The 72,089-nt window shown below is 32.5% G+C and overlaps 5 protein-coding genes and 1 pseudogene across 5 annotated transcripts; 3 read left to right on the top strand and 3 right to left on the bottom strand.

Moving 5' to 3' along the window:
* The first annotated feature begins 4,358 nt into the window (after window positions 1-4,358).
* On the top strand, window positions 4,359-7,094 carry LOC117932354 (pectinesterase 2). The gene is made up of 2 exons (XM_034853578.1): window positions 4,359-5,261; window positions 6,208-7,094. The coding sequence occupies exons 1-2, from the start codon at window positions 4,409-4,411 to the stop codon at window positions 6,894-6,896; spliced, it is 1,542 nt and encodes a 513-aa protein (XP_034709469.1). The 5' UTR covers window positions 4,359-4,408; the 3' UTR covers window positions 6,897-7,094.
* A 1,333-nt stretch (window positions 7,095-8,427) lies between these two features.
* LOC117932392 (plasmodesmata-located protein 8-like) lies at window positions 8,428-10,667 on the bottom strand. The gene is made up of 3 exons (XM_034853636.1): window positions 9,886-10,667; window positions 8,548-8,658; window positions 8,428-8,467 (listed from the first exon to the last, which is right to left on the bottom strand). The coding sequence occupies exons 1-3, from the start codon at window positions 10,661-10,663 to the stop codon at window positions 8,463-8,465; spliced, it is 894 nt and encodes a 297-aa protein (XP_034709527.1). The 5' UTR covers window positions 10,664-10,667; the 3' UTR covers window positions 8,428-8,462.
* Window positions 10,668-15,135: 4,468 nt separating this feature from the next.
* On the bottom strand, window positions 15,136-16,208 carry LOC117932338 (annotated as a pseudogene).
* Window positions 16,209-26,492: 10,284 nt separating this feature from the next.
* LOC117931538 (Golgi SNAP receptor complex member 1-2) lies at window positions 26,493-35,882 on the top strand. Its single transcript, XM_034852506.1, has 6 exons — window positions 26,493-26,858; window positions 30,573-30,769; window positions 33,432-33,521; window positions 33,617-33,688; window positions 35,417-35,546; window positions 35,626-35,882. Exons 1-6 carry the CDS (start codon window positions 26,726-26,728, stop codon window positions 35,721-35,723), a joined length of 720 nt encoding a protein of 239 aa, XP_034708397.1. The 5' UTR covers window positions 26,493-26,725; the 3' UTR covers window positions 35,724-35,882.
* Window positions 35,883-46,932: 11,050 nt separating this feature from the next.
* On the top strand, window positions 46,933-49,986 carry LOC117931637 (axial regulator YABBY 1). Its single transcript, XM_034852631.1, has 7 exons — window positions 46,933-47,331; window positions 47,464-47,616; window positions 47,794-47,908; window positions 49,082-49,130; window positions 49,285-49,360; window positions 49,498-49,572; window positions 49,701-49,986. Exons 1-7 carry the CDS (start codon window positions 47,236-47,238, stop codon window positions 49,767-49,769), a joined length of 633 nt encoding a protein of 210 aa, XP_034708522.1. The 5' UTR covers window positions 46,933-47,235; the 3' UTR covers window positions 49,770-49,986.
* Window positions 49,987-52,252: 2,266 nt separating this feature from the next.
* LOC117931627 (protein GRAVITROPIC IN THE LIGHT 1-like) lies at window positions 52,253-55,292 on the bottom strand. The gene has a single exon (XM_034852620.1). It carries the CDS (start codon window positions 55,033-55,035, stop codon window positions 53,572-53,574), a length of 1,464 nt encoding a protein of 487 aa, XP_034708511.1. The 5' UTR covers window positions 55,036-55,292; the 3' UTR covers window positions 52,253-53,571.
* Between the last annotated feature and the right edge of the window lie 16,797 nt (window positions 55,293-72,089).

Below are 72,089 nucleotides of genomic sequence, written 5' to 3'. Positions count from 1 at the left end.
AAAGTAAATACAAACAAAATATAAAGCATACTGCAATATAGTGATTTGATGATAAATTAACCATATGTGATATATATATTTAGTAAATAAAGTATACTGATATATAAATTTATTAATAATAACAACAAAATATTATTTAATTTGAGATATATGTATGTAAATTTTATAAAATGTAACTATCTATTGTCACTTAGCATATGTTTAAGAATATCGTATATTTTAACTTCGGAGAATCTTCACTAATTGTAAAAATACACTAACCCGATCCTAACAATATAGGACAAATAGTCCCCATTAAAAGAAACATTTGTTGCCATCTAAGTGGATTGAGGTAAATGACTATCCTTTTAATATGCTAACAGAAGAATTTAATAGTACTTACAAACTAAGATCAAGTGAAAAGTGGGTAAATAAATCTTAATTATTGAAGGATGATATGACATACCACCGATAGGGTTACTTATAGTATTAAAAACCCATTATTATAAGCTAATTTTATTTATATTCTAGTGACGGGCCAGCATGAAATAATATTTTACATTCAAATATTCTTAGGGTTAAAATTTATTCCACAAAATGCCACTTCATGGATGTTGACTTACTATTTATAAGATTTATTTAATAAATAAATTATAATTTAATTTTAGTCATGCAAGTTGAGAGAGGACTTATTATTATGGATGCTCTAATAATTGTATATCTACTGGTTTTGAGAGCGAAATTCTAATCTTTTGTTCTTTAAATTCATCAACAAGTCAAGTGGATGGAGTTTTTATGATTATAATTTTGTGTAAATTAAATTTATGTAAGCTTCGTGGAAATAGTTAAGTAGGTGGGATTGTAACACAAATGTTATCACTTGGTGGAAAAAGTCTTTTGGTGAGTTATTGATTATGATGATATGTACAAATTTGAATTTAAGGAGTGCAAGAAAATATTTCCTATGGTCCACCTAATATATAAAATATCTTTATTAGAAAAATAAAAAATATATATATAATAACATACAAATTTGGTCCAATTTGTAATTGCTTTCGAAAATGGTTTTAGAAAAAGAAGAGTCTGATAGGCAGTATGATTTAAAAAATTTTGTTTGTTTGTTGGGTTTGTAGAAATAATTTTTAAAAATAAAATGGAATAAAAAAAATTAGCCAATGAGTAGAAGTTACTTTCACTAGTTTTTAAAAATAAAAGGAAAATATAGATCTGTTTGATCATATTTTCTAAAACTTGTTTTTAAAAACAAGTTTTAGAAAACATGACCAGACCCTAATTTTTTAGAACTGTTTTTTAAAACTATTTTATGATATTTTGTAAAATAATATAAATATCTTTTTGAAACCTAAATTGTTTTTAACCTATTTTTTATATTTTTAAATATTTTTTAAAAATAAAATTTATATGTAATGCTTTATTTTTTTTTATCATTATATGTATTTATATAATTATTTTTTAAAACAATCTTCATAAAACAATAAAAAAATATCATCCGAAAATACACTTGATTTTTTGTTTCCATAATTTTTTTGGGAAAAACTTTTTGAAATCTATTATCAAACAAACCCTTGATTTTTTATTTTTTATTTTTTTGGTAGGGGAAGGCTAATACCAAATTATAAATTAAAAAAAAAAAATATATATATATATATATATATATATATATATATATATATATACATATATATATTAATTTTGACAATTATTATGCTATAAAAAATGATTTTTAAAAGAAAATATCTCTCTTTTTTTTTCTTTTTTTTTGAAAAATCACACTAATTAACCTCTATTAATTTTTTTTTTATTTTCTTATGTAATTAATAAACATTTGGAATTGATTATGTAAAGGAATTTCAATCGTATTATACACTTTATTTTATTATTTTTTATTTCAAACTTATTTTTTAAAACAGAAAATCAATAAAAAAAATTAATTAATTAATTAGGGACAATAATATTCCAATTATAGGCTAACGAAGTCCTTATTAATTATTATGAAAATATATTATAGAATTATAGTACCCACAAACATGAAGTACATCTCAATTTAAAATAATAATAATAATAATAATAAACAAAACTTGGGACACAAGAAAATATGCACACGGATTTTTCATTCCTTTAATAATTAATATTAATATTAAATGTCCTTGTCGTTGTCTTTGTCTTTGTCTTTTTCTTCGTTTAGTTACCTAACCAAGGCCATATTTTATTCAAATTCCACTTTCATGCTGTTTTTATTTTATTTTTCTCACCCCACGCTTCTTATTACAATTGGCGTGGAATTGGACTTCATGCATCCTAGCGTTGACCTTAATTTTGTTGAACATTTTTTGAGCTTCAGACCAGGCTTTTTGAACATTGCTTCATGAATTGGTCACAAATGGACTGATTCAGATAAGTAGCATGAGTGAAAATTAAGAAATATTCTAGAAAATTAAGACCAAATGATTCTGTGAGTGGAGAAGAACTTCCAAATTTATATAAAAAAATTAGACATTTAAAGAAATTTAAAAATTTTAGGGAATTATTTATTAGGTAAATTTTGCCCCCATTTCCCTTAAGATTTGAATCAAATACGTAATCTAATTAGTTATGATATACATTAGGAAGTGTGGTCCCCAATACTGATTGTTGCGGGACGGTCAACACCCCAAGGGTTTGGATTCCCATTGAGTCCTAAGGGCATGGTTACGAAGGATTCTTGGGTTGTCAAAAAAAAACAAAATTAGATAAATCCATTTCATCATCTAAATTTAAAATTTTATCAAATATTTCATTTCAAATTAATGGTATTTTATATATTCATCCTAACTTCAAGGGAGTGATTCCGATTGAAGTATTTCATTGGTATCACTTTTATTAATAGTGTTTCAATTAAAATATTTTTAAAACGAATTTACAATACATTTCTTTTTAAATAAGGCATTTAAAAAAAAATCTATAATACACTTTCTATAATTTTTTAAAAAAATTGAAGACTTTTATATAAAAGTAAAATATTCGGTACAAAAGTACATATTTTTTAAAATTATTGTATTTTATATAAATGTTGTTACAATTTTTTATTTCAAATGAAACTTAATAATGCACTATTATTCAAATAAACACTTAATTTTAGATATAAATTAAAATTTGATAATATTTTTATAATATATTGTATAATATTAAATTTTTATTAGAAAATGCTTCCAACTATTTGAAAACACTTTATACCCTTTCAAAAACACTTTAAAACGGATTCAAATTTTAAAATTACTTTATATATGTATATATTATTTATATCCATCGTAAAAATTCATAAATTTGTTTTTGATAGAAATAATAAAAACCAAGAAATGGTCAAACCCCTGGAAAATTTAGGATTGGATAACTTTGTTTAGTTGCTAATTAATAATAAAAACAATCATATATATATCATACCAACCTTATCCCCAAATTTGCTCATTTATTAGTCAACTCCCAAATAGTTTTCGACCTCCAAATTAAATATCATTAGGGTATGAAACAACAGATGCTTTCTATATATCTGTTGGCCTACCCCAATTCTTCCCCTTGTCCCAAGGCAAGAAGAAGAATAATTTCATAAACTAAATTATATTAATTTAAATATTAAAAAAAAAAAAAAAAAAAAGATGGCGTGTGATAATAATCATCCATTGGTTCAATAATTCTACAACGAAGGCTCCAATAATGCGATGCCGGCTTTCAACTAAACAACTTTTGCTTAGTCAATTATCCATGCCAACAGCCAAATATCCTTTTCAAATTTAGATTTGAATTGGATTTGAACGTTAATTCTCGAATGTGTTCTCATTGTGTGGTTGGTGTATTTATGAGAAAAATAAATAAATAAATTGTGGAATATTAATTAATAAATATGCGAAATTAAGCTAAAATAATAAAGATGCCCAGCAGGCTGTATAACAGGGGTTTTAAATGAGACGTGGTCAAGGAGTCCATATGTTCATGTCCAGCACATAGATAGAGGGTGGTCCATGATGATTTTTTTTTTTTTTTTTTTTTTTTTTTTTACACATATTGCATGGATATAACTGTAGGATTGATGAATTACCCGTTCCATGCAGAACCTGCCTTAGTCTCCTCCTTCTCAAGTCAATTTGTGTATACGTATGTGTAAGAAAAAGTCAATTATATGCTGCATATTTTCCAGGAAAATTAACCATTGTTCCCAGAAAATATTGAACAATCAAACTTGGATATTACTTAGTGGAGGATAGTATTATTTTATTTACTTATTTGTCAAATGATTGAACAAACCTTGAGAACTATTTGAATGGGTTTGTGGACATCCTCGACACTGCCTCTCTATATAAAGCACCCCATTTGTGACTATCAACTCCACACACACCTCTTCGAAAACCCTAACCAGATAAACCCTAATCAAGCCATGGTTGTAGAGCTTCTACTTGTGTCTCTCCTCCTTTCTCCGATTGTCGTCTCCGGCTACAAGTCGGAAGACGTGAAATCATGGTGTAGCCAAACACCCTACCCTCAACCTTGTGAGTATTTTCTGAGCCATAAACCTGACCATTCTCCTATCAAACAAAAGTCCGACTTTCTCAAAATATCGATGCAGCTGGCATTGGAACGTGCCCTTAGGGCCGAAAGTAACACCTATTCGCTTGGCTCAAAGTGCCGAAACGAGCTCGAAAAGACTGCATGGAGTGACTGTCTTAAGCTCTATGAGTACACCATTCTTAGGCTTAACAAAACTGTTGATCCCAACACAAAGTGCAGCCAAGTTGACTCTCAAACATGGCTCAGCACTGCCCTAACAAACCTCGAAACCTGCCAAGCCGGGTTCGTCGAGCTCGGTGTCTCGGACTATCTCTTGCCCTTGATGTCCAACAACGTTTCCAAGCTCATCAGCAACACTCTATCACTCAACAAGGTCCCATACACTGAGCCTAGCTACAAAGAGGGGTTCCCAACTTGGGTCAAGCCTGGTGACCGGAAGCTTTTGCAGTCATCTTCTCCGTCTTCACAGGCAAATATCGTGGTGGCAAAGGATGGTTCCGGTGATTACACAACGATAACAGCAGCAGTATCGGCCGCGTCGAAGCGATCGGGGACTGGAAGGTACGTGATATATGTGAAGGCAGGGACATACAATGAGAATATTGAGATTGGAGCTAAATTGAAGAATATCATGCTGTTGGGTGACGGTATCGGAAAGACCATCATCACCGGAAGCAAGAGCGTCGGAGGAGGCTCCACCACCTTCAATTCAGCCACCGTTGGTAAGCATCCGAGCTCCTATATCAATCTTTTAGAAATCATATATTCATTTCAAAGAATTATATACTGAGTCTCCTAGAAAATAAATGAGAATAGCGATTTGAATAATCTACTAAAAGTCTAAAAGTATACTTTATGGAACTGGTATAGAAAAACTAGACAAAGAAAATTAAAAAAGTATATATATACGATGAGTGAAGTGTTCACATTCAAGGAGACAGTAGTTTGCAAGGCCAACTCGCTAGTGAGTCACCCAGCTGAGTTGTCAACTCAAAACTAAGTCTAAAACACGGTTGGAAATTCTAGGTAGGTCTTTGTAAGCTGTCTAGAAATTCGAACACTGAGCTTCTATTGTTGACAAAAAGGCTTCAGTTGTATGTTAAAAAAAAAGTAATTAATAGCAGAATGTCAAGAGGGTAATAATATTTTCATTGATAAAGTAAATGTTATTAATTTAATAAATACAAAAGACTATAGAATATGTCAAATATTTTCTAATGGCAGCCAATGGGGGTCGAGTTGAATTTGAGTCGAGTCGGTGAGTTTAATGCTGAGATTCTCTAGTAAAAAAGTGCTTTACGTCACACACAGAAACGTCCAGACAAATAAGGTCAACCAGCTAAGGGACGATGCATCACATGGCTTACCGTTTATGGGACCATAGTTTGATGGTCCTGGACCCTAAAACCCTATTGGATAAGTCCAAAATCTGTACAATTTTTATACGTAGACCCCGGTCCACCAACAGAACAAGTCATACAAATTGATGTGTCTGATTTGATTAGTTAAACTAGACAACAGAGATTGCTTGTGTCGATCAAACATTGTCCTAACTACCATTAATTTTTTCAATTTCTTGAATTCCTTATATAGCATGGAGTGAAACTGACAAATTCATCCCCTAAACTTTAAACCTTTGACCCTAAACCGCTTGTTTTGAACTTTCAGCTGCGGTTGGAGATGGATTCATCGGTCGAGGGCTGACGATCCGCAACACTGCCGGAGCAGCAAAGCAACAGGCAGTGGCTCTCCGGTCGGGGTCCGATCTCTCGGTGTTCTACCAGTGCAGCTTTGAAGGGTACCAAGACACTCTCTACGTCCACTCCGAGAGGCAATTCTACAGAGAATGTGACATCTACGGAACAGTAGATTTCATTTTCGGCAATGCTGCAGTTGTGCTACAAAACTGTAACATTTATCCCCGCAACCCTCCCAACAAGACTAACACAATCACTGCCCAAGGAAGGACCGATCCCAACCAAAATACCGGAATTTCAATCCACAATTGTAAGGTTACTGCTGCCTCAGACCTTAAATCGGTCCAAAGCTCGGTGAAGACATACCTTGGACGTCCATGGAAGGAGTACTCACGGACCGTCTTCATGAAGACGTACCTCGATAGCCTAATCAACCCTGCAGGGTGGATGGAATGGAGTGGTAACTTTGCCCTAAAGACACTATACTATGGTGAATACATGAACACCGGTCCTGGTTCATCGACATCGAATAGGGTAAATTGGGCTGGTTACCATGTTATAACAAGTTCATCGGAAGCGTCAAAGTTCACCGTTGGAAACTTCATCGCAGGCAACTCTTGGTTGCCGGCAACCAACGTGCCTTTCACCTCCGGCCTTTGAATTGCTCCATTTCAATCATAAGGGGATCATTCATGAGAAAAATAAGTTGGTGGGGTGTCCCAACAATTAATACCCTAGAAGAATAATTGGAAAATATATTGTATCAATCTATGTACCATAATGCAACTCCAAATGGGTTGTCATTATTCTTTGTTGATTGTTCTAAGCATAATATCTAATGAAATTATTTTATTATAATCTTCTTTTTTTTATTTTTAAAGGTCATACCATTTCACGACGGAGCATGATATATATGAAAAAATCCAAATAAATTTGGTCTTGCATTTTAGTTAAGATGGCAACATCATTGACTATGTCTATGTATTTATATTTTGGGTCCAAATATCAACTTTATAAACTTAAAGTGACATAGAATTAAATCTAGAAGAGAGAAAAATTCAAACACGGGTAGAGAAACTTGTGTATTAATTTGCTTACGTAAATCCATCATAATCCAATGATTTAATATTAGGTTGGGGCCTCTCGGGAACTTGACAAGAGTGTGAACATATGAGGATGGATGAAATTAGAATATTATTAATGAAATATGATGACCTATAAAACAGTTTGGAGATGGCAAATTTTCAAATTGGTTGAAAGTGTCAAGGAAAGTGCTGAGACAGAGAGAGCGAGAGAGAGAGAGAGAGAGAGAGACTCTTGGTACCTTGACAAGAGTGTGAACATATATGAGGATGGATGAAATTAGAATATTATTAATGAAATATGATGACCTATAAAACAGTTTGGAGATGGGAAATTTTCAAATTGGTAGAAAGTGTCAAGTGCTGAGAGAGAGAGAGAGAGAGAAAGAGAGAGCCTCTTGGAAACTTGACAAGAGTGTGAACATATGAGGATGGATGAAATATGATGACCTATAAAACAGTTTGGAGATGGGACATTTTCAATTGGTAGAAAGTGTCAAGGAAAGTGCTGACACAGAGAGAGAGAGAGAGAGAGAGAGAGAGAGAGAGGTTTTGAGGCTTGAGGTTAAAGCCCCAACTGTGGTACCTTGGTAGCTTGGACTGGGCCTGGTAGGGGGCCTTTATTTGGGCCCTTAGACCTTAAATATTACCTTGGGGGGCTTCGTTTGTTGGGCTTGAGTGGTCTATTGAGTTAGTCCTTAGAATGTTCACTACTTGATTACCATGAAAAATGAGAAAGAAAAAAATATTGAAAATTTGAAGAAATAAAAAATAAAAAAGAAGGTGCGAGAAAAGTTTACTAAAACAATAGTATATAGTACTCATAAAGAAGGAAGACGTGGGTGTTGTTTGGACAGCATTAATGGGGAATATGATGAGCAGCCCTTTTGAAGAGGATATATATCAAGATTAGAATAGGAAGCAGCCACTTTATACTAGAAAGATAGAGCCATGCATTCACCTTTTTTCTGCACTGCCATATTAATTAATGTATTAACTTTCAAAGTAGATAACGCAGAAGCTGTCACATGAACAATAACAACACCAAAACATTGAGGGATAACCCTACACTTTTACTCCATTCAATAATATTCCAGAAAACCAATCAACCATGATGATATCTCATTCTCTCTCCATCATCTTCTCAACCTGCATCATAATATTCATCATGTTAAGATCAAAATGGAAATGGGAAATTTGAAACATGAGGAAAATTTTGAAGGATTTACCTAGTGCTCGACGTAAAAATGAGAGAAGAACGACGACAATGGCGAGGCCGGCTAACACCCCTACGATGATTGCTACTGTTTTTCCGACTTGGTCCTGGTTGGAGGAGGAATCTATACCAGCACAAAAGGAAAAGGAATGGGAATTAGTACTGTGGATAAAGATTGACAAGATACTAACCAATGCTCCCACTACCACAATTTGTTTGTCAATTCTTTAGTTCAAGTAGGTGTTTGCAGATGAAGTTTGCTTTTACTATTTGATGAGAAATAAAAGATGGGGATGGTCTAAGATTTGCATTTTGTGTTGGTGGCTTTGGGATGGTTGTTCTAAGATTCCATCTTTTCTTTTCCCTTTTTCCTACATTTTCTTGGCCACCAAACAAGCTTAAAGAAATAATTGATGGCTTGGTGCAAATCACTTTGTTGAAGTGTGGAATTAATTGGCCTACTCTTGTTGATGGTTTAATTATTAAGTTGAGTGAAGCAACACTTTCTGGATTCATCAAACAGTTGGTCTCGATATGATTGAAAACAAAAAGAAAGAAAAGAAAAGAAAAGAGAGACAAGATAAAGGAAGAGAGGAATTAATGTCAGCAAAAATGAAGGTGTGCCCAAAAGAAAGTTAAGTAAAGTGGCATTACCACCCCCATGATGCTTTACTTTATAAAAAGATTGCTTGTTGACTCTTAGGGCTTTGAATTTTTTCAAATGGGCTCTCCCTTTTCTATCTCAAAAACTCTGCCCCTCTTTATCAATTCACTATATGCATCAAAACCTGCAAATGCCCTCATATTTTACTCACTCAACAGGAAAAAAACATACCCTTTTTCCCTTTCTTTTTCTTCTCTTAATTTATCATTATCAAGAGGCTTATTTCTGTTTCTTTTTGCTCCTTCTAACCTTGTAAAACATCTATACCCTCACACAGGTGATAGATAGAGAATACCTAAGAGGTTAAGACAGATGTTTAAGGCTAATATGAAAAATTGTTAGGTATGCAACAATGCTGCAGTCTCACAAAAAATGCCTATTAAAAATGACTTTGTGATAAGTGTGTAAGACCAAAGATAATCCGATATCAATATAAGCCTCGGGATGTGTGAGATGGGTTAAGCCACACTATATACCACAGGATTGAACCACATAAAGACTATTAGCTTGACCTCATTAATAACCAGTTGGTTTACAGATGAGATGATTAAACCCTAGATACTAACAAAAAAATTGTATAATAAGGGGAAAAAATGCCCATAACCAATTGATTTTTGGATGAGATATTAAACCGTAGATACTAACAAAAATTTTTAAACAAGGGAAGAAAATTTTGGGGAGGAGTACCTGAAGAGAAATCATAGTAGCCAGAAGCCCAGTACCTAGCATAGCACTGTGACAAGAACACATCTGATGCAGAAGCTGATCCACACAGATTCTTCAGCTTTCCAACAGCTTCAGCAAGACAAGCAGAGCAATCACCTGAGCTCAAGTCCCCTAAACACTGGGCAAAACCTTCTACTAACCCTGAACTACTGACTCGAAACCCAGTTGCAGTCTGTAAGTCAGCAAGAACATCGTCCCTTCGCCTATAGAACTCCACATCATTGCTCACACTCTTACTACACTTCTTGTACATAAGGCTCGTATCCAGCCTCCCCAAGAAGTCCACATGCTCATACCTCACGTAACAGCCTTCCAGCTGCAAACCAGCCCCATAGGAGTACGGACAAACCAGACTTATTTGGCTAACTGCACTCTCAATACACCTTGAGCAGTCAGTCGTCTTCAAGTCGCCTCTGCACTGATACAAACCATACACGGCACCCTCCGTTGAGATTGAGCTGCCATTTCCCATGGCGAAGCTATTGTAAGAGGTCTGAGGGGCAGAGCTCACAACTGAGGCCAGTAAAGAATTGAGGCTGCCTTCAAAGGCTGAGTTTGGTTGGTACTTTTCTTGGGAACAGCCTGCGTAGATGAAGATGTGGGAGTCGACGAGGCGGCCATGGCTGTTGAGGGAGGAGAAGATGAAGAGAAGAGAGTAAAGTCTGAGTGCAAAGATGAAGATATTGTCAGTAGAGTGTGGTTGAAGGCTTCTCAACATTTTCTTCTTTAGCCTTCTCATCCAATTTTTTTTTTCTCTTGCTTGATTTTGGGTTTGGTTGGGCTTCTTTTTTAAAAAAGAGTTTTTCATGTGGAGCCTTCCCAAAGAAGAAAGGGCCCAGTTGGTCATCAATGGGCCTACTTGTGTGTGTGTGTGGATTATTATACCATCTTTTCTAAAAGTAGTACTTTCACTCGAGAATATTGTCATAAATATGAACAAACACCATTCCTTTTTAACCATGGTGAGGATCTGTGGGTTTATGGCCTTCAAATGATTTGGATTGTAAAGATGGTCAATGGACCTTTTTGTATCTGAGCCCAGCCCAATGTTAACTGGGCTAAGGAGACCAGCCCATGAAATAGGTGGACTAGAAAGGCTTGAATTTTGCGGTGCACGCACTGAGTGGGTGGATCCACCCATGATTATATTGTTTAATACTTTCATCTTCATCCAAGGGAGAATATGGCAATGGAAATGAAAATGATTTTCTAAAATATCTTCTTTTTTTTTTCAAAATAAAAAGTCACATATATTTCTTTTTGTTACCGTTGAAAATGTTATTGTTCGTTCCTCTCTAAATAATTTAACAAAATAATTTTCTATTTCACAAGAAGGAGGTTTTCCTTACGGAAGCAACACGATCTTAAGCAATTTTGAAAAACCGTGTATGAAGTTGACGTATCCTTACCCTTACCTTACTTGACATAAGACTAAGGAAGTTAGGAACTTTTGATGAAAGAGGCAATGAGGAAAGAATTGTGACTTTTCATAGCCATAATATGACAAAACTCCTTATAATATTAAACAACTTAAAATCAATTATTTTCATTCTTTTCTCTTTCCTCATAATTTCATAAATACTTCAATTGAATTCTTAATTTTAATTGTAATTTCAATTTCAATTATTTCCTTTCCTTTTTTTCCCCATTTCATTTTCTTAGAATTTAGTAAACACCCCATAAGGAGGTTTTCCTTACGGAAGCAACACAATCTTAAGCAAATTTTGAAAAACCATATATGAAATTGACGTACCCTTACCCTTACCTTACTCGATATAAGGTCGAGAAGTTAGGAACTTTTGACAAAAAAGGCGGCGAGGAACTAAACTCTGAAGAACGATGACTTTTCATAGTCGTAATATGATCAAACTCTTTATAATTATTAAATAACTTAAAATCAATTATTTTCATTTTTTTCTCTTTCCTCATAATTTCATAAATATTTCAATGAATTCTTAATTTATTCTAATTTCAATTTCAATTATTTCCTTTTCCTTTTTTTTCCTCCATTTCATTTTCTTATAATTTAGTAAACATCCCATAACAAGGTTTTCCTCACGAAAGCAATGCAATCTTAAGCAATTTTTGAAAAAATATGTATGAAGTTAACTTACCCTTACGCTTACCTTACTCGACATAAAGTCGAGAAGTTAGGAACTTTTGACAAAAAAGGCGGTGAGGAACTAAACTCTAACGATGACTTTTCATAATTGTAATATGATCAAACTCTTTATAATTATTAAATAACTTAAATCAATCATTTTCATTATTTTCTCTTTCCTCGTAATTTCATAAACATTTCAATCCAAATTCTTAATTTTAATTCTAATTTCAATTTCAATTATTTTCTTTGCCTTTTTTTTTCCTTTTCCTCCATGCCATTTTCTTAGAATTTAGTAAACACCCCATAAGGTAATGAAACTCAAGGCAAGTTTTAAATTTGGGTTCATCCAAACAAAGCCTAAACAATGAATGGTTGTGGACTCCTTCAAGTTTCAACTTCTCAAAATTTGAAGTGGCCCTCCTTTTCACAAGCCATCACTTGCACATCTTGATTGAGCAAAGACATCCCCAAATGGCATATCGGAAAGATAATTATCTCTTCGCCATTATTCCATGGAAGATGACACATTCTTTCCAAGCTCCAAACTCATCAAATTATCCTAACCACCCAATTAAATAAAACATTAATATACCACACCACCTTCCTAGTTCACACAACCCCCACCAGCCCAACCCTCTTTTCTAGGGCATAGTGGTGAAGGCTTGGCATGCGAGTCGATATTTCCTTCAAATGAAACCAAGTCCATAAGGTATGAAAATGGTTTTTTTTTTTTTTTTTCCCTTGTTTGTAATGGGTCCAATATAGAGCAACTTGTTATATTAGTTTTGTCTGATCTGTGTTGGGTGTTTATTTGTTTTTAATTAATTTAAATAGAACTTAAAACTAAATGTTATTTAATAGTATTAAGTATTAGATAGTTTGTTTTATAATATTTTATATCTGTTAAACATTAAAAATGAAAGAAAAACTAATATAGTACTTTTTCCATTTAGGAAAAATTGATAGTGTTTTGTTTTTTTGGCTTAATATAAAAAGTTAAAATATTTTGCTTTTTATATTCGGTTAAAAGTACCATATTAATATCAATCAAAATAAATAAACTAAACCTATTAATAACAATTTCACTTCAATTATCTTAATTGATATTTATATGTTAATTTTACCTTAATAAAAAAAATCAAATATTTTGATAATTTTTATTTAATTAAGAAACGCACCACCTAAAATCGTTTTTATATTTATATAATTATTATTCAAAATATTCTCTAAAAGATAATTAAAATATATTATCAAAAAAAAAAACCCTATTTTTAAAACAAATTGGTAAATGTTATTTTCTATCAAAAATTATTAAATACATTTTCAATCTTGAAAAGTCAAGTTTTTTTTTTAAGTATAGAAAATTATTCTTAAAAATATTTTTTGACAAACTCTTTTTAATTTAAAATAATTTTAATTATTTTTCTTCTCTTGTCCTTTCTCTCTCTATTTTCTAGGCTACACATTTTTCCACTTATTTTCCCCCAACAAACATGGAAAGTTTCGTGAAGGTTTTTCCATGTATGTATACAAGAGAGTCGTGTTTGACCAACTAAAGCCATGGATTGTGGGGTGGGTTTGGGGCATATCCAAATCGTACATTTTTTTAAGAGAGGGGGTTACATTCTACATTGTACATCAATAATGAGGTAAGGGAGGTTGAAGAAGAAGTGTCATTTTCCTCCCATCCAAACACTTTTCCAACAAGCAGAGAATTGATTGGTTGCAGCCTTGCAGGAATAGAACTTTTCTTTGCTTTCCAATTTTAATGATGAAAAGGGTTAAAGGCACTCTCCTCATCCTTTAAAATTATTTACTTGAACTTAGATTCCACTCTCACCATCTTATCAAATTATTAAATTATTTAATATTTTTTCAGTGGAATATCTTCAATTTTGTTTTCATAAATGGGAATAAGATGGAGGAAGAAATTATTCAAAGGAAAAAAAAGAAATAAAATATTAAAAGATCCAACTTATTTGGTTTTCGGAAAGTTTGAAGAAAAAACAAGAGATAAGTAAAATAATGAGAAAATATATAGAAAAAGAAAAAAATAAATTTAAAGATAATAAATTATTTTTAAATATTATTTTATCAATTTAAAATTTTTATATAAAAATCAAATAATTTAAAAATATAAAAAAAAATTGCTAATTTTAATTATATTTTTATATTTTATATTTTTTTTATATTGAACTTTAAATATTATAGGGATAATTTATATTAAATTCATAACAAATAGAAAACAAAATTGAGTGAAGATACGAGAAAGAAAGGTAGATAAGTAAAATGATAATTTTAATTCATGTTTAAAATTTTATATAATTTTATTTTTAAAATTTACCTTTGGTATAAGGAAAAAATAAAAATATTTTGAGTTCTGAAGTATTCACCTTCATTTATATTCATTTTTTTAATATTTTATTTTTATTTTCTTTAATTAAGCAAACAAAATAAATATTTTATTATGAAACATGACTCTTTTGGACAAAAACTTTAACACTTTAGGATAAAAAATTAATGATATAAAAATGTTAAAATAAAGTTCAATGCATGAAAATTATTTTTTCAAATATGGGTATCCCATTATTTAATTTTTTAATAATTTTAATAAAATATTTTTATTGAGAGCAGGGGTGATAGGGTATGTACCACATCAAGATCCCAAAATTGAACCATTCACACCTTCAACAATCACTAGTGGTGGGTGGGGACTCCTCTATTCACATATAGGAGTGATTCCCATCATAGATTCTCCACTACCACCACCATTTATGCCCGATTAAGACCCTTGTGGTCACCATGACTATTGCACACACATCTTCAACTATATCATAAAGTTTAACATTACTCAACTTTAAATTAAATTTAGAAAAAAAAAATCAATTTAAATAATTTTAATTCAATACTTCTCATTGGTTTAAAAAAACCTAATAGATGAACAATAAAATTAACATTAAAACTACGTGTATTTAAATAAAATTAATCTCTTAATAGTGGATTTGGGAGTTATTTTAGAAAGTATTTATAATATTTATAATATTTGAATAATGAAAAATTTAAATATTAAAAATATTAAAAAAAAATTCTATAATTACTATCAAACAGATTCTAATCTTATCGCTAATCAATTTATTAACGGCGAGGGTTCAAGAAAAAATCTTTACATATACTCACAACTAGTGTTACATCATGTATTAAAAAGAGAAAATGAAAATAAAATAAATATCAAGAAAAAAAAGGCTAAAACAAGATTACTAGCGAATCAATATCTTAATAATAAGTTTATCATCATCATCATCATCGTCAATAATGGCAACCAGCTGAGTAGTGCCGCCTCCACGTCATTTTTCGGCAGCCCTGACAGGCGGCGATCCTCGTCTGCACGCTCTCGAACTCCGATATCCGGCAAGGTATGGTGATGCCACCTGGGTGCTGAAACCCATACTCCTCCTCGGATTCTCTCAGCAACTCACCAAACAATGGGTGGTTGAAGTATATCACCGGCACAAGGACTCGCTGGAAGTCGCCGTCTTTTTGACCCACGTACACCGCCAGATGACCTTTCGGAACCGTCGCCGCTGGCATCTCCTTACCCACCGGAAGGTAACCGGAGAAACAAGCCGGACCCGGGTTCAACGAACATATCCTCTTGGCTTTGGTTTTGAGACGTTGACCCCAGTTGCAGAGGCGAGAAATGGTCTTGGTCTTGCCGGTCGATTGCCCGAGACGGTGGTACCCAGATGGGTTCGGCTTCGCCGGAAAAACCATCCGCAGAACTTGACGACCCGTTTTCCTAGTTTGAAGCCCCTGATCTTTCTCATGGTGTAAGTCTTTGGTGCGAGAGAAAAGTTCAGAAACTATAAATTACCAGAATTTTCAAAAGAAATGAAAAGGTATTTGGCTCAGGAGAAAGGCCATGGATCTGCAACAGACATGGTGAGACGGAAGAGAGTGAGACAGACTTCAGAGAGAGAGGTGGGGATGTTGGACATGTTGCTGATCACTAGGTTCGCAGAAGAAGTATCTCATGAAGATGTAATAAATAAAGTAAGCCACACCTTTTTGTCTTAAACCCTTTCTCTCCGTCAACACTTAACGTTGGCAGTGGAGGTGGCGTAGGTTGCGGCTATCGCGGCGGTGGCGGTGGAAGAGGAGAATATTGTGAGAGTTGAAACAAAGAGGAAGGTAGAGAGATTTATAGCGAGGCACACGGCTGTGATTTGGTCGGCACGCGTTGGAGACTTAGAACAGTATACGATCAAATAAGTCAAAGGTCAGCCGAAGTAACGGCCAGATGCGAGTTCCTGCGAAGATGAGTAGCCTGCCATTACAATTCTTATCTAATTAAAACAAACCATAAAGGAATAATTTCATCCGTACACATAGAATACTTTCTCAAATGGGCGGAAGAAAAATATGTCATCTACATCTCTTGAAATAGAAAAAGGTTGGAATTATTTAATTATTGGAATATTTTTAATAAAAATATTTTAATTTCCTTTAAAGATATGACTTTTATAGATATGAAATTATATTAATTTATTTTCTAGAATTTACAACGATTTCAAAAATTATTCCCTAAAATAGGAATTTCAAATTAGATTATTCCTAAACTAGTTTCTATGTAAAATATTTTAAATATATTATTTAGTCTGAATTTAAAAACAAAAAAACAAAAAAAAATCATTTTGAAAACAGTCGGCAGCGTGCTTCGTGGAATCCTGGCTTGCATTTGGAGTGAGAGAAAATGGTTTCAAAGTAGAAAATTAGAGAGATTTCGGAAAACTCTACGCCTAACGACGTATACTTTTCAAATACGTGACAAAGCGTCAAAAGACCAAAAGGCTAGTCTCCGATAATTATCGTACTGCACGAATATAGTAATCTTCTGCAACCTCCTTCTTTCTGCTGACACGTGGCTCCCATTTTCCAAACAAAATGATAATTAAATGCAGTGGGACCCGCATCTATCTAAACGGACGAGGGTTATCCGCGTAACACCATATTTACTATATAAATAATAAATATAATAAATATTCCAAACCGTTACGTGTCTCCACGAGCAAAACATTTGACTTTAAATTCAGAATGGTGTGGACCATTCTTCAGTGCACCTGAATAACACTCTATAAAATCTCCTTCAATAAATCAATTAATCAAAATGAACTCCGGCACCTTTGACCTTAAATACTCATTTCCGTACATGTCGTACAAGCCCCGTACGACGTCGTCTACAAACGGTGCTGAAAAATATTGGGCCAGGTGATGCCAATTTCCAAAAGTGGTAGGCCCAGCCCACTTTTCCCGGAAGGAGACCATGGGCGTCCTTTATTCTTTTCCCCAACCGGCCCAGAAAAACGAAAATATGAAAAGCTTTTGAAAATAAATAAAACAGAAGACAAATCAAATCTATGTTTTGTTGTTTCAGAGGCTCAATTTCCAAGTCCCAGCATGAATCTAGTGATTCGGGTTAGTACAAAACACCCAAAATTTGCTTTGAAAATCAAAATCTTTGACATTGGAAGGAAAACCGAAAGCAGAAAAATGGGACCAAAAGGACAGATGTATGGCGTGTGGATGATGGAGGTTGGCGTTTGGTACAAAATTGGCAACTACTAGCACCAAGATTGTGGTGGAACTTTAAAAACATTTTATATTGAATTATCTTTATTTGACTAACCCATTGTGGGCCCAAAAAAATAATTAATAATTTATTTAAGTTATCATATCACAACTTTAACATTCATTGGTTAAAACAACAATAATACATGATATTAAAGTGGAGTCTCTTAAAAGTGGAAGAAATATAATTTAATATCAATAAAAAAATTTAAGGTTAAATACATTTTAACTCTCAATCGGGACGGATTTTACGCTTTATCTCCCATATTTAAAACTCAAGACTTTGTTTCCTAAATTGTTAAATGCACATTTATTACCCAAGTTCAATATTGTTAGTTGTATGTAAAATTACACATAGTCTGTAAAGATCTCTCTAAAATAAAAATTCAGAACTGGTAATTATTATATTTAAGAAATTTCACTTTAAGATTAACAATTTAAAATTGATTTTACTTAATATTATACTAATATTCAAATTAAAGTACAAAAATGATTAATTTTTTTTATATATAATTTTATGGAAGGTTTGTGATTGAGGGCAAAATGTTGGGTTTTAAATATGATAAGGTAAAATGTAAAACAAGGGATTTAACCCTAAAAATTATGCATGGCACAAATAATCAAATATATTTATTTTTTATTATTTGAATTGTTCAACTATTTACTAATGAAATTATTAAAGTCAAGCTTACTTTTTCTTTTTAATCCTTTTTTCAGACATTTCAAGATTGAGATAAAATTCAATATGCCAACCAATTGAGCTACCAGTTGAAAACTTTGATTCCAATACTTGGTTGACACTAGTAACCCACATCCAAAGCTACTTTTTCAATTGTTTCAAACCTAGCTTTTGAAATGTGGACAAACAAATTATGTGTAGGGCATATATGCATATGACCTATTAAAGTGAGCAAAGCTAAACAAATCTTGACAAAAGTGACAATGAGATAGTGATTTTAATTTTAATTTACCATGTTGTGGAAAAAGTGTATGGCATGGGTGAGAAGTGGAAAACACAAAGGGCACAAGGACACAAGGACAATATATGGATATGTTGGTCCCCCTAAAAGGTGGGGTCATGGTTTTATTTTTTATTTTTATCTATTATTATTAACTCTATCTTCACTTAAGCATAAAGTGAGATTGTGATAATCTTTTTGTTTGTGGGGGATGGGGTATTAATACATTCTACTTGTAAAATGTTATTGTTATATAATTTAAAATTATTATATAATACAGAATTATAAAAGATAATATTTTAAGGCTATATTTGGTTGACGAGATAAGATAAGATATTTATATCTTATTATATCATATTTCATTTTATAAGTGATGAAAAATAAGGTTCAAGTACATTATAAATAGAACTATGAATATGTGAATCCTTCTTTTCTTATCGCACAAAAGTGACCTTCCTTTTACGGAGGAAATTAGAAAAACTTGTAAAATGACTTTTTCAAAATGAAAAGCATATGTTTCTTTTGTATTCAAAGAGAAAAAAAAATTATATTTAATAGTGACAGTTTCTATGTAGTTTTAAAACTCTTAGAAATTGTTCTTCTTATTTTTTTCATTTGTTGGGTTGGGTCAACTCTCTTGGGCACTCAAACTTAACTCCAATAATAAGAAATGCATATTCTAAAATATGATTTTTAATGAGATATGATATCTTTAAATATTAAATCCAATGAATATGATATCCTAAGATAACATATCCAATATGTTATGTTTTTTTATATCTATTTTGTAGAATGAATAAAAAATAAAATTGAATATAGATTATTTTTAATGTATAAAATAAAATTATATATATTCCAATATTTTTATTTAAAAAAATATAAAATTTCTCTTAAATTTAAAAATATTCATGATTAATATATTTAAACTTTAGAAATAATTTTTTTTATTATCAATTCAATTTATAAAATAAGTAATATAAAATTAAAATTTTGATAAAAATAAATAAATATATTATTCAAAATTAATTCTCAATTGTTGTAGGGAATAAATTTTTTAGGAAAAAATTTCTAACTTATTTTATAGGAATGCACATTTATATACAAAATAAAAATTTCAAAATATTCTCTGTTTTTAAATTATTATTATAAAACTTTATAAAAATAACTAAAATACTATTTTATTTTAATAACAAATTCTAAGAAAACTATTATATTTTCTAAATTATAAAACAACCCCTTAATTTCTTGCTTTAATTTGAGTTATTTGATTAAAAAGGTCATTAAATACTCAAATTTGGAAATGTAACTTTTCACCTTTTAATTCTTTTTATTTGCAAAAACGCTCTCATGTATATATATTTAGGTAAAAATAACTTTTTCCTTTAAAATTTATATGTAAATAAATTAAATGATTAAAGATGTTTATATTAAAAATTGATTAATTTTCAAGTCAAAATATAAGAGAGGTTAGATTTATAAATTTTAGATTATTTAATCTCTTTTATACAAAAAAAAAAAAATGGACGATAAATTAAAATCAGGATTAAAATAAAATTGTTCATATAATCAAAATTTTATAGAATATGCAAGATCTTAATAGTGTGAACTAAACAATACCTCCAATATGACATTATTCTTTTATAAAATATTTTATATATTAATATATATTATAATATTATATTTTTTATAAAATAAAAAGGGTTATTAAAATATCCGACAAAGTAAATATAAGAAAGTAGATAGAGAAATATAAGGAAGAATCGAAAACATCAAACAAAGTAAAGACTTGTAATTCGAGGTGTAGATATAAATAATAAGGGAAATATGAGATGTTTGGAGAACTTAATAATTGTATATTATACATGGACATAGGCATAGCTAATCCAATCAAGTTAAAACCTTATATATTTTTATATGAATTGTTTTTATTTTTATGTCATTAAACTAACATCTTTGTATTAAAGCTTTGACATAGCAAATCAATGTCAAAGTTTTGGTTCAACATTTTTGAAAGAACCAAAAATGGCCTTAAAATGGATCAAGGAAAAAAAAAAAAAAAAAGCCACCAGATTCAATCTAGTATCAAATGCAAATCCAAACATAGTCTTGAAATGGATTTAAGAATGGTTTGAAGTACTTCTAGAAAGCATTTATAATATTTATAACACTTGAATGATAAAATTTTTAAATATTATAAACAATTTTTTAGAATCATTATCAAACGGACTCTTATAATGCGTTTAACAAAATTTTAGGAAGTGTTATTTAAAAAATTTTTTGTATTCCATATATTAGAAATATTTTCTAAAATCATTGTAAAACATGCTGTAAAATATTTTTAATTTTTACGAAACAAGCATTACTTAAAACGATGTTATTATGATGTAAACGATGGTTGAGAAATCATTTTTTTTTTTTTCACTTTAATCATTGTGCTTAGGCTTCTATTGAAGTTGAAGAAATATGAATATGGCTAGGGTTTAATCATTGTACTTAGCTTTCCATTGAAGTGGAAGGAATATGAGTATGATTAGGCTTGCATTATAGACCAAGAACCATGAAATTAATGATCAAGAGAGAAAGATACGCTACCAACTGTAGCAGTTGGGGGGTTTTGAAATCTACTTCACTTTTAATGATTAGGTGAATACCACCACCTCACTCCATGACTAATCATTATAATCAATATACCATTATTGGAAAATCAAGCCAAACACCAATCCCACTTGGCAAAATTTCACAAAATAAAAATGTAGTTTGAGTATGTGATGTGGCCTGTGGGATGATTCCAAATGTTGATTAGCTAAATGCCACGTCATGCATGGTCATCCGTGAGATCAAAATTTCATACTATTTAAAAAATTAATTATATAAATATGTAAAATAATTAAAAATAAGATATTAGATATATAAATTATTTTTAAAAATATATAAAATATTTTAAATTTTTAAATAAATTTTATTTTATAAAATATTAGAGGAAAGTGTTTTCCAAACACTATTTGTAGATATTTATTGTGATATAACGTCGCAATCATTTGTACCAAAACCTGTACCTGCCATCCCTGACCAAGAGGCGCCGTCCAAAGGCTTTATAAAATTAATTATTATGTGTCCATTTTTATTATAAAGTTTTTTTTTAATTAATTTGTGAGCTCATCCGCCATTGACTATAAAATTAAGGTAGCCTGCATTTGTTTTTCATCTTCGATTAAAATATAGTACATTTCCTTGGTCGACACAATGTGGTTGAGGTTCGAACCTAATGAAGGGAAAAACAAATGTGATTAAATTCTAATATAATTTTTTGACAATAATAATAATAATAATAAAAATAATATTGTTTATATGTTTTTGAGACTAGCGTGGAAGGCATGCTTTTTTATTATAATCACATGTTGAGTTTACTTTAAGAATTCACATTGATATGGTTGACCTTCCTTTTTTTCTTCCCTCCCTCTTTCTATTTGAATGTATTCCCTATCTCCAATGTAAAAAGGAATATAAATGTGAAATTTTGACCCAAAATTTTGGGACTTGAGGATTCTTGATGCAAAAATCAAAATAAAAGGTGTCCAATCCAACTTTTGCATTGGCTCAAATGCTTGGATGATTAATTTTTTTATACTAATTAATTAAATTATTATTGTAATAATAATTTTATTAATATTTATTTATTTAGTTAGTTCATTGTTTACTATCTTGTTTTTCATAGAAATGTATATTTGACCCAAAAGATCTACAACTCGATGGTAAATGTCATGTCAAAAAAAAAAAAAAAAATCTTCTTGAATAGAGCATATTGGGAAATAATATTGAGTTTCCTAAATGATTGATAATGTTAAATGTCGTAAAATATTTTATATAGATTTATCAAATATCAATTGATTTTTAGATGAGATGGTCAAATACATGATTCAATAATTAATATCAAAATCATGATAATACAAGTCTTATGTTAGGGGAAAGATTACTAAGGTACACACCTACTTCTAAGATAAACATAATTGACTATATTAATCTGATAGCTAAACCCACAAATTTAAAAAACTAAAGGAGTGCAAGTCATATATTCCACAAAACGCCATTCTTGATCATTTTTAAGTTTGAATATAAGTCATCACAGTCAACATAGAGCGTTGACCCGATCAAAGCTAAAAATGATTTATTTCTTTACTCTTTGAGGGAGTTGAGAACCCCAAACCAAAAGGTTGGCCGGCACCCACCTTACCAATGGGGCAAATTTGCCCCTTCTTAATTGTTCTAATATATATATATATTAAAAAGTTTGCATATACATGAAATATTAAATCAATAGTTTAAACAACAAATTAATTATAATTATTTTATAATTAAATAAAAATTTTCATTTAATTGAGTAGCAAAAAGTTTTTAATATCATTAATATATTAATTAAATATTAAAAATTTATATATTATAATCAAATATCATAATATTATTATTGAATAATATTTTATATAATTTAATAATCAATATACACTTATATATATATAAATTTATTTAACAAAACAACTTTAAAATATCTATTATATTTCTAATTTCATTTATAAAAACTTTGTTTTACATTTTCACAAGTTTTGATCAATTTTAGGTCAATCGATATTTTGTATTAAATATCTATCGATATATCATAAAATCGAATTACCGATATATATATATATATATATATATATATAATTACTGATATTTTTATCCTAAGTCAAAGACCATAAAACGTTTGACCTATCACTATCATTGATCAATTAATTTTCAAACAAGATGTTGAAAATCCAATTCAATACTTTATTGTAAAAATTGGATAAAAAAATCTCTCATTTTAAGTTTAATTTAATTTAATTTTCTACATTTTTATTTAATTATGCACGACCTTCCTTAGTAATCACCCAAGAAAGTTGATGACAGATGGGTTCAACTCATAGCCATTAATTACATTTAACTTGACATCGTGCCTTTGAAATAAGGCTATGAAAATTGAAAGACTCTTCCAAAATCGAAATCAAGACCCTTCTAGCGAATTGCATTCAAATGAGACAATTCCAATTCCTGAACGATATTTCTTCCTTGAATTAATTATGAATACGATGGATAGTGATGCTAACCATTTACAAATCACAAAAGTTGGAATCCATAGCTTTCTGTGATCACGATGGGAGATAAGGAGACAGTCATGCATCATATCATTTTATTAAGGTCTATTGGCATTGGTTCCCAATTTTTAAATTGTTAGTTTACAAATTGTGACATATAATCTTATAATAATGTGATTTAAAAATAGTTTTTTGCTTTTAAAAATAAAAAACTGTTTTTAAAATTTTGTAATACTGTTTTGACCATTGTTTTTTTAAAAACAGTTTTTTAAAATAAAGTGAAATAAAAAAAACATTTTTTTATAGAATAAGTAAAAGTTCTTTTATCAATCTTATTTTTTAAAAGGAAAACATGGACCCTTAAACTATGTTTTTTTGAAACTTGTTTTTAAAAACAAGTTTTAGAAAACATGGTCAAGCCCTAAATTTCTCATTTCTCGTTTTTCTAAAAAAAAAAAAAAATTAAGTCATTTTCATAAGTTGTTAAGAGTACAAATTAAACTTGTCCATGGGCTTAGATCCAATATGCCCATAAGGCTTATTGCTTTTGGGGCCTACCAAGAAATGATGGCCCATTTAGAGACATTTACAGCCCATCCCAATTAACCCTGTTTTTTTAACATTTCTCCTCTTTAAGTAATAGCATCTGAAAAATTAAAAGCTAATTGACTCCGAGTTGGATCAAGTTAAGTGCAACTTAATATTTAATGTATTTGGAAAAACTTAATATTTATTACTTAATAATTTAAGTCGACTTATATAATTTTAAGTTGTTAAAATTTATTACTTATTTTTTACTTTAAGTATTAATATTGTTCGATAAAATTAACCTTAAATTTATTTTAAGTTACTAAATTGATATATTTATCCCCATTAATTATAATTAATATTTATTAATAAAATTTTTATTATGAATTATGAATGTGAAGTCATAGTTATTAAATATATTCTCATTAGATATGGATAGATAAGACAAAAAAAAAAAAAACTGGAATTAAAAATAAATTAATTATTTTAATACTTAAAGTCATTCTAACTTTAAGCTGTGATAATAAGTTATTTATTAAATATGCTTAAATTTATTTTAAGTTATTAAGTTGGTTTATCAAATATTTTTTTAGTTTATGTTTGGTTATAGGAAATTTTGAAAGAAAGAAAGTAGAGAGAAAAATAAAAATAAAATAAAAAGTAAAAAAAAAAATTTAAATTTAATAAATTAATTTTATATATTACTTTAAACTCATTTTATTTATTTTTTGTTTCCATATAAAGATTAAATATTCTAAAAACATCAAAATTTTAAAGCAATTTTAATTATATATGAATTTTATTTTGTATTTTCTATGATCAAATTAAACATAAGAATATCATTTTCTTTAACATTTTTTTTTCCTTATTACTTTCCGGAAACCAAACATAACCTTACGGTTCACATCTATGTCTCAAACCTGGATTTAGCTTTAATGCTACTTGTTTTAAGGCTTTAATCATCTCATTTGAAAACAAGTTGACTATTAATTATGTTTAGATGTTACATTAAATTAATTTTTTTTTTTGTTCGACATTATACTCATAAGGAATTGTGTACTGCAATCCATAAGGCCCATACCCCATATGAGTATTAGGCTTGTGTATTGCAATCCGTAAGGCCCATACCCCATATAATATTGGGCTTGTGTATTGCAATCCATAAGGCCCATACCCCATTTTTGTACGGAAACTTCAATAATGAAAATTCTGGGATGTCGGCCCAACCCAGTGATTTCTCCAATTTCAGCCCAATTCAAGTGAAGGCGGGTTAGCCTGCTTAGTTTTTTGGGCTGCTAAGTTGGGCCAGCTTGTAGCTCTAGTTTTTATAGACACATATTTTAACATTATACAATCAAGTTAAATTTTATTTTAGTATCAACAAGGATTGTATGTCGCTGGTCTTTATATTACATTTGCAGATCAACCAACAACCTCGCCCAAATTTTCTTTTTTAAAAAACACAGAAAAGGCAAAAAAAAAAAAAAATGCAAAAACCATTTTTTTAAAAGATGATTGAAAAGAATAATTTTTTTAAAAAAATGAAAGTTACTTCAAATATATCATTTTTCAAATAAAATCATCAACTATAATTTTTTTTTTTTTTGAAAAAACTACGAATTTTATGTTTTTTTATTTAATTTATTTTAATTATAGAAGATTATGGTTGTATTTGAAAAGTGTTTTTAAAAAATAGTTTTAAAAAATAGTTTTTAAAAATAATTTTTAAAATATAATATATGATACATGAGACCTCCCATCAATCCCAATGATATAATTTTGAAATAAAAAAATTTCAAAGAGAAAAATGAAGAAAATAGAAGATTTTTTTATTATCAGATTTTTTTAAAAATAGGCATGACGTTATTAAAGTCTAAACAAATATCATAAGACGAAATAAAAATTAATTTATTCTTACTTAAAAAATTAATTATAATATAATAAGTAAATAAAATAATTAGCTTTAACATCCCCACAAACTCACTATTAGTTAAATAAATAATTTAAAATTTTTGGGTTTAAGTTAAATATATATATATATATATATAATATTCTTTTTAATATAAAAAATATTTTTTATTTTTTAGTTGTTAAACATGTTTTGTTTTTTAATTATGAAAATAATTGTTTTTTTAATGGTACATCCTTACTATTATTATTATAATTATTATAAAATTAATTTATTATTATTATTACAGACGGGTAGGATTTGATTTCTAGTCGATGTGAAATATAATCAGTTGATGCTTGCACTCCAAAGTCCAGACACAGGAAGAAAAAAAGGAAATGATTTATAGTAGAGTTTTCCTTTCACCCAAAAACCAGAGACAAGTACAATACTGAACGAAGAAGAAGCATACACAGGTGTGGAATTGAATTGAGAATTCCCAACTGTAATAACCGTCCATTCAAAGAGGCAAAAAGGGAAGAAGACCCAGTGAGGAAGTGAGGATCCGGATCCGAAATTCTCTACCCCAATGATGGATCCGAATCTGGATTTGCAGGAATCGGGCTGGGAGGAACTCAGGAAGGAGGCTCGTAAGATCGAGGGGGATCTTGATGTCAAGCTATCTTCTTATGCTAAGCTTGGTGCTAGGTTCACCCAAGGAGGTTCGTTTTTCTCATGCTACTGTTTTTTTTTTTTTAAATTGATTACGTGATTGTTTGTTTTTGCATTGCATTTTGGTTACTGGCCCGGATTTGAAAAAAAATGGGGAATAAGTGAGATTGAAGTTTTGGGTGAGATTGTCGTTGTTTGATGAATTGGGAATTTGGGTTTTGTTTATTTTCCTCTGTCTTTTCAGCAATCAAATTGGGTTAGAAAATTGTGGCTTGGAATTCAAATATGAGATTGGAATGGAGAATTGTGAGATTTTGCTGATCTGAAATGGGGTTGGGTACGTTATTTTCGGACAATTTGAGAGCTTTGACGAATGTTAATGGGTTTGTGATGATGTTCATTCTTGAATAGATGGAAAACATGAAGGGGAAGTAGCAGGAATTCGTGGTCATGAAGTAGGGATTAAATGGAATAGAATTCACGGAGTGGTAGAGTTGTGGAACCACTTGTCTTTTCCTTATTTTGGACCTTACAGGGACGGAATGAAATCTTAGATTAAAGTATTACATATGAATGGTATAAACTCCCGGAACAAGATCTCTTGAATAGTGAACAACTGGAGTCTATTACATAGTTTATACAAAAAGTTCTAATTTTTCGCTGAACGGCTTGTGCTGGCAAAGCTTGTTGAATGAAATAGCTAGATCTAGGTCCATTTATTCATCTGGCTTACAAGTGATTAATAGTTTTGATGGATAAGCGATGAAGGATATAGAATTATAGACATTGAAAATTGGCGGTAGCTCCAAGTGTGGGACCTAGTCAAATTAACAGAAGGATGTAGAAATTTACGATTGCAACATAAGGGGGCACATGAGGACATATGCGTGGTATATTTATAAAAGAGGGAAAAATGGGGTAATCGAAGGTGCAACAGACTAGTGGTTTTGATGGTGATATGATCATTGTTGACATAGTCTAGAAGAGTGCATTGGTTTTGCATCTTCTTTTGATAACTCTGATTGAGGTGTTGACAAAGGAGACACATATTGTATTGATCTTACTCTTGCAATCTCACGCATTGTTTGATAGGAATTGACAGCTATGATGAAATGCAATTCTTTCAGCATTTGGATGCATATTCCCCAAATTTCTATCGTATTTCAACCAGAAGGGATGGTATCATTGTTCCTGTATCAGTGGGAAGTAAAAAATTGCGAAGGGAGGAGGCATGATATTCAAGAAAAAGTCCATATAATTTGGCAATTATTCCAGTGATGATTGTAATTTTGATTCCTTCCATTTCCATGTGTGAATCATTACTTTCCTTTTTGTTAATCTTGATTGCAACTCCCATTCTCCATCCCGACTCTGTGTATGGCTCTATCGAAGGTTTTGGTTGTTTGGAATTATTGCTGGAGATCCCATGTTCGTGTCTACAAATCTACATTGTAGTGAATTGCACCACTATAAATGGACTCTGATGCCTGCCATCCATATATGAACCGATAAAGTTAGGTGAGGCAAGTTGCCTAATTTGCTGAGTCATGATTTCTTTCTCACACTTCAAGGTGTTTCAGTTTGAGGCTTTGCACATGTTCCTTTACGACTGCCTAGCTTGATCTGATGGTTTTATGGCCTTTTTTAGGTGTCTAAGCTTATTTTGTAGCTTTAATAAACTTCTTTTGTAGCTTTAATTAAGCTTCTTTTGTAGCTTTAATTAGGAAGTGCATATTCCATCTTGTAAGTGTACCATTCTTTTTTCTTTCATAAGAGATATGTTTGGTGATATCATGGAGACAATTGTCTGTAATAGTGGTCCCTTCCTTTTTTGGAAGCATGTGTATAGCTTATGCGTACCTTGTTGCATTTTTAATTTTGGTGCTTTCTATATATAATCCTTTTGCCTATCAAAAAACAGCGTTGTCCCTTAATATAAAAGTTAACCAAGAGGATTTTTAAATTGATTTGTTACTTCAGAGACAAGTGAAACAATGTGACAGATAGAAAGATGAGTTTGATTTGCTACCCTGAATCTGGTTAAACAGGCTTAGATTTGGGGTGGATGTATGTGGAAATTGGTATTTGCAATGAGGGAAAGCTTGCTATTGTCAAGGGAGCAAAAGCATGATGATGATGAAGTGCATAAACATGTTTGGTGATGTAAAAATATGGTAGAGGTGTTGAAGATCATCTTAATCTCCTTCCAAATTTGATTGAGGCTTGAGAGTTAAAATTTTGCTAGATATCGACTCATTATCCTTGATATTGATGAGACTTTGGAGATGTATTGAAGATTGAGAAGAATTTGAAGCAATCACCTAGTAGAATGCTTTCTTTTCAAGTTTGGAAGGCAGCATATTGTACTTTGGTTCATCAAAATAATAAATCTAATGGTAGAGATAGTTGCTATGTTATATGCCTGTTCAATTATCATCCACATATGCTATGTTTGCCGGTAAAAAAATTGCCATCTCTCTCTCTCTCTCTCTCTTCCCCCCTCCCCTCTTATTATCATAACTCTTTCCATGAATATCCATAGCATGTAGAGGCTCATTTCACAAAGTATTGTCATGCTGGACATGAAGCTATTTTCTACTATTTATTGTCACTATTCAGTTGCACCTGACCAACTTTTCAGTCTCACAGTGTCATTACCATGTCTTCACACTGTTTTTTGCTATGATTTTTTGTTTGAGGAGTATGGTGGCCGGTTCAATGTACCTGTAATTGTTTCTGTTTATCAGGGGCTTTGCTTCTTTTATATACCATTTTGATGATCTGGAGAGTTCTATTTGTTCTCACGTTTGGACAAAATATACATCCCCAGCCTTTTTGTTTTTGTTTTTTTTTTCTTTTTCTAAATAGAAAAGAGCACGTGAAAAGACCGCATTGCACTCTTATTCAACCTTCATCCACCTCACCCAAAACTGTAACCCTAACTCTTTCCTCTTATCACTTTCTTCCATTCCTAGCCCTAATCTCATGGTTGTTGCAATTGGAGCAGCCATAGTTGCCATTCATGGCAATTCCTTTGTTGTGGTTCAGTTTTCTTATTTTTTTAAGTTTTTACTTTTTTTGTCGGGATTTGATAGAGCTTAAAGCAGGTGGACAAGGGCTTGCTAGAATTGGCTATTACTTTTTTTATTTTCAAAACTAAGAAGATGAGATTAAGGTTGGGAAGGGAAAAAAGTGATGGAGAGGAAGGGGAAAGAGTTAGGGTTAGGGTTTTGGGTGAGGTGGATGAAGGTTGAAGAAGATGGCAGTGTGATCTTTCTACATGCCCCTTTCTACTTAAAAAGAAGAAGTGGAGGTGTATATATAATCCAGTGGGGGAGTTGGAATAGAACACCCCGTTTGGATTTTTGTCTTTTGAACCTTAAGGCAAGTCGTTTCAAGGCCTTTTTTTCGTTCTTCTTCTTACCCACTGTTATCTTCGGAATCTTTCCTGTTGAAAGACTGTTGGTTCAATTGAACTTTATAGACAGAAATCTGAACCATTTTTGTAGATATAAGTTTGCGTAGTGTTATCAAAGTGTAATTTCCAATATGTCACAAGCTGTAACTTCAGTGCTCCGTGTATCTGCTCTTTTTCTCTTATAGGATTATCAATAAACATAGGTATTAGATTTGTTTCCTGATCAATTTTTTTTAACTATGACTCATTGATTGATATTCATAGACAGCTCCAAGGTTCAGTTGGATAGTAGTTTGGTGAATGTAAGCTTTTCTGATGATATATTATTATCGGTTCACCCAAGGAGGATATGTGGACACTGGATCACCCACTGTTAGCTCCAGCAGGTCATGGAAGTCCATGGAAATGGAGATCCAATCCTTGCTTGAGAAGCTACTTGATACAAATGATGCTATGAGCCGATGTGCTGCATCTGCTGCACCTACTACTTCTGTTACTCAGAAGCTAGCAAGGCATAGAGACATACTTCATGAGTTTACCCAGGTTTGTCTTCTAGAACCTGTGATTTTAGTTGCTAGCAGTCATATTTTAAGTTACTTTACGCATATCAGAAAGTTCTGTGTCTAGGAATCAAGTAAAACTAATCTCACCTAAATGTGTCTATGATATACTGCTCATTATTACATATATGGATTAGTTTTTCAAGATTGTAATACTTTTTTTTTCTCCTTTTCTCTTGTTTATCAATTAAGACACTTTCTTTAATATAGAGAGTGTGAAATATAAAGGCTGTATGTTTGAGCATAGCATATATGCTTAATACTTTACAGCAAACATGATTGATATAATTGTCTTCCAATTTATATTTATTATGAAGAGCTGAAGGTAGCTTCTCAAAAAATGCAGTTAGAATATAAGTGTCAGGCTTTTCTGATGCAATGACACGCATAATATAAGTATATATACTTGCATCTTTTTTTTTGCCTCTGTACAGGCAATGACTATCTCACTGTGCTCTCATCTTATCTAAATATGTATCTTTGTGGAGATTTTTGGTATAAGAGACATAACAGTGTACAGTTAGAATCACTTGGCAATAGGGGGGCATATATCAGTTAAGAAAAAGGTAACCAAATAACCCCATTCAGGCTAGGTTGTACAAGATCAGCTACTATGGATATCCTAATAAAGTCAATTAAGAAGAGAATAGACATTTAATCAAATCTACCTAACTGTTTCGCATGGAAGATCACATGAATCATAATGCAATAAAGCTATAATCACCAACTTTAAAAGAACTATGTATGTCCTCCATAGCATATTAGAGGATTATATTGGTGGCACTAACCCTTTGAACTTCTAAAGACCTAATACTGGACAGTGACCTGGCTAGATTTGAACTCAACTTGAAACTGAGTTGGTTCTAACATCTTTACTCTGAATCTGATTCGACCCTGATTGTATGGATCTCAAACCTGCACTGATCACAATGGAGTAGGATGCCCAATTAACTCTTCTGGTCTCAATCCAGTGACCCACACCTTGGACTGAGCTAGTCAGAATCTGTCCTAACTTTTAATAGGCCTTAAACATGGTCTGGTGTTCTGCCTAGCCTAAAGTATTGCGTGTATAGTTATGTATTTAATTATGCAGATATGCTTACAGCTGAAATTAGACTTCTTTAGAAGAAAATAGGAGGGACAAATCTCTTAGATAGGTTATGTTGGCCATGGTGGTGGCTACCTAGGGATGATATTTAGAGTTGGACTCAAAGAAAATCTTCTAGTCCACTGGGCCTTGGGGTGCAGCTATGTTCATGAGCCTTATAATTGAGCTTTATTTTTGTCATGTTGAACCAAGGTTGGTGGGTTGGTGTGTTTCAGCAAGGTTGTTATCGATTGCGAATCTCAAGTTTTGAGGAAAGCATTTGATTTTGTGATTCCCATTTTCATAATTGATCTCCTTCTAGCAAAACAAAGCTAGTTATATTTTTGTCTTCATGCTTTAGTTAGGTGACAACATGAGTTATGCTCTAGTCTGTGTTAAAATATATGATCTTTGCCTGTCAAAAAAGAAAAAAATTATGCTCTGTTAATTTAGCTGCACTGCTAGTCCCACATCCAAAAAGGAGACAAGGTGGGAGCTACAATCAGTTAAAATGCAGCATATAACTCAATAAAACCATCAATTATCTATTCTTTGTCAGATTTTGAAAAATGTACTTTTGGGAAAAATGTGTTTTGCTATACGCTTTTGGAAAAAAAATAGAAAAGGGTCCTTAAATAATATTTTATGTACTCTCAGGTCAAAGGTAGTACTCATTCAAGTAAATGGTAGCACTTATATCATTAACAAGTAGTTCCTCGGTACTACCTTTGATCTAAAAGTGCATGAAATCCTAATTATTTTCGGTTGAATATATTATATTTGGATTTTATAAATGTGGGTTCCTGTTTTCCATTTTTTTTCAGAAGTGTGTACCGAAACACACTTTTCCCTATAATTTTTATTTGCATAGTTCATACAAGAATGCTTAGTTGGAAGGAAAACAATTCTGATCTATTAGATGCATATGTGGTGTGGTATCATATGTAATTTTACTTTTTTTTATTTTTATTTTTATTTTTTTTATCTTGAAAGCATAAATCTCCAGAATGTTTCTAGGGATGGTCAGCAGTTCAGATGATTTCTCATCAAATTGATTAATCATGAGGCTCAAGCTTCCAAAGTTTCCAATTTGTTTCTGTTGTGAATCATGAAAGAAAAAGAAAAGGTTTAAGAAGAGTCTTTTGCTTTTGTAATCCAACATTACCATATGTTCATTTTCTTCTCATTCCACTACTGATTTTTATTCTGTCAGCTGTATTTCACACTGTTCAGAACACCCCTGCTTGGCATTTGATTGACCCAACTTAAAATCTTGAAAAGCAATTTTCTTTTGCTCTGTTAGCAGATTTTAAGAGGCTTTAGAATTGGTGTTCTTATTTCTTTGCATGGTGTTTCTAGGTCATACTGACACTGATATGGTAGTCTAATGCATCTTTTTTTAGGTTTTCTAACTGACTGGTTAGACACTCTCAACTGTACCCTGCTGCTTGCTTCCTCGGCATAACCGTTTTAGCGCTAGAATGGGCATTTTATCACTGTGTAATGAATTGCTTTATGTCAGCTATTCCTTTGAAATAAATGCTCTATATTTCTGTAGGAATTTAGACGGATCAAGGGAAACATGAACTCAATGAGGGAACATGCAGAGCTTCTGAGTTCTGTCAGGGATGATATCAGTGAATACAAGGTGATCAAGATTAAAATTGAAAATTATATTGTCATACTGTTATTATATAGTTATATTTTCTCAATACTTGTCAATTTTATCCTCCTTCCTTGCAGGCATCTGGGAGTATGTCACCTAGAATGCAGTTACTACGAGAGAGGGCTGCTATCCATGGAAGCATATCCCATGTAAGACTTAAATGCTGCTCCTCTTTGCTCCTTAAATATGTCAGCAAGAAAAGTTCCCCTGGGATTTCTTCGTCTCCTTCTTCTCAGTTTCATATGACATAATGGAATAGGAAATCAGGATTTTGAGATGGTGAGTATCAATACAAGAGAAGATAAAAGGAGAAATAACTACATTTGTTTGAAGCTTAGAGGTAACACCAATTGAGAATAAGATGAAAGAAGTTGCCTAGGATGGTTATATCTCAATTGGTGAACGAAATTGCCTAGGATGGTTATGTCATGTGCAACAAAGACTAATTACTGCGCTATTAACCTTTTTATCTTTCTTTTCTGGCTATCAAAAAATTAGTGCACTAATTGAAATTGCTACAAAGACCATGATAGGTTAAAAATGACATGTAGTGAGGAAAAAACACAATCACCAGTGATTTACCAGATGATATGGGTTTAGATAAAGTTGAATTACAGAAAAAGGTTCATGCAGCCAACACTGTGCTGGCAGGATATAAGTATTTGTTGAAACCTAATGGACAATGGAGTAAAGTTATTTTGCAGTTCTTGTATGATGATGTGTTGAGGTACTGGATTTTTACATAATTTTTTTTTTGAAAATTTCCAAGTTCATTTGATTTTGGGTAGGGTGCCCAAATTGAATTTTTAAATCTGGAAAATTGGCTCTTAAATGGTTGCCAAAAATTGCTTATTGCTAGTTCCACTTCTTTCACCAATCTTTTAGTTAGCAAATACAAAATTATATACATCTTTTTACCCTAGGAGAGTTATTTTTAGAGTGGTTGTATTGCTATTTATATATATTGTCTCTTGACATTCTTTGGAAGAGCTAACTCCCTATTTTACATATCTATGATCTAGTTGCAATGACATAGAGATCTTATACATGGTCTCTACCAAGAATTTTGTCCGTTTATTTTTTTATTCTTCAAAACCTTGGCTCTTAAAAGTGAACTCTCTTACACAATCTGTCAGAGAAAATTAGGCTTTTTTCCCCTTATTTTTGCTGGATTTATAGAACACAAGGCTAACTCAGAAAACCTCTTGGATTAACCATCAACCATCCACTGTCTTGATTATCAGGCCATGTGATGGTCGTGTTGTTTGTAAAGTTATTTCTTGCAAGGGCAACAATATTTTTGTGAAAAGTTCAAGTGAATCCATTATTATTTGTATTCTTAGATCATATGAAGTTCTTAATCATTTGTGTAGAGGTGAAATTTTGAGATGATTGTGCTCTCCCTCTCAATACGCACACTCATATTCTATCATGCTTATGTTGGTGGATGTAATAGGTTAATCTATCACTGCAATAACCTTGTCATGATAGTCTATTTGTCATTGGCTACAAAAACAAAGCCACTTAGGGAATGCTTGAAGCACAACATCAGTTTGTGGGTGGTCCATTTCACACTGAATTTCCTTTTGTAGAGCTGGATTTACTAGCTTTATTATTATTATTATTATGTTGTTTTGTTCTTTTTTTTTTTTTTTTTTTTTTTTTTTTTTTTGTGAGGGTTACTTGTAAGGATATCTAGCAATACAACCTTCTAAAATAAGGTCAACCTTGAGAGCTCTCTGAATACCATTGCAGCAACAGCATGTTGGTGTGTGGCTAGAAACTGACTTTTAACTAATAAGATATTTGCTATCCTCTTTTATCCAAAAGCTGAAAATCTTTTTCCACGTGGTGATGTTGGGTTCACTTTTGTGCAGATAGATGATGTGATTAGTCAAGCTCAAACGACAAGGGCTGCCTTGAACTCTCAAAGAACTTTGTTTGGGGATTTTCAAGGGAAAGTGAAACTATTAAGTGACAAGTTCCCTATAATCCGTGGCCTGCTTGGTATATTACTCAAGTCATCTGTGGTACTGAAATCAATCTTCTTAAGTTCCTTCATTAATCTTGCACATCATGTTTGCAGGTTCAATCAGGAGGCGGCGATCAAGAGATACTCTCATTCTCTCTGCAGTGATCGCGGCTTGTACGTTGTTCTTGATTATCTATTGGCTTTCAAAATGACCAGACATGCAATTTATTGTTTTGGAACTATAACAATTGTGCTTTCCTAGGGAATTTTGCTTCTGTAGTTTTGTGATAACAAATCAAGCTCACTGTTTTAACACTTGGTGATACCCTTTTGTGGTGCCATCGTTCAACAAATTTCTTTCTGTTTCATAAGCATTTACTCTTCTAAACTCCTCAATCATGTATACTGACATTGCACCAAAAAATGGTTTGAGGGAGAAAAAAGAAGACAGTGATCTGCAAGTGGAACACTGAAACTGAAGCAGTGTTTCACTACCATATCTCTTATGGCTACGGCTATCCGCCCCACCCCCGGACCAGCCTGATCCTCCTTGCTCTCTAGCTCTACCGTGTCACAGGGGGTGCTAAAGAAACTAGGTTAATGATTGGCATGTGAGACATTTACTGTGTTGGTGGTACATGTGGGTGATAGGTACTTAACTTGCTGTTATGTCACTTTTGCCATGTCTTCTACTCTTGTCCCTGTCTGTGGTCCTAGATGGTGGGTGTGCCCATGGTACACAACCAAACCTTCACTTTTCTGAATGGGCTTCATCTTCTTTTTTGTTCCTCACTGAAACATGTCTCCATAGTAAACTTTCCTTCCTTAGCTTTTCATCCAATCATCCTTCACAACTCAGTTTGGTAATAGGTCCCCAGGAGCTTGTTTTGAAATTTGAAGTGGTTGGCTTCAAATCTTTTCAGGTTTGCTGATCTGAAATGCTAAAAGAGTCAACCATAGGGACAGTTTATAGGCCAAACCCTGATAGCTCTGCAGGGGGAGATGCTTTAGACTTTGTAAAGCTAATATGATTCTTTGGCCAACTTCCCTTTGTCTTCTACTTCTTTGGCATCGCATCATAATCCTTGCTGATAACCGGTATTTTATTAATCTACCATTTTAGTTCCATTCATTAATAAAGAGATTGCAAATTTGAGAAATATTGATAGTTGGATTCTACGGAAATATGGATGGCAAATCAAAATTTCTTTTTTTGAGATGGAAATTAATCAAAATTTATAAAAATATTACTTTTTAAAATAAATAATAGAATAAGCAATCTATATATTTATTTATAAGATAAAATTTGTGACATTAAAAAATAGGAGAATTATGTTTTAAGGGTAGATGGACACCCAAATTAACAAAAGGTCCGTGTAACTCTTCAAATTGAGTTCAAGACTCAATGAAAGTATGGAAATTGAGTTGAAGGATATTATCCTTCAGTATTTCCAAAAATGCCATTTGTTGATTTTGAAAAAAAAAATTAATATTTTTGAAAAATACTTTTATTTAATTTAATATTTTTTAAAATATTTTTTATTTAATTTAATATTTTTAAAAATACTTTTATTTAATTTAATATTTTTTAAAATATTTTTGATTAAATTTAATATTTTTAAAAATACTTTTATGTAATTTAATATTTTTTAAAAATACTTTTATTTAATTTAATATTTTTTAAAATAAATTTATTTAATTTAATATTTTTGAAAAAAAATTAATTTAATATTTTTGAAAACCACTTTTATTTAATTTAGTATTTTTGAAAAAAAATTATTGAAAAAAAATTATTTAACTTAATTTTATGTGTTCTTAAAGGGTATATTTGTCCATTACTATTTCATATCCTTCAACTCAATTTGAAGAGTTATATGAACCTTTTGTTAATTTTTGGACCCAGCTGGGCCCAAAACACAATTCTCCCTAAAAAATAATATGTAAAACTAAAAACATATTTAATACTAAAATGACGTTGTATCGGTGTATTTAAGGATATAAATGAAATAAGAAAATGACGTTATATGTATAATTAATTATTTTTATGTTCTTTTGATATGATGATTATTAAAAATGTTTATAACTTTGTTCATAAATTTGTATATATTTTTATATTTAATTATTGTAAAAAAAATTGAAAAATCTTCATTGAAAAGATTATCATTGATGATTTTTATATTTTTAATGGGTAGTTTAATGGAATTTGAAAGTAAGATAATTAAAATTTTATTTATTATTTTTGTAATATAAATTTGATAAAATATTTGGTTTTTTACCTGGATAAAAAACTAGTATCAAAACTAGTATTTTAGGCGGGATAAATTAAGTTTTAACAATTTTTGTGTGGTAATAATGTATGAACAATAATTAGTTTGATGGTAAACCGCTCTTACATGATAATTTGATTTAGGGGCTATGTTTATGTCGTGTCCAAGCCTAAGTATTCTACTATATAACTCAATCCAGACCCGAAATGACTAATAATATTATAAATAACATAAATCTAAATACTACTTAATTATTTAACAGGTAATATGTTGTATAACCTATTTAACCAATTTAATAATAATGTTTTCCTCTTTAATAATTAAATTGAGTTAGATCTTGTATTTATCTATATGATTAATGTTTCAGCCAATATAATTATGATTCAATTAATGTATTTATTTAAAAACAAATTTAAAATGAGTCATATGTTAAATAGTTTTAAAATATAATTAAATTAATAGTGAGATTATCATGTGAGTTATTTCGAATCAAAGTTGTCTTATGCAAGTCAACTTAAAAATTATCTATTTATTAAATGAGTTATGCAGGTTGATACGACTATGACCTAAACCTATTTATACTCAATTCAAACTTGTGAAAAACATGTTGAATTCATATCGTGTTGATGAATCATATCAAACATTGTCACTTCTAACCTTACGCTACGCGCTTAAACCCTACTTCTTTTTTCTATCTTCCTTTCCTCCTTATTCCTTTACCTCTCTTGTCTCCCCTTCGTCTTCTTCCTAATCGGAGAAAAAGGAGAGTTAAGGTTACGGACATAGGGTTACCATGGAGCTTAGAATGAAGAGGATGACGACATCTTTCACACTTGAGTGTTTTTTTTTCTTTCAAAATTTTAATTAAAAAAATAGGAATAAAAAGAGATTTGGCAAGGGAATTTAACAATTCTCTTTATAGATTTGATCACGGAAAATAACTAAATTAAGCATGTGATATTTTTTTAATTTATCAAATTATTTAAAAACTTTTTAACGAAATATAGGAATTAGGTTTTTGTTGGAACTTTTTATATAGAAAAATATTAAAATATCAAATCGATGCTTATAGAACTTTGGATCTAGATCATTAAAAATATGTAGGAAAATTTTAATAATTAAATAAAGACATAAATATGCATAATCATATCAATATGTAGAACATGATTCGAGACTTTATATATAATAAAAATAAATAAAATTTAGATACAAAATAATAATATACGACTTACTTTTAAAGTGATTTTTTTGATGGGTGATGAACAAATACATTTTGAATAAGTTTGATGGTAATTTAGGGGAATGTACGTTTTTAATGTTTTTATATTTAAATTTTTTTTATAAAAATAAAATAAAAAATTCTAAGGGCTAAAAAGACTATTTTCAAAGGCTGAAAAAGGTTGGAAACCTTTCCAAAAAATTATTCTCACTTCTGTTAATGACCATTTTTTAAATTGTGAAGGCAGTGGAGGACGGGGAGGGGAGAGAGATTGATAGCTGACCTACTCTTCCCAACCGCACCGTACGGATGTACCATTCTCTTTCATTTTTAGCTTTTCTGGAGGGGTGGTACCTCATCACAGCCACTGCACTACGTCCTACCTATTCTCTTCTCTCAGATTAAAGTCTCTGTGTTTCACACTTTCACTTTCCACACCCTCATTCATTATCATCCCTTCCACCTTTCTCGATTTCTACCCTTTTCTCCATCTCTTCTATCATCTTTCTCTGCAGAATTGAATTAGACTTTTTCTAATAATGGCCATGATGTCTCTTTACAACGACCCTCTCCCTCCTCGTTTGTCTTCTCTGCAAATCCATACTTGTTCATTACTCATATTTTTCTTTCCTTTTTCCTTAATGGGCAAGAAAAAGAATTCTATTTTGGTCATCCAAACACAGACTTAGGACTTAAGAGACTTGACAGTTGTTTTGGATCTTTCCATTGTTAACATGTCCAATAGAGGTTTGTTAATTGTTAATGCACTTTGTGTTGTGGTTACATAATTGTTTTGATAAATATCAATTTTTGTTACAATTTTTTTTTAATATGAATTAATTTTGATGACAAAATATCAAAAAAATTTATTTATTTTTTATGGATTTGAAGACAAAATATCACCTTTAATCATAAAATTTAGTTTTTATTGCTAAAAATATGAGGAGGGTTTTCTATGTAATCTAGGACATTATGCTATAAACTTAGCATGAGATTATTCATAACAAAATATTACTTTTTAGTTCCCAATTTCCTTTCATGGGAAACTTTACTTTTTCAAATAAATTTCATGGCAAAATGCTTTCAATAAAAGATATGAAATATTTGATATTTTACCACAAAATTTCAAGTTCATGGTTAAAACCAATCCCTTGTGACAAAATTATTTATTGCAAGAAGTACAAGTTAAAAGGGTGTTTATTTTATTTTTACCTTTTTATTGAAAAACAATTTATTTTCAGATTTTAGATTATTTATTTATTTATTTTTTACTTTTTCATGGTTTATTATAAATTTTGATTGAATAAAAAAACTAAAATATTTACTTTTTCTAATTAGAAAAAATAACATGTTTGTTTTTCTTTATTTTTTAATGTTTAATAGAAATAAAATATTACAAAAATAAATAACTTAATACTTAACACTATTAAACATTATTTAGTCTTAAGTTCTATTTAGAATTAAGTAAAAAAAAAAATATCACCGATGTATTTTTTGATATATTTTCAATATTATCTAAAACATAGGAATAAAAAAAAGGTAGATAGATGTCTAGTTTAATAAAAAACACCTTTTAACATTGTTAAATTTTTTGTTTTTTTTTTTTTTAAATTCACTTCCTCAGCTCTTTAAAATTTTGAAAAAGAGTTTTTAGGAAGAGAAAGTAATTTAAAAAAAAAAATTCATAATAATTCTTATGTTCGATTTCAAAAAATATTTTTTGAGAACTATTTTTGAAAATGTTCCCAAACAAGCCCTTAACTTTTTGTTCATGATGTATGCAATTTTTTTTTCCAATTTAAAATTTTTTATTCCAATTTACATAATTACCATATTTTTCAAATATTTTTTTTACTTGAAATTTCAATTTACATAACTGTAATATTTTTTTTTTAAGATGGTAAAGAAAATTCAAATAAAAGTTTAGTTTATTACTTCTTTGAACATTACCTGGCTTTTAGATGATATGATAAAAGTCTCTTTTAAAACGTGGTGAGTGGCATGATGATTAAAATGCCTTCCACTGGAGTTGGAATGGTTTTGGGATGGCATGCATGATGGCTTTGGAAATAAATCTAAATCCAAAACTTTAAAAAAAAAAATTGTAAAATAAGTTGTAAGGGAGTGTTTGATAAAACTTAATGCCTATTACTTAATAACTTAAGTTGACTTCAAACAAAATTATACTTAAGTTGTTAACTTAAAACTTATTATTTAATTAATTATTACTTGAAGTATTAAGTATTAAAGTTGTTTAATTAATTATCATAAATTATAATTACGGTAAAGAAGATTGAGTGATAGTGAAAGTTGTAGAATAGTAAAGGAGATCGTGAAGGTAATTAGGCCAAATTGAGTAAAAAAAGTAAAATTGAGATGTAGACTTAAAAAAAAGTTAATTATTTAATTTTACTTATTACTTAAAATTATTTTTTATTTTAAAGCATATCATTAAATTATTGGATAAAATATACTTAATTTATTTAATGACTTAAATTAAGTTATTAAACCACTTTAAGTTAAGTTGGTTTACCAAACACCAACTAATTATAGAACTTTTTGTCATGAAACAATATTTATTACAATGATAACTTTTTTGATACAAAAAAAAAATTGTCAATAAAAATAATATTTTTTATAATATAAAATTCTTTGCAGTAATATATCATCTAACCTAAAATAAAATTTGTCATAAAATGATATTTTGAAGTACAAAACTTGTTTCATAAAGTTTAATTTTGCAATGAAGAGATTTACTTTTACTGGTTGCTAAAAGTTATTATTTGGAGGAAACTTCTTATTCCAACCTTTTGTCACAAAGATATTGTGACAAAAAAGTCTTATTGGTTTTAGTGATTTGTCTTATTTTTAATTGATTATAATTCAATAGTGTAAAAAAATCATTAATATGGAAATCACTAAGTCCAAATGGAGTTGGCATTGTCAAGTGCCAAGACCCATAATAGGGCTTATATTGTGGGATTCCATAGCTCAATAACTCTTTTTAATTGTGTAAATGTATCTAAAGTTGTGTAGGTCTTGCATTTAAACCGAAAATATATAGGGGAAAGAAAGTATTTCATTACAAATAGTATTAGTGCTAATCTATGACTAAATGTGGGGATGGATGTTTGACCATAAGGGATGTTTATTCATCTATATATACAATTTCATAGAATATGATGAAAATATCATGCATGTAGAAAAGGTGAATTTCCTTATACTATATATGTAATAACTACTTTTAATTGTATATACGTATTTTCAAGTTATGTGAGCTTTGAACCTAAATGATATAATATTTACGTAAAGTAAGTTTGAGCTTATTAGTAATGTCTTTCTGTGTGGCACCTTAATCACATAAATATGATATGCATGGATATCATGCTTATATGAGGATAAAATTTATGACATTGTAAATGAGAGAGTTAGAAAATTAGTTGAGAAAGAGATAGGAATAATACTTCATTTTAAGGGGTAGAAGGGAGCAACAAATGTAACAAGTAAGGTTTCCTTGTGGACCAAGGGAGAAGTGATTAACTCCCATGGTCAAGACATTTTTTTCCAAATTTTAGAGGGCATTTGTCCCATCTAGGTTTTATGTGGCTCGGCGCCCCTGATAGTATATAGTGCATTTTAAAGTTAATAATGTGCACCTTAAGTTTGATAACATCCACGTTAGAGTGAAATTAAAACAATAACATCCTTTACAGAACATATGTAATGACTTCGATCTCGTAATTTTATTTACACATTTTAAAGTTGCGTGGACATTGATCTTAAAGTTGCATAGGTTTCGAGTAGTCTAAATTAATCAATATGTATATAAAATGAGTTTGACCCTGTTAGCAACATCTTTTTGTTTGATGCTTTAATCCCCTTGCAAGGCATTAATGATATAGGTTACAACTCATATGAACTTGTTACACACATTGTTGACTCATTATTTTGAATAACTTAAAACATTTAGATTAATCGATAACTTAATACTATATTAGCCGTATCTTATGGGAGATCATGTATGTATTTGAACTCACATATAGCTTGTATCAGTTTGATGTATATTATTCTCCAACCTATGGTTCATACCAATTAAAATTGATGTTATTGCTCCAAATTGGATCAAGGAAACATTTGGGGGATGCAATATATGTTAGAAGCGAGGCCTCTGGTTAATTCTATGGTGGTGATGGAGGTGGGTCACTGTTGCTAATTAAAGCCCAACTAATTGTCAACGTACAAAACCAAATATAATAATAGATGCCTTTGTGATCAATAAAGCTATCTTAGAGGTGGTCCTCGAAAATGTTGCCCAACCTTGAACAAATAATGCCCTAGTTAATAAGGCAGCACGGATGTATTTACTCCTGTTGAAGCTCCATATCCATACATTTTTGTGTCGTCTTCCTGTCACGTCGGTGGCTTCCTGTCGTCTTCACCCATAACCGATATCTCTTCTCATTGATTACTTGCTAAAAACCAATCTTGGATTGATTTTTCTGATGATTTGCAGCAAGGCCATGGTGGTAAATGGTTGCTTGTATGTATACCTTCTCAGTTTTGATACAAGGAGGAACAGAAAGAATTGTTTTGATGGCGATTCGGAGGGGAAATTGAACTGGGTACCAGAATGTAATTAGAGTAGACGTACAGTGAAATAGGTCACGGATTGACATGCCATATGCCCATGGTCGATCCGCTTTTATAACGGAAGGTATCCTTCGCAGGATACATTCAATTAAAGGTCTGAAATTTCGACCCCACCCAATGTGTCCCACCATGGAAGAACAAGTACGAAAACGCCAATATGCCGCGAGCCATATCCTTTCATACTAGCTAATTTTCTATTGTCTCATTGTCCATTGACCCTCATCCGGATTAAATACACAGAAAGTTAAATTCTCTCTTACCAGAATACATTGCATGATGAACTTTGTGGTGATCATGCAGGTATAATGTCTAAGGATTGTGCTGATCACCAGGCATTTTCTCTTCTTTTTTTTTTTGGTTGACTTTTGTGGGAAGAAACAAACACACCCTTAAAGCCAAACCAGTCGTGCCAGCAAAACCCTATAGCTAACCATAGAGAAGGATTGATGGCACAGAAGGACCCACAGGTAGTCCGACGGATCAGGGAGTAAAAATTTAACCTTTAAGGGCAACTTCTGGGGAAGAGGAAACCCTTGAGAACGCAATGAAGATGGATGGTGATAGTTTTCAAAAATGTTAGAGAAATGACAGCCATCTCTTTCAGCAAAGTTAGGGTTACTTCGAAGCACAAAAGTAAAAACCCACCATGTGAGTGGTGTAGGTAAACACCTAACTCAACAGTATAAGCTAAAAGGTTTGTCAAAATGAGGAAAAAAAACGAAGGAGAGATAAAAATGCATTAAAATAAAAGGATCTGTGTCTTCTGTTGTCACTGACAACTACGTATCTCTGTAGCAGAGGGAGAGAGAGTGCCTGTGTGGGGTCTGAGCGGTCAAATCGTTAAATACAAAGCTTCTGTACTCTATGTAATTTGTCCTTAATTATAGGGTCAATATGTTTGTATGCTTGAAGCCTCTCATCATTGGGAATATTGAAGGAAAGAAAAATTCTTACATAAAAATAAAGAAATTATTTTTTATAAGATAAGGAATTAGGACTTATCTTATGATTTTGTAAAACACTTTTCAAAATGTTTAAATTTGACAAAGTAAAAAAAAATTTACTTTGTCAAAATTTAAAATTTAATTTGATTTTTTGGAAAATATAAAGCAATCTCTAATTATTTTATAAAAATTCTTATATTATATAGGAATTTATAATTTTTTTTTTTTAAAAAAGAAATGCATCCACATCACCATCGTTTTATAGTTTGTTATATTTAGTTTTGTGTTGCTTATGCTTCAAGGACTTCTTTTAATTGTTTTAAAAGAAAGAGAAAAATGTTAAAAAGATTTTTTTTTTAATTCCTTTAATTGTTTTTATTTGAATTAATTTTAGTGGAAGATTTTTTTATGATTTTTTTTTCAAAAAAAAAAAAAATCATATATGAAGTGTTTCTTTAAGAAATATTATAACAACTTTTTTTTAAGTGTTTTAAAAATTTTATTAAACATTTGATTTGTTTTTAAAAATATTTTTTATGCTAACATATTGTGAAATGAGCTTAGAATTAGTTTTAGAAGTGTTTTTAAAATGATAAATTATTGTGATAGCGAAAACTTTAATATCAACCGTATTAGATTAAGAACACAAAGATAAAATAATCAATATAACGAGGTTTAATGTGATTTGATTTTACAATCATGCCTATATTGAATGTTATATATATATATACGGATGAGCTAAAATATTTCCATCATACCATATATACCATAAATAATATTATAAAGGATAAAACCAAATTCTCGAAATATCTCATGTTTTTTCACTTCTTGTGTTGGCACCCTACCACGAGCTTCCTTACTCCATCAAGTATCTCTCGTTTTCCCTCACCTCCTTCCTTGCTCCATTGCTCTATTCCCCTCGTATAATCAATATAGGTTCATCTTTATTTTATGACTTTTTCTCTTCATAACTTAAAATATTTATATAAATACTCATAACAATTTTTTCTTATTCGATAAAAAAATATAATATTACAATAATAAATTAACTTATAAAATATTATGTACAATCTTCTTTACAAAAGAAATTTACACTAATTAGGATTTTGAAACACTTTCTAACATTATAAATTTTAAAATATAAATATGTTTCAAAATGATTTTTATTTGCTTCTAAATAGCATGATAGAAAATGGGATGAGAACTCACATCAAAGGTGGAGTGAACTTGTATTCAACATCTAACGACTTATGAGCTCAAAATAGAATTTGCATCAAAAATTACTATGAAAAATTAAGTAAATTTATATTTACCACTAAAGGAAGTAGAGATGGAGGCAAGCCCTAGTAGGTGGCACCCATTTACTACTTAAATCTATAGCATTTAATTGCAATGCCTTGAAATCGTCAACGGCATTTTACCACGTGCACGTACGTTTACATGTGGAAGCCACTTCATCGTCCCCATACAAAACCATGCCAACAAATCATCAAATTTTTTTTTTAACCCATTATTTATTATTGTGGCAGGTGATTGTTGATAAAAATAATATTTTTTAAGACAACCTATATTTTCTTAAATGATGACGTGTTATTATTTTAGTCATTTGATTAAATTTTATTTTAATATAATTAATATAACCTGTACTTTTAAGGTAAAAAAAAAAGAAAAAAAAAAGGAAGGTTTGACCAATAAAAGTGGCTAATAATTAGAAAAAAAAATTAGTGGTCGACCTTTCCACTTTAAATGCCAAATGACAGTCATTGTCATTAAACCAGATATGAGGGTCAACAGGAAAGCAGGATATTCCTTTTACATTTTGTTTGACCAAACTACCCTTGAATGGACATGAAAATGAAGGAGAAGGGTGCCGTGGGGAGAGGGGATGAGAAGGGAATTGAAGGAAAATGGGTGCCCGTCAATTAGGGGGCTTGAATATGCAGATAGGGTGACAGTGTTGATGAGTTAACATAGATTGCTGTAGTGAATCTGTGAATGTGAAACGGAGAAGAAATAAAAAAATAAAATAAAAAATACAAAATAAAAAAATAAAAAAATAAAAAAATGAAAAAGGAAGAAGGGAAAAGGTGTTCACAGCCCTCTTAACTGTGAAAACAACAGGTGAATGAGGCAAAGCTAATCACTCCATGCAAACGTCCCTATCTTGCTCCTCTCCCCCACCTCTGCCGCCTCTGCTCTCACTCTTTCTCTTTCTCTCCCACTCGCATCCATTGGGAATGCCAACCATGCATTTTTATTTATTTATTTATTGTGTTAATTAATTTTCATTAAAGCACAGCCGTGTATTAGATCTCTCTCTCTCCTTCTCTTTCTCATTCTCTCTCTCTCTTTCACACACACACACTCTCTAGACTCTGCACTAAGCCCCTATCTCTATGATACATCAACAAGGCTTAGTATGAGGAGTAGTACTAAAAACATTTTACAAGTTTGAGAAAGAGAGAGGAGACCAAGGAGAAGTGACCAGTTTCTTTGTGCTTCTGGGGATCTCTAGCTAGCTCTTTCTCTCTTTTATAAATTGGTTTTCTCACTCAAAAATCAAAGAAGATCAGATCCAAGGTGGTTAATCTCCGTCGAACAGTCAATCAATCAATCAAATCAAAAGTAGTAAGGAATCAAAAAGATGTCCTCCTCATCTGCCTTTTCACCGGACCACCTCTCCCCCACCTCCGACCAGCTCTGTTACGTCCATTGCAACTTTTGTGACACTGTCCTCGCGGTATCATTTTCTTCACTTTTCTCTCCCTCCCTCCTCCTTCCTCCCTATTATCTCTTTTCCTCCACTTTTCCATCTTCTTCTCCCCTTTCTTCTTCATCTTCTGTAATGGCTTTCTCCCTTTGGGTGTTTTAGGTGAGCGTTCCTTGCACTAGTTTGTTCAAGACTGTTACGGTTCGATGCGGTCACTGCACCAACCTCTTGTCCGTCAACATGCGTGGACTGCTTCTTCCTGCTGCTAATCAGCTTCACCTGGGACACTCTCTCTTCTCTCCTCATAATCTTATGGTATATCATCATCACAATTAGGGTTTTCTTTTTATCTTTCCTGCTGAGGGATAAAATTAGGGTTTTAAGTGTATGCTATTTTCCATAGCCTTCTCTTGTGTTTTCAGCTTTAATTTATATGATTCTATGCTATGTGTTGATTTTCTTCTTATATCGATGATGACATGTATGTATCAGGAGGAGATCCGCAGCCCACCGTCCAATACGTTAATCAATCAGCCCAACCCGAATGAGGCGGTCATGCCGGTGCGAGGAGTCGATGAGATACCGAAACCCCCTGTAGTTAACAGACGTGAGAGTCTTCACATTTAGTCTTCTTATTTTCTCTGGTTTAATTTACTGGTACTGGTAGCAACTTCCATAACTTTCTGGGTGTGGTGTCTAAGTTTTTCAATTACCCACTTTCTTCCCAGGAAGTGAAGTTTTAATGAAGAAAAATGCACTCTAGCCTTTTGGGTATGCATTAGTCTCTTAGCCAATTAAGAAAGAAGTTTGAAAAAAGGTTCAAACATATGATACCTGTGTTTACTTCTCAATAGTGTCTTAGGTTTTCATCGTTCCTTTGCAAGTGGGACTAACATTTATCAGTCCTTTCATGTCTACCCTTATTCTTCCTTGTAAGTTGTACCAAAAAGCTAAAGCTTTGTTTCTGCGGTTGTCTTCTTTGCATTATTTTTCAACAGTCTTTAACATGAACCTGTCATGGACTTTTTTGAAATGTATTTTTGAAAATGCTAGCTTTATAAGCTTGAATAAGCTTCAAAGAAGAAGTGAACCATGTAAAGTTTGGTGTCCACTGCTCACCATCCCATATCTTATGCTCACACCCAAAGGTCCCCAACTCTAAGTCTCTAACTTACCCAGAAAGAAAGACTTGAAATCTGAGCGTTTGCATCAAAATCAAGGAGAGAGAAAAGGCATTGGACCAATTTCTTTGTTTTCCCCTTGAGAAGTCTCGAACTTTGGCATTCAAATGAGAAGAACCAAGGGTTAAAACCACTGTTGTTTCGTGCTTCAGAGGTTGGCAGAATGTAGATCTCTACTAGGCCAGTTTAGGCCACCAGAACCTTCGAACATGACCTCCCCAAGATACCTCTTAAGACCAAAACCCTTTTTTTTTTTTTTAGCATATAATAATTGCGAAAAGAGTTCCCATTTTTATTCAAAATGGCCCATTTCTTTCTCTGTCTAGCCCTAACTGTTTACTATAAGTTTATAACTCACTTCCTAACATGTGAAATGCTGTGTGTTTGTGAGTGTGTGAAAAAGAGAGTGCAGTTTTTTCTCCCCCGGAAATATAGATAGCAAGAATCCATGGATAGATAGAAAGATAGATAGTTAAAAGATGAGATATGATGATGAAGTGATGATAGAAAAATGAAAGCAGAAAAATCCACAAAAAGTCAGCGAAGTGATTTTAATGTGTCTGTCTGTCTGTTTCTGTTCTGTTTCTGTCGCTTGCCAGCCCCGGAGAAGAGACAGAGAGTCCCATCTGCTTACAACCGATTCATCAAGTAAGTAAATATATATATATATAACCAAACTAAATAATCATACAACTCATTTATTAAAAGTGTCTTTTTTCTTTCTATATAATATTAATTTTTGTATAGATTTTGTAGACCCATGAAGCATATATGAATGATCTTGACATCTTTCAATCTGCAGGGACGAGATCCAACGTATCAAAGCTGGAAATCCAGGCATAAGTCACAGAGAGGCCTTTAGTGCTGCTGCAAAGAATGTAAGATCCAAGAAAATTCTACTCCTTTTTCACTACTAGGGTTTCTTTGCTCTCTAGGGTTTATTGGTTTAAAAGAACTTGGATATTTTTATTTATTTTTTTGTTTGGTGGGTTCATTTTGTTTTGTTTCCCTTCAGTGGGCCCACTTTCCACACATTCACTTTGGTCTCATGCCTGATCAACCCGTGAAGAAAGCTAACGTGCGCCAACAGGTACACTAAACCCTAGGTCACCTCTCACCTCTGACCTCTCACCACTGATCCTCCTCTATTTTGCAATGCATAGAATAGTGCTTGTGGGGTTTAATAAGTTTTGGAAACTGTGTTTTGGGTTTTTGTAGGAAGGAGAGGACATGCTCATGAAAGATGGTTTCTTTGCTCCTGCCAATGTGGGTGTCTCCCCCTACTAACTACTGAAACTATTAGGGTTTCTTTGTTCTTCTTCTTCTCTCTCCTTTTCTTTTCTTTCCTTTCCTGTGATTAGGGCTTTTGTTTTAAGCTTTTCTTTTAATTTCCAGAGGAGTGTTGACACTTTGGGATGCTTTCCTTTGCTTATGTTATGAATGTGGGAGATGATTTTGAGGTTCAACTACTAATTTCCCTAAACCCCATCTTAGATGGATGCAACTCTCTTCTCTGTTGGTGGCCTTTCTGCATGCATGTTGTTCACATTATCCTTAACATTTCCTTTTCTCCCTTGATAAAATTTCATGTATTTTCGTCTCTATATCATCCCATTCCATCATACGCATAATGCATCAGACTCGGCGAGCATTACTTAAATGTTCATTTTTCATAGGTCCAAAATAATTACTTTCTTAATACCCTAAACGTATATCAGTTCCTCATTGGCCTAGCTACTGGTTGTGAAGGACCTAAGTGCCAGTTCGATTGATAGGTCTAAGCAAACCTATGACAAGATGGATGAGTCGATTCTCCTTCTTCAAGGGAAAATGTGTCTCCCCCATAGGTGAAATGTGAAGTCCAGTACTATATAGTAGACTGCTCTCCCAATATTCACCCGATGACTCAGTTGAGTTTGGGGCCAAAGTACCCTCCAACCCAAATATGTACATATGTTTATATATATTAAGCTAGTCTGTTTAATATTGTACGGAGGAGTGACGCAATTCTTTTTTTGGGCTTAGAGTCTATTTTGGCTCCGAACTCTATTCTAATTTTATTTGATGGATAGTATAGCAGTTTCAAAATGCGGTTTCAACTTCATTTTAAAAAGTACAAAAAAAAAAAAGAAAAAAAAAGGGAAATTTACGTGGTCTTAAATGGTATCAAAAGAGTCAAGTTTGGTAATGAATTTAAGGTGTCTTTATAAGATCTTTTTTGGGCTTTAGAAGCCCTTTTGGCTCCAAAGTCAGAATTAGGTCTTTACAACTTATTCTAATTTTCTTTGATAAATAACAATTTTCTAGCATTTTATAAATAGTTATTGGGCAATTCAAGAAAATTTTAGAGCTTGTTTGGTAATCGTTTTTTGAGAATAGGTTTTTAAAACTATTCTATAATGTTTTATAGATCAGAAGTTTATTTGAGAACATAAAATATTTTTAAGTTGTCTTTAATGGCTTGAAATATATTTTAAAAATAATTTTCATATGTGGTATTTTATTTTAATCATCCTTCACATTTATATAATTTTTTTAAAAAACAATTATCGAAAAATAATGAAAAACAATTAAAAAACATTATTCGAAAAGACCATGTTTTTTGGTTTTTAAAAACAAAAAACAACTTTTTAAATGTCAAATATATTTTCATTTTTTTTTATTTTATAAAATAAAAAACTATTTTGAAAACAATTATCAAACAAGAAAATTCAGCACATGCCATCTATTTTTTTTTTTCATGAATGGATGAACTTTTTTTTTTTTTTTACTATAAAATGAAATCTTCTCCCCATTTTTATTTTATTATTTATTTATTGAAGGAAATGATGAGATTATTGAGTCGACGGGAAAGATATCAGGTAGTAACAGACTCATATTATGAATAACATTATTTTCCTCCGAAGCATCTTGGGTGACGGTAGAGCCTGAAGAAAGGAATTTGACAAAGCAATGTGCTGGTGCCTTGATACCAAGTTGTAAGGTTCGGGGCAATTTCCTCACTCTAAATCCTAATGGAACTTCTCCATGACCTTGATAGGCTTGATTCCAGGATATGTCTACTAGTGATTGACATCTAACAGACCTTCAACTTCTTTGGGCCCATTCAATTTACAAATTTCAGCTTTCAGTAATCCAATAAAATATCTTCTGGGTTGCGTCCCTTTTGGCACTTATTCCCATACATTTTTCCCAATTTAGTCATTAAAAAATAATAACCCTGAAACCATTCTCAGAAAGAGTACCAAACTGGGATAATTTACAGGGAAAAATCCATAAAAAGCCTGGAAGAAAGATCCCCAGAATAGGTTGAAGAGTAGAAGACAGATGGAGAGACGAGTAGGACATGCAAAGGTGGTTTCCCATGAACGACAAGCTCAAAGCCAAACAAAGTACAAACAATTCAAAACTGAGATGGGTGATGGACAAGTCAAGATATAGTACTCCATGGTAAGAAGTTAGATTAAGAGTCAAATGGAATATAGAATCTTAAATTAAAACCAGATGTTTCAGACGAAGTTGGCATTCACAAACCATCTGCATTGAATGAACATTATGAGCGCAAAGTAGACCGTATCAGCTGAACCAAAAGGGTGCAAAACAATGGAACAATGGCTGGGAAGTATTGGTAAGGCCCAAGAGCACAAAACAGAGTCTCAGGACACACCATGGAGTGTTTTCTGATACCATGTTACCAATGAGAATAATAATAAGGAAAAGAAAAACAAAGTAAATGAACCACTTTATCACAGGCCAACCAACCCAGGAGCTTATAGGAGGAGACCATTTTATAATGATCTGTTTCAAAGCTGTATACAAGTTAAAAGAGTTACCTTTCAAGCTGTATAATGATCTCTCTGCAGGCTCACTCATTCCCTTCTAGACATCAAATATGCCATATGCATAAAAAACCACCAACAGTGCAGGTCCTAGTAATCATTTTGCCTGGTGAGCGAACAACATTTTACTTATTTGGAACAGAATTGAATCCCGGATGAGAGCCTAGAGTCACCATAAAGGAGTAGTCTGCTTTTTCCATGATGATGATTTCGTTGTTTGCAGGAAAGCATCACTTCAGGATCCTTCATCAAGATGGATATGGAGACCCCCCAGGAACTTCCCTCCAGAGAATCCTTTTCCATGAATGCTGGTCCTTGAATCAGAGTGAGCTTGTACAGAAGGGAATCCTAGTGTACAAAATCAAAGAGTAGAAGCCAGGAAAATACAAGCACCAGTTGGAGTCAAGGGTATAGTTGGAGCACAAATCAACCTGACTAAAAACAGACTATCAGCAGAGGAAAAACACAATGTAATTGATTCATACAAGAGCTACAAAAGATGGATTCATTCTCTGAGCTGACTTCACGATCAAATATAATGGATGAGGTCTCCATAATCAAAAGGATGATAAAATGCAATAAGGAATCCCTTTAACCACACCCCCAGAACCACTAAAAGCTCACACTTCAACTTTGTTGATAGGTACATTGATAAACTAGTGGGCACACAACATTTCCAAGCATTTTACAGAGAAATCTCCAAGATGGTACCCGGCAAGAAACCATGAACAGAATCACAAATATAACAAAATCAATCATTGAACTATTTTCAATTGGAAGTTAACACTATTGTAATATTCAAACACTTGGTTTAGATACACAATTTGGTACACTATTTTAGTGTCAGATAACCCAAAAACAGACAGTTTGAAGAACTGCTTTACAGATTTCTCTACATGGAACTCAACAGAGAATCCTAAGAAAAAGGAGAGAAAGTAAATTCACAACCAGATAGATTGATAGGTAATATGACAAGATGATCACAGAGCTGCCATACCACAGCAAGGAACTTGAACTTTTTAACATGCGTTTTGCCAAGTTTCCTTCTTCAATATGGTAACCAGGCATCTTTGGATTAGGAAACTCCAACTTCAATATTTATTTTGTATCAGTATAATCAACCAACAAACAAAGCTCTCCAGATGTCATTACAATCCTCATCCGTTTTCCGTGTTGTTTGCTGATCCCCAAATAGAGTAGCCTTGAGTGTAGTCATTTCCTCTGTTTTCTACACATGGAAACACAAATTACTACTCTGTACACTTCATGCTGGTTAGATAAACCTGAGCCTGGACAACCGTCCTCCCAATTTTAAATCCCGGAACTACTGTGAACCCCACTTTTCCCCTAGCTTTTCCAGGCAACATAGACTTCCTCGTAACATCTTCCATATACACCATGGAGAATTCTACGCCTCGCTCAACTTGAAAGATCTCAACCACAGGATTGAATGAAAAGGCCAATTTATGAAGCATCCATATCGAACTTGCCATGTTAACAAACGACTCATAGAATACGCTCAAGGACCTCCATGAATTCAATACAACTTCATTTTTATCCAAATTGCTAAAAATCGATGATTCCATTGTAGGGTGAATAAGCTCTTGATATTTTGTCTCACAAAACTTTGAAAACTCAGAATTGGGATTCTTAAGGATCTCTAAAGGACCATCAGATACATGCTCGATTAATTGCTTCAAAGAACGATTCTTAACCAAATTAGCACCATCGCCATTACACGTGACTTCATTCCCACCCAATCCAAACCCTTCTGAATCAAAACCTCGAAACATCCCCAAACAAACATATGACAGAAACGCATACCTATAATGCCCTTTTTTCACATAATCAATATTAGGATGAACCGAATTTGCAGCCAAATCCAAGTCCCACTTCGCTTTCTTCATCAAATCAATCAAAATCTTAGTAAAAACATGCATTGATCTACAAGCATCATGCAATATAGAATCAAAAACTGTAATAGACAAAAAGACCTCAGATGATGGATTTTCATAATCAGATAACCTTTTCGACAACTTCAAATTAAGTTTTCGAATCTTATCCAAATTGTGTCTTAGAATCAAAACCTCAGCAGCTTTATCGTCAATTTCCAACTGTAGTCGATTGGAGACTGTTTCCAGAGCTCGAAGCTTGCTTTGGTTCTCCTCCACCTGAGCTTCCAAGGAAGACCCAATTGGAAAATCAAGGTTGGAATTCGGATTCTGGCGAAATTCTCTATACAATTGCTTGAAATCCGATAGTTTCCGGAGGTGCGACACCGCGGCCCTGTCAGCGGCGCTTATGCTTTCTTCGACAAAAGGGACATGGGCTGTTTGGAATTGGAGATACGAAGCTTCAAAAGAGGAAATGGTAGCGAACAGCGACGAAATCAACGGTTCTGAGAAGTGGGCATTAATGGGTCTGATCTGGGTCTCCGGGTTCGAAGGTGTTTTCTCCATCGCAACCGGCGGAGAGGGTTTGGGGAACGCGGGCTGGTCGGGCTTGATGACGACTACTTTCTGACCGGTGATGACTTCCTCGGCGGAGTCAAGGAGGGAAAACCCGTCGGAGTCGTAGCTGTCGGCAGCCGCTCCGGCGCCAGCGGGGTCTTCATCGGCAAAGAACTCAAAGGTTTTAGACTTGAAAGCAAGGGCAAATTTCTGAAACATTTCGGAAATCTGTGGAGGTTTGGAAGACCCATCCATCTCAAGCATTCTTTTCCTTCTTTCTCGAAACGTTAGCTCTCTGTAATCTCTCTATATCCTCTCTTATGATAAGACCGGATTGGAGAGAGAAGAGAAGAGAAGAGAAGAGAGACGATTGGAAAGAAAGAATTGCTGTGTAAAGAGAAGGGAGGTAGAGAGAGAATACTTGAACTATACTGCTCGGTGTGATGTGCAGAGCATTCTAGAGAGAGAGAGAGGCTTTGGATGTCTTGGAAGGAAGGTATGAGTGTTTGGCTCGGTGGACTTTTCCTTTGTTTTTTTTTTTTTTCTTTTCTTCTCTCTTTTTTTTTTTTTTTTTAAGCTTCCTCTTCCTTATTTATTTATCGATGGTGGACTTTTTGAGGGATTTCTGATTTCTCATTAACGGTAATAAAGGATACCGCCAGTTTGACAGCTTGATTGTCGTTCAACCTGACAGACCAATAAGATTTGGACAACTAAGCATTCCAAAACTGGCATCCCAGTAACACTTTCCATCCATTTTTTAAGGTTATGTTTGGTTCTAAGAAAATGAAAATGTAAGGGAAAGAAAATATAAAGAAAAAATAGAAGGAAAGAAAAAGTGAAGGAAAATAAAAAATTGATTAAAAGTTGATAAGTTATTTTTATTTTTTACTTCAAACTCATTTTATTTATTTTAACTCATTAATATAAAGATTAAATAATTTTAAAATACATAAGTTTTTAATTAGTTTTAATTATATTTGATTTTCTTTTATATTTTTCATAAGACAACCAAATATAAAAAAATCATTTTTCTTTGCATTTTTTTTCTTTCCTTAGTATTTTCCGGGAACCAAACATAACCTAAAGGTATTTTCATATTTACTCAAAAATATATATATTAATATTATTACTTTCACTTCAGTTTTAATTTTTTATTAAAAATAAAAATAAAAAACCTACCTCAAATAAGGCCCAGATTATTATTTTTTTTCTCATTTATTATTTATTTTTGTAGTTTAAGGGTTTTAATTGGGGTCTTATCAAAGTTAGTAGAGGCCCATCATTCATAAAGTTGAGAGCTAAGCATGTGAAGAAAAGGAAAGGATTAAATGGTTTTTTTTTTTTTTTTTTTTGGGCAATTTTTGATCCCTAAAATAAGATTTTGATTGAAAATAAAATTGTTGGTAATTTGGCTTTTGGGTGAACCAAGCAATAGAAGGGAGCTGCAACTTGAGAGGCATGCCTTGTTTTCCAATCATTGAGATAGCAATATCTGCAATCTCAATAATTTCATCCTTCTTGTGATGCACTACAATCAAGTATGCTTCTCTAATTACCTTTTCATGCCTTTCCACCTCTCCAACTTCTCTTCTTCTTCTTTTTCTTTTTCCTTTAATTATTTTTATTTTTATTTTTATTTATTTATTTATTTATTTATTTATCGGTTTTTCCTTTTAAAAATATATTTTTAAAATACAATTTTGAAGCATATAAGGTTTGAAGGGTGGTGATACTAGTAGACACAAAAATCTCAGTAATAGGTTAGGTGAGAGTTGAAATTAATATGGAGAGGTAAATGGAGTGTAAAGGAGGAATCATATGAGATCAAGGGAGTTGACTCCAAGGAAGAGGCCAAACTCAAAATATTTGGTTGGTGAAGTTCAGTGGCATTATTAAGAGGGTAGGTTAGGGGTTTGTTAAATGAAGTCAAATTTAGTTTATTTTAAATTATAAACTTTTCTACAACCTTGGAACAAAGAAAGAAATAAGAAAAAATTTGTAAGAAAATAATTTTTTTTTTAAATGTATTAGTTTTTTTAACTCAATATAAAAAGTCAAATTTTTATTAAATTAAAAAGTAATTTATTAATATCAATCAATATAATTAAATTAAACTTATTGATAATAAATTTACTTTAACTTTATTAATTGATATTAACTAATAACTTTTAACTGAATAGAAAAAAATCAAATATTTTAACTTCTTTAGTTAGTAAAAAAAATAAACATGACTCTAATTGAGATATGTTAAATAAATATAATAAAAAAATAAGAATTTTTTTAAGTCATTTGATAATAAAAACAACAAATGTTTTATTTTTAAAAACATAAAAAAAAAAAAAATTGAAATCAAAGGCATGTTTAATAGCAATATTTGTTGAAAATGTGTTATATTTAAGTATATTTATTTGCTATTTAAATCCCTTCTAAATCAGAGAATATTTTTTTTTAATAAAAAAAAAAAGGAGGAGGTGGACAAACAATTATTAGGATGTAGAATAGACCCATAATCCTAGATTTGGGATGGAAACACAGATCCACTAACCATATATTTGTTTTTTGGTAGTACTTATTTAATTGATTCCGTTGGCTCTCTTTTGATTCACTTTTGCTTTTCTTGTTATTTTTGTTTCCATTTGTCTGCACAAACACCAACCCCATGGCCATATTTTCTGGGAAAACAAACAGGCCTTTTGAAACATCGTTATTGCCTTTGACCATAAGTAAACCATAGCACCATATATGCCCCAGCCCGATTGAGTGGGGAAGTTGATGAATTGCATATTTTCTATGGGATTCATGAATAACATGCAAGCACTTTACTGTTGGACTATGGTTCATTTATCTTCATTCTCTATACTATTTGTAATATACTCTCATAAAAATAAAAATTCAAATAATTACATAAAAATAATTAATATATATATTAATTATTTTTTATTAAAAGTATGAATTTTTTTTTCAAGTATTGCTTTTTAATTGTGGGGGGTTCCCCTCCACGTATCCCTTTTTCAACTCGGACACCTCAACCGTCTAGCACAGATATGCAATCCGTCCAGATCATTCCATCCAAACTAGGACCAATTCTGTTTGGCATCAGACATGAGAAGACCATTTTTCCCTATTAGGCCGGACAACAAGGGGAGGTTAGACCTTCCAAACAGGTAGGATTATCCAATCAAGTTTTCAAGACTCATTAACATGTGTGATCATTCACACTTAACATGTGAATGGTCGATGAGACCCCTCTAGCTCAGAAGTTAATTCATATCAATTAATTGCTACACATAACTCCAGACCATCAACAGGCTGAGGGGACAGACGGTTGCATATTCAAGATCATGGCATGTCAGCTAATGACATCTATCAGCCACCCAAAACTGTGATGATTGTCCAACCATTTACAAGACAATCATCATTACAGTGATATTTTCATCAATACTATATAAACCCTCCAAAAAGTACAAACGAGGTATGCACACATATTTCAATCTACTCTTTTTCATTAAGCAGTTTGAATTATTATTGTCTAACTTAAGCTTCGAAGGGGCGTATTCGAACCATCCGTCCAAACATCTTTTTGTATGGAAAAAGAATCCCGTTTCATTATTGTTAAGGGTTTTCATTATTGTTAGGCAAACTCTTCGAGGGGCACAAAGGAAGGGAAGGTTGCTTTACTCCGATGGGCTCAAAATCAACGTTAATGACATAAAAAAATCCTCAATTTTCACCTCGGAGTTCTATATCATGGGAGAAGTCAAGATTCCATTGCTAGTCAAACCTCCCACCAACCCCAAATTAAGGCTTCTCACTCTAATATCTTTCTTTTTTCTTTTTGTTTTTTAAAATAAATTGACACCATGGTACAAGTGCTAATTAAATTATAGGAACCCCAACAATTATTATATGCCACACATTTTGTTTGATTTGAGAGGTATAGTTGACATTCCTAAATATTAATTTCTCAAAATCCATAACATATTTGGATACCACATACTACATAGGACTTAGGTTTTTCTTAATGTTGTGGTAGCAATCATGGTGACCTCTAGTGTTTTTGCACGCTCACCAGCCTGCCCTGAGTCCCTGACACACTGCCCTGCGAAAGGGCTCTATGTCTCTTTTTGAATGGTCTATATATTTCCATACTTTATTATAAAATAAAAGAGAGACACCCCCTTTAAAAAAAGTTGTGTACTTAGTGAAAGTTGAGTTCTAAACCTACACGAGAGTGTCAGGGGAATCCATTTATACTTTAATTTAAATAATTAAAAAGAAACTTTTAGCTAATTTTTATATAGAAATTACGTATTTTTAAATAATTTTAATTATATTTAATTTTATTTTCAAATATAAAATTTATTTTTTAATATTTTTTTATGGTTTTAAAATATATGAGTTGGGAGGTGACAGATGAAGAATGTTTAGGCGTGGATCTACACTCCTAATAACCACCACTAGAAGCTCTTAGGTTTATTATTGCTTTGCCTTTTTCCGAGCCCGAAAATGAAGTAGCTTCTACTGCAAATTTTCCATGCTGATGAAAAGGCATCCATCAATCTCAAGTCTCCTCATTCGAGTCAATGGAGGGAGGCCAATCTAAATATTGAGACTAGGTGACGTGTTTAATCAACCTTTTGCAAAAGTATCCCAAACAAAAATAATATAAAATTTCAAATAATGAGGATTTAAAGTATATTTATATTCAAAATATTTTTTGGTGAAATGTTTTAAAAATAATTATTTGTTAAGTATTATTTAGAAAATATTATAAGTGATTTTATTAAACACCTAATTTTTTAATTTTTTTTAATTAAAATAATTTTGATTGTATTTATTTTAAAACCTCAAAAATCATGAGTAAAATTAATTAAATATATTTTATAACTTAAATATAAAATTAATTTTTTAAACTTTTGTGTCGGTACCGTGCATCAGTGTGGTCTATTTTTTATATTTTCAAGATTTTACGGAGAAAAAAAACTTCATATTTGTTAAAAGATATGTTTCTAATACAAATTATCAATATTTTGAATAAAAGAATTATCTAACTTAGAAAATTATAGAAACAATTTTTTTTTTTTTTGTTTTGCGATAAACATAAACAAAATTTTGAATAAGTTAAACAATGGATTTAAAGGAAATTTAATATAATTTTGAAAGTAAAATTTTTTTTTATTACTAGAAAAATTAGAAGCGTTTCTTAGAAACATCATCAGGCGTACTCTAAATTAAATGATAAGTATTAAACAACAAATTTGAAAGTAAAAGTTTATTTGATAATAATTCTAAACAACACTTTTAATTTTTCTAACACATAATATTTTTTTTATCATTTAACTATTAGAAATGTTAAAAACATTTTTTAAAATCACTTCCAAACGTACTTTAAATAAATAATAATTATGAATTAACTCAAAAATTACTTACAAAAGATATAAAAGGGAATTTTGAACATTATTGGAAATGCAAAATTTTGGACTAAAGTTTTTGTGGAATCAATATACCAAAATAAACTCATAAAAATTTCCAATCTTGTTTAAGGACTTACCATACAAACAAAATCTTTTATGAAAAATGCCTTTGGATCATAGATGTTTTACCAATATAATTCTGTGGACCCCGCATTTCGGCTCAATGCGTTTCCCACTCGATGGCGAAACTCGCTTTTAATTTGAAAAATGATTTTTTATTTGAAAAAATGATTTTTATTGATTAAGAAAAATTGACTTGGAGTCGCCACTTATTTTTGTTTTATTTTTAAAAGGGTAAACAAAATAAGAAAGAAAAACCCTAAGTGTGACTCCTTATTTTGGAAAAGGCGGTTTGCGAAAAACCGAATCGGGTTCGGGGGTCAGGTTACTTATCGGGAAGGTACGGTACAGACCGTAGCACCCCTTTAAGTCCCTAAAGTCGGGTCTCTACTAATAAAATGAAGCAATCATGGCAATTGATGAGGAAATAAATGAATACTCAAAGTGATCATGCACACGTGAGAATCTAAACATGCATACCGAAAATGACCAGAGCAGATGTGGATGCGTACCTGGGCAGTGATCCATGAAGCGCTATCAAGAAGTGAGATTAGTGCATAATAACAATCACGAGATATGTCACAGAGCATAATAAAATCTATCATTCATGGCAATTAAATCAAACAAACAATCAATCAATCATAAGGAAATCACATATGTTGGGCTTCCACCAAAGCCCGATTTATATTGCATGAATTAATCCCATAAATTCCATTATTTGGAATTATGGAAAATTCGTTCCTGCTTATTAAAATCAAGAGGAGCAGAAGATCATTTGAAAACCAGAGCGGAATTAAAATTATTTGAGAGAAAATTAAATTTTTGAAATTTAATTGAAAAATTGGAATCTCGAAGATCACTAGAAAATTGGAATTTTTGAAATTAAATACAAGAATGAGAATTTTAGAAATTAAATTTGAAAGGAATTGGAATTTCGGAGAACTAAATTTGGGAATCGGGATTTTGAAAAATTATTTAAAGACAAAATTTTAATAAACGAATGTGTGAATAAATAAATGAATGGAATAATAATAATGATGAAATTATAATATTTAAACGAATGAACATGAATAACGAAATCTTTGAGATTGAAAATTAAATTTGGAAGTCAGATATTAGGAGAATTGAACCTTAATAATTTAAAAAAAATTTAAAATAAATAAATAAATATGGAATAATAATAATAACAACAAAAATAATATTTAAACGAATGAACGTGAATAGTGGATTTTTTTTTTTTTAGGTTGAAAATTGAATTCGTCTGGGTATTAAAAAAATTGTTAAAGAATGTAAAAAAAGAATTTTAGCGATCATTTGAAAATAAAAGTTTTGGAAATTAATATTTTTTAAAAAAATTAAAGACTTGGAAAATTATTTAAATATGGTATATTTAGGAATCACATTTAAAAATTGGAATAGAAATGAGATTATTTGAGGAACCGAGGTTTTAGGAATCATTTAAAAGGAGTTTATTGAAATGAAACTTCAACACGTGAGAGAAAAAGGAAAAAGAAAAAAACAACATGAGGCCACAACATGCCACTGCCACTTTATTTACTCATAAAACCTAAAGTGCCCCTGCCACCAATTCAAATCCACATGCCATTGACTTGTAAGTTCTCACTAGTTTTCTTTTTTTTCTTTTTTAACCTTTTCACCTGTGCTTTCCCTCCATTCAACTCATCCATTCCAAAAAAAAAAATCCTGAACAGTAGTTCTCATGTCTCTAGCTCCGTGGCTGCCATGAATACCCAAAAAAAAAAAACAAGTGGAGGAAGTGGTGAGGAAAAATGGTGTGGTGGTGAAACGAGTATGCATGGTAAGGGTGTCGGCCGCTTGCAGTGGGTAAGTTTGAGGAAGAAAATGGGTACAATAAGTAGGAAATGGTATGAATGCAGTGGGTTTCATGGTGGAGTCTCCGGGTCAAACCAACTTGGAATAACATCTCTTCTTTAGATGAAAGAGTTTCTGAGAGTGATTAATAACTCAATGTCACCAGAATGGGTAAAAGCATAAAATGAAAATGATGAGGGCACAAGGAACTTTCAGAGTTGGAGCTGACTTCGACATTCTGCACCATTTTCTGCTCATGGGACCCCAACTCAAGAAATGGAAACTTTTCAATTCAAGAGACGTTTCCCTCTGGGACTAGAGGAAAATTTCTGAGATTAGAGACCCAATAAAAGCTTCACTCCAAACAGCAACAATTCTCTTGTGCTTTCTCGGCAGCCAAACGACATCTCAGTGGAGAAAATACTCGAGAAAAGTTGAGAAACCAAAACACAAAAAAAATGACAAGGCAATAAAGCAGCTGATACAAAGATTTTCCAAGCCAACAAACAAGAAAAGAAAACCAGAAACAGTCTTACTGACCTTTACAAAAAAGAGGTGGTGGGCTTATGTGACTGGACCTGACTGGTTATGGATGGAGAGAGACCCATTTTCAAGTGACATCCATGGCCAAGGCGAGTGGAATTAACAGAAATAAAAAGCATGATTTTCGGGCATCAAACTCAAATGAAACAGAGAAAATAATTCTGACCACACCGAAGCAAAGAAAACCAAATGAACTATGGCACAGTCAATACAACTCATAAATCAGTTAAATTTGTTCTCTGATCCGCACCTGGGAGTCTCAAAAAATCCCTTTGCTGAAAATCCTTTTTCAACCCCTCTTTCCCAGCTCATTTCTCTCTCTTCCTGTTCCTCTGTTCTGCTCCTCTTCCTTCCCGCTACCCTTTTTTTTTTCTGTTTTTTGTTAGTTACCCCTCCTCTCGAGCAATCGGCCACCCCAAAATACCTCTCTTCCACCTTCTGCCAGCCTCCCTACTCCTCTGTTCACCCGTCATCCTTCTGAAGCCCCCAACCACCACCATGGGCGAGGGCCACCTGCCTCGTCACGTGCTCCATGCGGCTGCTCCTCCAAGAAGCCCGGGTCCCTTCAAATGTCATCCTCCAGGCGCTTCCCAAGTGGCAGCTAGGCTAAATATAAATGCACATATATATATATATATATATATATATACAAGCAAATTGTGGTGGCTGCCAACCCCACACAGGCCCAACTTCCCTTCCCCGTGGCTCTGATACCATAGACGCCCAGGACAAGGTCAATAATTCTGCAAACTTTAGAATCATCAACTTCCTTAACAGTAACCAAGCTTAAACCTGGGACCTTAAAACCAATATTGGTAGAAAGATAGAGATGAAGATCCTGGAGGTATGAAGAGATGAAGATCTGTTTTTCTTCAGCTAAAGACTTAGCCTTTTCCAAAATTAGGAGACGAAGATCTGGCTTAAGAGAATATAGATTCTCAGTCTTAAGATAATACATTCTTAGCATACGGTTCCGAGTTGGGCCTTGTTTTGGGTGTTCTTGGACTATCCTAGGATAGGTAGCAGTGTGCCTAGGAGCGCGAGCCCTGCCGGTTGAGCCGTTGTTAGCCGGGGATAGGCGTTTGTTAGGCTGTAAGAGGGTTGGGGTGACGTCTCATCAGGTTTGTCAATCTGCTATTAGGCTCTAGTTCAAAAACCCTAAAATGAGTTCAATTTTCCGAACCATGTCTAGGAGATCCAGTGATTCTCAAGATACTGTTGTAAACAGTGAAGAGATCAATTATCCTAAGATTCAAAATGATTTAGATGATTGGAAGTTACCCAAGGTATCTAATCAGGAAATTTATAAGAAAGGAACCTTTAAGTTCTTCACAGATTATACCATCAAGACCTCTGAGATGTCAGTCAGTTTAGAACAAGACGACCAAGTCATAAGACTTCTAGATAACAGATCCATTGATAAGCATAAGAAAGATGGCTACAATTTCATACACTTTGGTATGATTCAAGTAGCAGCTAAGCCTTTGACAAGATTAGGTTTAAACACCTCTATTGTCATGTGTTTAAGGGATAATAGGCATCTCGAATATCGAGATTCTATTATAGGCGCAGTCCAAGCTGGACTGAATGATGGCCCTGTTTATTTCCAGTGCTATCCTAACTTCACAGTTAGAATAAGAGATGCAGACATCTTAGATTCAGTTGTCCTGCATATTAAGACCCATGGCTTTAAGATCAAACCAGGAAACAGTCCTGTTTCCATCATAACCAGGTTTGCATATAAGAGTATGAACACAAGCGTTGGATCTGGGGCTCTTTGCACCAGTCCCAAGGGTGAAACCACTTATTTTCACTCTGATATGCTAGATAAGTCAGACTTCATCATCCCCAAGAAGATCTTGTGGAAAGATGTTGATTTTCCTGAAAATTGGCATTTTGCTAATGCTGTTCCAGCCATAGCACAGCGTTCTGAAAGTATTGAACAAATTGTTCAATACCCTGATGGAGGAGGAGAACTGGTCTTCTCCAAATCTTTCAGACATTCCAGCAGCCCTAGAGTTTCTGTTTATGAACCCTCTAGAGCTTCAAGCTCTTCCGTCCCAGTTAGGACCACTAAGGAAGAAGAAGGTCCCAGTTCAGGAAATCCTAAGAATATTAAGCTAACAGGTGTTAGAAGTCACACCAACGTGGCTAGACCATTTTACTCTGAGGAAAATGAGGAATCCCAACAGGATGAGTCCCCTGTTATGTCTCCTACATATTCTCAGATGATTAATACCATAAGCCTAAGTGATGAAGACTTTGAGATCAACAAGGATCTCTTAAGAAAAGACTTCTATTCTGAAGTCAATAAGCCTAGAAATGATTGGTTCTTTAGCACCGTCCCTAAGGTCATTAGAACCATTTACCAAGAAGAATTCTATGCCTACTTAAGACAAGAAAAGAAAAATATTAAGTTTTGGATTTGGTTTGAACTCTTCAAACAAGAGGAATATCCAGATTATCCTTGTAAGCGTGTTAATAACATTAAGAGCACTAAGTCCTTTGAATTTTCTAAGGAATTCCAAGAAAATCCCCAAATCAACCAAGCCTTTGTTGATAGGATTAATCAGAAGATTAAGGATAATCTTATTACCCCTTTGACTGTCCAGCCTCATGAGAGAATCAATATGGTTAAAGGTGATATTAGTTCAGAAGAAGAAGCTGATGAACTAATTAAGATGTTTGAGGAACCCCATAATCAAATCATTAACAATTTGGAAACCTTTAAGACTAGGAATTATTATCCTAGACCTACTTTCCCTGACATGCAGTTTGAGGAAAGAAATCAGTATACTCAAGCCTCATACACCAGTGGTACTATCTATGAATGGAACATAGACGGTATGACCGAGTATAACATACTCACTAAGCTTCAAGAAATGACCATGGTAAGCACAGCCTATAAGTTAAACAATAGACTGCCTGATCATGCTGTAGCTCAGACCATTGTTGCTGGGTTTACAGGTCAGCTTAAGGGTTGGTGGGATAATTATCTCACTTTCGATGATAGAAATAGTATCCTTAAAGCCTATAGGATTAATGAGAATAGTGAAGTTGTTAAGGACGAAGATGGCCAAGATATAGAGGATGCAGTGGCTACTCTTATCTACTCAATATCTAAGCACTTCATTGGAGATCCTGCAAAAATTAAGGATAAAACTGCAGATCTCTTGACCAACCTTAAGTGTCCTAAGCTTCATGATTTTAGGTGGTATAAGGAAGTTTTCCTAACCAAAGTCATGCTAAGGTCAGACTGTAACCAGTCTTTTTGGAAAGAAAAATTCGTCTCAGGATTACCCAAGCTTTTCTCTGAGAGAATTAGGATCAAGATAAGGGAACAGTATAATGGTCAAATCCCTTATGATAAGCTAACCTATGGTGAGATTATAAGCATTGTCACAGCTGAAGGGATTAAGTTGTGCAATGACTTCAAGCTTAAGCAACAAATGAAGAATGAACAGAAAATCTACAAGAATGAATTTGGTTCATTCTGTAGCCAGTTTGGTTTCAGCCAAAAGGAAACTATGCCTCCCTCTAAGCAAAAACCAAGCAGGAAGCCTAGCAAAGATAAGTTTTACCACAGTAAGAGAGGTACCTATGACAACTATGGGATGAATGATACTAAGCAGTCAAGACACGTCCAAAGAAGAGTCAACAAGGATACCCAGAAAAAGGTAGAAACTCTTTTAGACGTCAAGCCAATTATCTGTTTTAAATGTGGCAAAGTTGGCCATTATAAAAAAGATTGTAGAGTTAAGCAAAAGATTAATAACTTAAGTGTCTCAGATGACCTAAAAAATATGCTTTGTAAGGTCATGTTAAGCTCCACAGATTCTGAATCAAGGACTGATTCAGACAATGAAGATGACATTAATCAACTAGACAGTAGTGGTGAAGCTTCTAGCCAACCTTCTAGTGACCAAGCCGTTTGTATTAAAGGTAATTGTAATTGTCGTCCTAAAACTATAAATGTCATAAGCCAAGATCAGGAATTCATCCTAGATACTTTAAGAAAAGTTGAAGATGAAAAAACTAAGCAAAATCTCTATGAAGTTTTTAAGAAATCTGTTGTTAAGGTAGAAGCCAAGAAGACTGTTAATCCTTATAACCTTAATGATATCTTAAACAGGTTTGACCAACAGTCTCCCAAAGAAGTCAGCATTAAGGAACTTCATGAAGAAGTTAAGCAGCATAAAAAAGAGATTAAGGAATTAAGACAATTCATAAGTCTAGGTCTCTCTGATCTTCAAGATCAAATCAATAGAATTGTCAACCAGGGAAACCTCATGGATATTCCAGAATCTTCTCAAGTTAATGAGACAGATGCCTTTTTGAATACTGTGAGTAGGGTTATCTTCCAAAGGTGGGAAATCTCCCTTACTATAGTAATCAAAGATATATTTGTCCTTAATATTATTGCTTTGATTGATTCAGGAGCGTCTGATAATTGCCTTCAAGAAGGTCTTGTACCTATTCCTTTATGCGAAGAGACTAGTCAGTCTCTATTTGGTGCCAATGGCCAAAGACTGGCCACTAAGTATAAATTAACAGATGTTGATATCCGTAATCATGACATCTGTATTAAGCAAACCTTTGTCCTTGTTAAGGATCTTAAAGAAAAAGCCCTCCTAGGAATACCCTTCTTAAGCTCTATTTATCCCTTGTGGGTAGATAACCAAGGTATAAGAACAAAGCTTTTTGATAAGGAAATTCTTTTTGAATTTGCTAATCCTATCACTCTTTGTGATCAAGCTATTAATCTTGTTGGGATAGATGATCCACCTAAGATTTTAGGTACTCAATTCATTCATAATCTCATTATAGATAATATTTTAAGCATTCCTTTATGCATTTCAAAATTTCAAAATGATATTTTGAACCAAGGAATTTTAAAAGTTGTTTTTAAGTATAATTTTCAAATTGAGTTTATTAAAGGAGAATGTAACTCAATCCCTGATTTCCTAACCCGTGAATTTTTGCAGGATTCACACAAGAACATGGCCCCCAAGAAAGACAAACAACCTCTTAGGTCCATTAAACCTACAGATTCTAAGATTTCCCATTCAGCTCTTTCTGAAAAATTCTTGCCTCTTTATTATGACCATTCTGAAGTAGCAGGTTCTTCCAGCCACTTCAATCATCACATTCCTTCAGCATCCCCTAGTAGGGATATTAATTCAAGCTCGGAATCTCTACCTTTTGTGGAAGATTCCTTCCCCACAGATCCTTCTTTTAACAATACTAACACTTTATCTGATTATATCAATTGCATTTTTGAATGGCAGGGAAGGTATGAGATTCTTGAAAGGAAACTTGAATTAGTTGACTTTCACAAGCTCATGTTGAAAGCTCAAGCCTCATTTTCCCCACTGGAAAATGGTGAGAATAAGCATTCTACCCCACTGGTGAATGATAAATTGAGTGAGGAAGAGTTGGGTTACCGTATGCTAAGAATGTATTATCTTAAGACTGAGAATCTATATTCTCTTAAGCCAGATCTTCGTCTCCTAATTTTGGAAAAGGCTAAGTCTTTAGCTGAAGAAAAACAGATCTTCATCTCTTCATACCTCCAGGATCTTCATCTCTATCTTTCTACCAATATTGGTTTTAAGGTCCCAGGTTTAAGCTTGGTTACTGTTAAGGAAGTTGATGATTCTAAAGTTTGCAGAATTATTGAAGAACCTTTCCAGTGCCAAAAAGGAATCAAGAAGATGATTTGCGATTGCAACAGAAATTTCACAATCAGTCGTGTTTGCTTGAACTTGCAATACTATTCGCCAATCAGCATCAAATTCAAGGATGAAGATTTATTATTAACTCCAGAAAAGCTCCTGGACCATGGTCTGGTCCATCAAATCATATGTTCTGATCCCAGCCAAGTATCTCAGCTTGGAAGAAAAATTGCTCTTGGTCTAACCCAAGGATTTAAAATGAATAAGAAATTTGCAGATGCCATCATCATCAGCAAAGCCCCAGAGTGGGTTTCTAGTGGCCAACTTGTTCCAGCCCAGCACATTGTTTCTCTCCACTATCAGAATAGAAGACCTACTCAACTGTCTTACCCTCTATTATTTTCTGATATCTGTGCTGAACCCATTATTAAGCAAATCAAACTTCCTTAGCATGACTTTGGTTAGGAAAACTTCCTTATACCACCTAAAATCATGAAGCTTAGGACACTTAAGGTTGGTCAAGAGATCTGCAGTTTTATCCTTAATTTTTGCAGGATCTCCAATGAAGTGCTTAGATATTGAGTAGATAAGAGTAGCCACTGCATCCTCTATATCTTGGCCATCTTCGTCCTTAACAACTTCACTATTCTCATTAATCCTATAGGCTTTAAGGATACTATTTCTATCATCGAAAGTGAGATAATTATCCCACCAACCCTTAAGCTGACCTGTAAACCCAGCAACAATGGTCTGAGCTACAGCATGATCAGGCAGTCTATTGTTTAACTTATAGGCTGTGCTTACCATGGTCATTTCTTGAAGCTTAGTGAGTATGTTATACTCGGTCATACCGTCTATGTTCCATTCATAGATAGTACCACTGGTGTATGAGGCTTGAGTATACTGATTTCTTTCCTCAAACTGCATGTCAGGAAAGTAGGTCTAGGATAATATTCCTAGTCTTAAAGGTTTCCAAATTGTTAATGATTGATTATGGGTTCCTCAAACATCTTAATTAGTTCATCAGCTTCTTCTTCTGAACTAATATCACCTTTAACCATATTGATTCTCTCATGAGGCTGGACAGTCAAAGGGGTAATAAGATTATCCTTAATCTTCTGATTAATCCTATCAACAAAGGCTTGGTTGATTTGGGGATTTTCTTGGAATTCCTTAGAAAATTCAAAGGACTTAGTGCTCTTAATGTTATTAACACGCTTACAAGGATAATCTGGATATTCCTCTTGTTTGAAGAGTTCAAACCAAATCCAAAACTTAATATTTTTCTTTTCTTGTCTTAAGTAGGCATAGAATTCTTCTTGGTAAATGGTTCTAATGACCTTAGGGACGGTGCTAAAGAACCAATCATTTCTGGCTTATTGACTTCAGAATAGAAGTCTTTTCTTAAGAGATCCTTGTTGATCTCAAAGTCTTCATCACTTAGGCTTATGGTATTAATCATCTGAGAATAGTAGGAGACATAACAGGGGACTCATCCTGTTGGGATTCCTCATTTTCCTCAGAGTAAAATGGTCTAGCCACGTTGGTGTGACTTCTACACCTGTTAGCTTAATATTCTTAGGATTTCCTGAACTGGACCTTCTTCTTCCTAGTGGTCTAACTGGGACGGAAGAGCTTGAAGCTCTAGAGGGTTCATAAACAGAAACTCTAGGGCTGCTGGAATGTCTGAAAGATTTGGAGAAACCAGTTCTCCTCCTCCATCAGGGTATTGAACAATTTGTTCAATACTTTCAGAACGCTGTGCTATGGCTGGAACAGCATTAGCAAAATGCCAATTTTCAGGAAAATCAACATCTTTCCACAAGATCTTCTTGGGGATGATGAAGTCTGACTTATCTAGCATATCAGAGTGAAAATAAGTGGTTCACCTTTGGACTGGTGCAAAGAGCCCCAGATCCAACGCTTGTGTTCATCTCTTATATGCAAACCTGGTTATGATGGAAACAGGACTGTTTCCTGGTTTGATCTTAAAGCCATGGGTCTTAATATGCAGGACAACTGAATCTAAGATGTCTGCATCTCTTATTCTAACTGTGAAGTTAGGATAGCACTGGAAATAAACGGGCCATCATTCAGTCCAGCTTGGACTGCGCCTATAATAGAATCTCGATATTCGAGATGCCTATTATCCCTTAAACACATGACAATAGAGGTGTTTAAACCTAATCTTGTCAAAGGCTTAGCTGCTACTTGAATCATACCAAAGTGTATGAAATTATAGCCATCTTTCTTATGCTTTCAATGGATCTGTTATCTAGAAGTCTTATGACTTGGTCGTCTTGTTCTAAACTGACTGACATTCAGAGGTCTTGATGGTATAATCTGTGAAGAACTTAAAGGTTCCTTTCTTATAAATTTCTTGATTAGACACCTTGGGTAACTTCCAATCATCTAAATCATTTTGAATCTTAGGATAATTGATCTCTTCACTGTTTACAACAGTATCTTGAGAATCACTGGATCTCCTAGACATGGTTCGGAAAATTGAACTCATTTTAGGGTTTTTGAACTAGAGCCTAATAGCAGATTGACAAACCTGATGAGACGTCACCCCAACCCTCTTACAGCCTAACAAACGCCTATCCCCGGCTAACAACGGCTCAACCGGCAGGGCTCGCGCTCCTAGGCACACTGCTACCTATCCTAGGATAGTCCAAGAACACCCAAAACAAGGCCCAACTTCCCTTCCCCGTGGCTCTGATACCATAGACACCCAGGACAAGGTCATATGCAGATGAACAAATGAATTATGCAGATGATTCAAAACAAAGTAGAGGGTTAGAAAATACAGAAGATATCCAACCAGAAATTTAAAGAGAAGGAACCAAAAAACTTGTTAGTTCATAATAAGCTTAAAACCGACCATGTAGGCGGTATCAAATAGAAAGCATAAAACCGACCATGTAGGCGGTACAAAATAAAAAAGAAAATAAAAAACATAAAATTAAATCAAAGCTTAAATAAAAAACCATCCATATAGGAGGTAATCAAAACATACTTATATTATACATAAGGAGAATATCTTACAACGGATCAAGGTAGGAAAGCTTGAAGAAAGCTTGAAAGCTTGAAGGCTTAAAGGGATTACATGATGAGAGAGAAAGAAGAGAGAAGGGAGAGCATAAGCTTAGAGAGAGAAACTAGGCGGAAATTTAAGTTGTAAAATAATTTGTTCTTACAACTGAGGACCGAGCCTCCTTAAATAGATAAAAAAGGAATCTTGAACAGTAGACCCGTGCTTGAATAGTGCTTGAATAGTAAAAAGTGAACAGTAAACAGGGAACTGTAGAACTTTTGACTATTAACTTGGAATCTTGCTTTCGGCTGAAAAGACTGCTGATCAGGGAGGAATATATTCTGAGCGATGATCCATTAGGAGCTGAGTATCTTGAATAGTGGATTTGAATGGTAAAGGATCAATCTTTTTACTGCAAAATATCTGATATAGGGAATCTGCAGCAATGAGATACCCCATATTTTTTGGGTATGCTTCAAAGTCTCTGCTGATGACTCTGGCTCTCCAATGCTTGATTTGCTTAATAATAGGCTCTGCACAAATATCGCTTCGAACTAAGGGACTGGATAGAAGAGTAGGTCTTCTATTTTGATAATGCAGATTAACATAATGCTGGGCTGGAAGAAGGCTGCCTCTAGAAATCCATTCAGGAGCTTTGCTAATAAAAAGGGCGTCAGCAAACTTTTTGTTTAG

This window comes from Vitis riparia, chromosome 15, assembly GCF_004353265.1.
Source record: "Vitis riparia cultivar Riparia Gloire de Montpellier isolate 1030 chromosome 15, EGFV_Vit.rip_1.0, whole genome shotgun sequence".
Lineage (NCBI taxonomy): Eukaryota > Viridiplantae > Streptophyta > Magnoliopsida > Vitales > Vitaceae > Vitis > Vitis riparia.
The sequence above is the reverse complement of the archived record's forward strand: the minus strand, read 5'-3'. Positions and strand labels throughout refer to the sequence as shown.

Coding starts and splice junctions, on each gene's coding strand:
- LOC117931627 (XM_034852620.1), bottom strand. CDS start 55,035: ATGCTTGAGATGGATGGGTCTTCCAAACCTCCACAGATTTCCGAAATG.
- LOC117932392 (XM_034853636.1), bottom strand. CDS start 10,663: ATGAGAAGGCTAAAGAAGAAAATGTTGAGAAGCCTTCAACCACACTCT. Junction 8,659..9,885: donor CTACTATGATTTCTCTTCAG/GTACTCCTCCCC, acceptor GTGCTGGTATAG/ATTCCTCCTCCAACCAGGAC.
- LOC117931538 (XM_034852506.1), top strand. CDS start 26,726: ATGATGGATCCGAATCTGGATTTGCAGGAATCGGGCTGGGAGGAACTC. Junction 26,859..30,572: donor TGCTAGGTTCACCCAAGGAG/GTTCGTTTTTCT, acceptor TCACCCAAGGAG/GATATGTGGACACTGGATCA. Junction 33,522..33,616: donor ATGATATCAGTGAATACAAG/GTGATCAAGATT, acceptor CCTTCCTTGCAG/GCATCTGGGAGTATGTCACC.
- LOC117932354 (XM_034853578.1), top strand. CDS start 4,409: ATGGTTGTAGAGCTTCTACTTGTGTCTCTCCTCCTTTCTCCGATTGTC. Junction 5,262..6,207: donor CTTCAATTCAGCCACCGTTG/GTAAGCATCCGA, acceptor TTGAACTTTCAG/CTGCGGTTGGAGATGGATTC.
- LOC117931637 (XM_034852631.1), top strand. CDS start 47,236: ATGTCCTCCTCATCTGCCTTTTCACCGGACCACCTCTCCCCCACCTCC. Junction 47,332..47,463: donor TTTGTGACACTGTCCTCGCG/GTATCATTTTCT, acceptor TGGGTGTTTTAG/GTGAGCGTTCCTTGCACTAG. Junction 49,573..49,700: donor AAGCTAACGTGCGCCAACAG/GTACACTAAACC, acceptor GGGTTTTTGTAG/GAAGGAGAGGACATGCTCAT.